This window comes from Notolepis coatsorum, assembly GCF_963971535.1.
Source record: "Notolepis coatsorum genome assembly, chromosome: 7".
NCBI classification, from domain to species: domain Eukaryota; kingdom Metazoa; phylum Chordata; class Actinopteri; order Aulopiformes; family Paralepididae; genus Notolepis; species Notolepis coatsorum.
In genome coordinates, this window is record NC_140171.1 from 43,391,260 (window position 1) to 43,463,348 (window position 72,089).

The window sequence follows — 72,089 nt, forward strand, 5'->3', positions numbered from 1 at the left end:
CTGAAAGTAATTCAAGCACATCAGAGAACTTGGAACCAAGTCACTTGCAACCTTCTTTGGAGCTGCAAAATGACCATCGAGGGGTAAAAGCAGAGGGGGGCACACCTGGGATGCCAGGTGTTGCCGTTGAGCCCTTCGGAGGTGTCGTGGGCCTGTCAACGAAACACCAATGAAGGAGGGTGCCCACCTGAAGACCCCAGTGAAGCTTTTACCACTACCCCATTCAAAAAAGTGCTGATTATCTAAGGGATTGTAATATCTAGTCCTATAAGCTCAACTAATTGAGAGTTAAAAGACGAGTTACCGCGTCTTCGGCAGAATGAGCATGGCTAGGAATGACGTGTAAACTCGTCCACGGCGATCATAGTGTTAAGAAGTATTGTGGTCAGAGAGCTCCTATTGTAAGAGAGTTTCTTGTCCTACCTGCCAGTCTGCAGGGGTGGCCACTCGCTTCTCTGGAGTCAACTGCAGGGACTCACCACCTGGAGAATCGCATCAAAGTTGCGGACCGTAGTGGCAGGGTACAGTAGAGACAGCTTCAGCCTCTTGTCTGGACCAATAATAAACACCTAGTGGCAGGGTACAGTAGAGACAGCTTCAGCCTCTTGTCTGGACCAATAATAAACACATAGTGCAGGGTACAGTATAGAGACAGCTTCAGCCTCTTGGCTGGGCCAATAATAAACACCTAGTGGCAGGATACAGTAGAGACAGTTTCAGCCTCTTGCCTGGACCAATAATAAACACCTAGTGGCAGGGTACAGTAGAGACAGCTTGAGCCTCTTGTCTGGACCAATAATAAACACCTAGTGGCAGGGTACAGTAGAGACAACTTCAGCCTCTTGCCTGGACCAATAATAAACACCTAGTGGCAGGGTACAGTAGAGACAGCTTGAGCCTCTTGTCTGGACCAATAATAAACACCTAGTGTAGGATACAGTAGAGACAGCTTCAGCCTCTTGGCTGGGCCAATAATAAACACCTAGTGCAGGATACAGTATAGAGACAGCTTCAGCCTCTTGTCTGGACCAATAATAAACACCTAGTGGCAGGGTACAGTAGAGACAGCTTCAGCCTCTTGTCTGGACCAATAATAAACACCTAGTGCAGGGTACAGTATAGAGACAGCTTCAGCCTCTTGCCTGGACCAATAATAAACACCTAGTGGCAGGGTACAGTAGAGACAGCTTGAGCCTCTTGTCTGGACCAATAATAAACACCTAGTGTAGGATACAGTAGAGACAGCTTCAGCCTCTTGGCTGGGCCAATAATAAACACCTAGTGCAGGATACAGTATAGAGACAGCTTCAGCCTCTTGTCTGGACCAATAATAAACACCTAGTGGCAGGGTACAGTAGAGACAGCTTCAGCCTCTTGTCTGGACCAATAATAAACACCTAGTGCAGGGTACAGTATAGAGACAGCTTCAGCCTCTTGGCTGGGCCAATAATAAACACCTAGTGCAGGATACAGTATAGAGACAGCTTCAGCCTCTTGTCTGGACCAATAAACACCTAGTGCAGGATACAGTAGAGACAGCTTCAGCCTCTTGTCTGGACCAATAATAACCACCTGCCAGTTGCATGAAGCATCTTCATTTAAGTTTTTCCTCAAACATTCACTTAAGATTTCCTTAGAATAAAACAAGTGGCACAAATTCACCTCAACTCCTGTCCTAATATTCAAGTTTTCTTCCTTAGGTCTTATTTTCTATCCTAAGTAATTCCTTAAAATTGGTTAGGCATTGCCCAATCCCCCTTAGAAGGAACCCAAAATAACCACTTAACCTCAACAAGCCTACAACATGGATTACTGTTGGGATTTATTTCCCTGCTGATCAGTTTACTGTGTGCGTGTGTGTGTGTCAAGTCAAGTCAAGTCAAGAGTTTTATTTGTCACGGCATACAAGTATACAATGAAATGCGGGTGGTCTTGCCCGCAACGATGTGCAATACAGTAGTACAACATATAATGGAATCCAATAAACAACATTGTGCAATAAACAGGTAACATAGTGGGACATCACGGTATTTGTACATAGTTATTTACAGAGAATGAAGGACATGCTAGGTCCCTTGGTAGTGCAATACACTGTTACTATACTATTTTTAAAGTGACCTTTCCTTTGTGGCCATAAGTGTGGGCGTGTGCAGCATGAGTGAGTGCTTTCTCATGTTAAAGTGGCTGCTAGTGTGCGAGCGTGCACAGCGTGCGTGTCGTGTGTGTGCTTGTGTGTGGAGAGTTCAGTGTTCATTGTTCAAGGCTCTGATGGCCTGGGGGAAGAAGCTGAGCCGAAGCCTCTCTGTCCTAGTAGCTGGTGTTCGCAGGCGTCTGCCTGACCTCAGCAGCTGGAACAGGCTGTTATTGGGGTGGTGAGGGTCTTTCATTATTCTGCAGGCTCTGGATTTGCACCTCTTGTTGTATAGAACCTGCAGGGGAGGTAGTGCAATACCCGTGGTACGCTCGGCAGAGCGCACCACTCTCTGTAGGGCCTTCTTGTCCTGTGCCGTGCTGTTTCCATACCAGGCAGTGATGTTTCCAGTCAAGATGCTCTCTACAGCTCCGGAGTAGAAGGACTGGAGTATCTTCCCCGATATTCTGAACTTCCTTAACTGTCTCAGGTGGTAGAGGCGCTGCTTCGCCTTTTTTACGACTGTGTCTATGTGTGTTGACCATGTCAGATCCTCTGAGATGTGGACCCCCAAGTACTTGAAGCTGCTCACCCTGTCCACGGTGGCCCCGTTTATCCTCAGTGGTGTGTGTGTCTCCTGCTGTCCTCTCCTATAATCCACGATCAGCTCCTTGGTTTTACCAATGTTCAGGAGCAGGCTGTTGTCCTGGCACCAGCGTTCCAGTACCTCAACCTCCTCCCGGTAGGCCTTCTCGTCGTTGTCCGAGATCAGCCCCACCACCACCGTGTCGTCTGCAAACTTCACTATGGAGTTGGAGCTGAACTTGGCCACACAGTCGTGTGTGTATAGTGAGTACAGCAGGGGGCTCAGAACACAGCCCTGGGGGGACCCGATGCTCATGTGACGGATTATACTGGGTCTGCGTTGTGTTTGATGTTAAATGAGAATGTCCCGAGGGGGAGTTGAACAGGGGGCTCCCGCGTCCGCGGGCGACGACACAGGCCGCTGCACTAAGAAGTGAATTCACTCCTAACTACCGTACCTATGCGTCTGTTAACCCTGTTATGGGGAAGTGAGTTTAATTTACCAGTCCGCACTGCCACAGTCACTCGTCAACACACCTGTTTCCGTGACTGTGGACATACCCACGGGCTTCCCCGTTACACTCACCTCCCTAAACTCACGCCCCTCAGGACATCCGGGTCACTGGGCACCACTGTGACGGATTATACTGGGTCTGCGTTGTGTTTGATGTTAAATGAGAATGTCCCGAGGGGGAGTCGAACAGGGGGCTCCCGCGTCCGCGGGCGACGACACAGGCCGCTGCACTAAGAAGTGAATTCACTCCTAACTACGTACCTATGCGTCTGTTAACCCTGTTATGGGGAAGTGAGTTTAATTTACCAGCCCGCACTGCCACAGTCACTCGTCAACACATCTGTTTCCGTGACTGTGGACATACCCACAGGCTTCCCCGTTACACTCAGGGTGATGGTGTTGGAGGTCTGACCCCCCACCCTGACCGCCTGGGGTCTTTCACTCAGAAAGTCCAGTATCCAGGCGCTCAGAGCGGAGCTCAGACCCAGCTCGATCAGCTTGTCCACCAGTCTGGTGGGGACTATGGTGTTGAACGCTGAGCTGTAGTCAATGAACAACAGTCTGTGTGTGTGTGTGTGTGTGTGTGTGTGTGTGTGTGTGTGTGTGTGTGTTTTACCATGATCCTTTAGCCTGAACAGTATATCTAGCTAGCTATTACTGTATTCTAGAGTCTTACTACCATAATATGAGCATGAGCTATATTACTAACTACATAGCACAAGCTAGCTTGCTAACGAGCTTTAGCTATGCTGTGGCCTGTCTGGCACAGTGAGTGTCTCCATTGTCTTGAACCTGGACAAACCTAGCTGGAACCTGGCTGAGACAGCCGCCTTTCACAACCTGGCCAGACCTGGCTGAGACTGTTGTATCATATGGTTTAGCTTGTGTACCACAGTTGGTGGTGTGGATTTTGAATGGTTGCCTAGTAACCAGAGGGTTTACAAGAAATGCAATGGGGACACAAACTCAACCATACCATACCATGCTAGACCATGGCTAGCCCCAGCCAGGCTGAACAATGGAGACAAGTGTGACTCTTAACCACCAAAACCTGCACCTCATCTGCACCTTTATTTATACTGTTTAATCTTCTCATATTTTCTATTCAGATTGAATTTTATTACCTATATTTATGTCTTCTATTACCCTGCCCATACCTGTACCTCCCCTCCCCCGTGCTGCTATGACACCAACATTTGCCCAAGGGGATCAATAAAGGAATATCATATCTCACATTTCAGTCAATATAATTTTACTCTACATAAAATCACATTACATCTTATTACTTTCTCTAAATATGTTTAGCTTTTGTTTTGTCTCATCATTATATACTGATATTATATATCAGTATAATATATAATAAAGCTGTATATAGTATAATATATATAAATGGACTGCATTTATAAAGCACTTTTATCCAAAGCGCTTTACAACTTACTGTACCCATTCTGCAATCTGTTAATAAAGTTTTCAATCAATCAAACCTCACATTCACCCATTCACTCATACATTCACACACCGATGGCAGAGGCAACCATGCAAGTTACCAACCTTATCATCAGGAGCAGTTGGGGTTAAGTGTCTTGCTCAAGGACACTTCGACAGGAGGAGCTGGAATCGAACTAGGAATATTCCCATTACCAGACGACCACTCTACCTCCTGAGCCAATGTCGCCTCTATATATATAGACATGCAGTAACTTATTATACTGTGAATATATAATAGAATTCTTTAGATGTTGTTTGACAGCATTACAGATTCTACCTTTAATTGTCCACAGCAGTCATTATTCAGAAATAACAGACAGCTGAATGCGTTCATTGACCAATCAGTTGTTGAGTATTCAACAAAGCTATATAATAATATATGGTTATAATAATGTGTAATTTAAAAATAATACTCATATGTTGTAAAGTATTTTAATAATAACAATAACACAATACATAACATAATGTATCATAACATTTTATAAACATTTTATAGCAAAGAATATTGTTTCATAATACCTACTCTAGATGTAAAATAAATATGGATAATAAGCAACACAACTGTCATAATACATTATAATTATTGAATGATTATGAATACAAGCCACTACACGTGACTAATGAACTATTTAAGTGTCTTGAAACTGTTATCATTTCAATGATTAACCATAATGTATTTTTACTTATATTGCTGATTATCCACCTTGTTCATGACCCCTTAGTCAACTACTTTCAAAGTTCAGAATGAGATGAATCATAGTGTAATGTCACAACGTGGACAGTAGGTGGTAATATTGCACTGGTCCATTGTTGGGCTGTAATGGATGTGGGTGCCTTTCAATGTAACAATGTAGAACAAGGACACACTCATACTGTAGATGCAAAGCATTCTTCCATAGATTAAACTGATCTTTACACAAAGTGCCATGCGAGTGGCTAAGTGAGTGAATTACTAAATGAGTGAGTCAAAGACTATTTTTGTATCACAAACAGTACTGTATTTGTAAATCTGGTATGTCATAAATGTATAGATGTAGCAGTACTGACTACCTGTATGTCATGTATGTCATATATGTTATGATGAATTGAAAATGGGGGACCCTGATGTAAACAAGATGAAAGTCTTTCTCTGGTCTGCATCCTCTTAACAATTGAGTGTATTGAGCTGTACTGTATTGTACCCATTCTGCAATCAATCAATCAATCAATCAATCAATCAATCAATCAATCAATCAATCAATCAATCAATCAAGTGAGTTAGTGACATTGCCGGTCATAGAGGTGCTTTCACGTCTAATTCAAGTGTGTATATGAGTGAGTGAGTGAGTGAGTTAGGGAGTAAGTGAGAGATAGAGTTTACAATCAATACATTTATTGATGGTCTTAAAATAGCATTAATTTACTTGTTTCCTCCCTTGTTCCGTGTACCATTAATTCACTCTCACAGGTCACATGAGTCCTGGACCAGCAGGAGAGGGGGAAATCGGGTCCTTTTGATCACCACAATTGCTGTGTGTGTGTGTGTGTGTGTGTGTGTGTGTGTGTGTGTGTGTGTGTGTGTGTGTGTGCGTGTGTGTGTGTGTGTGTGTGTATAAACATTGAAAAGGATGTGATGCTCCTGTCCTTGTGGTCCCAGCTGCCATGGGCAGGTTGGTCAGATGGAAACACATTATTTAACTAGGTTCTATTAATAGGTATGCAGGTTGGGCAGTGATACACTGAAATATTGATTGACAGTCTGGTCTATTTAGAAATTAATTGATCTCATCACATGATCACATTCCATTAGAGAAATGGGACACCCACGTCTGCCAGTGTTGCCCGCACATGTGCTCTCTCTCTCTCTCTCTCTCTCTCTCTCTCTCTCTCTCTCTCTCTCTCTCTCTCTCTCTCTCTCTCTCTCTCTCTCTCTCTCTCTCTCTCTCTCTCTCTCACACACAAACTCAATGACATCACACATCACATGCCAAATCAGATGAGCAGGCTACTGGTAGACACACACTACACCGTACATACAGTACTGTCACCTCCCCTCCGCCCACCATCCGTTTATCTATCCATCCATCTATCTATCAGTGTTGGGATAAACCTTGGCCAGAGTGGAATTCCTCCATGTCACTCCTCTCCTGCTATAAATCACAGGGATTTGCCACACCATGGGGATAGCGCTTCCAAGGCTCCAGAGGTATCATCGGACTGATGGTTATACACCGCTGAGGTGCCAGAGCTTTGTTTAACAGCTACAGGTAACAGAGCCAAGGCTCTTACTACAGAGCAGTCTATTACTGTAGATGGATGGACAGATCAGCACTAAGTTCAGGCTTCATAGGTACAGTTAAACCTTGTTTACCCCGTAGTTTCTGACAGTGTAGGCTTAAGCAGTAATCACACATGAGAGAAAGCAACTATAGTCTGTGGGAGACAAAGAGGGATTGCGACACACACATTGCAGAGAGACCGCCAACGGTGTCAGATAAAGACAGGTAGTGAATATTTGAAAGGTCTGCCATCACCCACGTGACTCCGAGATGTTTGTTGAGATTTGACGGCTGTGTTTGATCCCCTGGTTCAGTACCAACTACCGCCCTCGCCCCGGCCCTCCTGTCACTTCTCTGAAGGTGGGATTTCTACGTCTGAAGACACAGGTGGGCTCCTGGCTAGGAGTTGCCTGTGACCACAGCATACACAGACACAACGGCCACTCTACATCTGCCACAGGTAAGGCCAAACATGGCTTCTTTTTCCTTCACTAATGTTTACAGTTTTCATGTTTTCTTTCTTTTTGCAATAATTAAAAGTTTACTGTATGACTATAATTGATGTGCTGACAATGTATTTATGACCATTGAGCAGTGAGACCTCCCTGATCCCTACAGTCTTAAAGAACCGGTAAAAGTATGAGGAAAAAGCTTACTGTGGAATATGAATGTCAGGAGTCATTATTGTTGCTTCAGATGTATCATTTGATCTGTTATAACTAATGTATTTTAGTGCACCCTCTCTGAGCACAGCCAACTCTCAGTATGTTGAGGGGGCGTGGCCCTTTTCATTGAAAGGAGATGTCAAGTTAGTATCAGTAGTATTAGAGATAAGGCTTTCAAATATAAACACATTCATGGGACCAGTGTGAGCGTTGCTATGGGAGATTAACATTGGCTAACCTGTGCTAGCAGGTGCGGAATACATTGTCACAGTTGCTGTGGATGTTTTTTAACCATGAAAATGAACTAAATTGTAGCAAACTAGCTCCATTACTTGTTTGTGGACTAATATCCTTTACAACTACTGACTGACTAACCTGAGCAGATTATGCAATCTCTTCAGCGAAGTAGACTGGATAATGTGAAATGGTTTGATTCTGTTGATCAAAGGGCTTTAATCATAATTTTCACAGCAACAACATTTCTAACATTTTGGGTAATTTTACATCAACATACCGTCTGTAAATTCTCACCTGCCAGTTAGCAAGTATATGCAGTAGAATCTGTTTGACTGACACATCTTTAATTTCAATTGATATACATAGTTGACCTGGGGAAAATAATTGTTTCCAGAGAGGCTAAAGATGATAGATAAATTGTGGGAAAGGGGAAGCCCTTTGTTAAGATCAAGTCAGTAGCAGCTCTCTTAACAGAAAGCAGTACAATATGTGCCCCTTTCAAATGAGGGAGTTAAGTAGAGCTGTGCCTCTACCATGACTATCTATTCAAAAGCCATTTAAACAAATGTAGGTTATTGTTGTCAATCAGACATAATTCCTAAAAAGTTAACTTTTTGAGCATGAAGACAGTTCAGTAGTTTACAGGAGAAGGTGTCTTATAGACTTTGATTTACAAAGAGAGGGCACAGGGGGACACAGGGGTTAGCACAACCAAAGAGCAATGGCCAAGCCTCACCCAATGCCATCTCATCAACAGCCCAATAGTTTTACCTGGCAACAGCTTGGGGCAATGATTATCATTTTGAAAATGACAATATAAATACGTCCTTCATTTATTGGGGGGGCATATTTATTACCAACTATAGCATGCCATGGACATAAGTGCTCCAATGAGCACCAATTTGAGTTTAAACTATTTTGATCATCTGACATACATGGGTTCTAAGTTCTAACCCTTTAACCCTTTCAGATGATCAAAATAGTTTACATATATACAGTATATATAAATTATATTGTGCAAATATGATTTATTATACCAAAACTGTGTGTGAATGTAAGTATTGAACTCTAAACTCAAGTGACGACAGCAACTGCCATATGCACACAGTGGCCATTTTGCTCTTACAGTATGGCATGCTCAGCCTGGGATTCATTTCCCACCTGGAAACAGGGTGTAGTAGATGAATCCCAACCTGAACATAACACAAGAGCACAATGGGCACCGCATGTATATGCAGATGTACAGATGTTCTTCTCAAAGTGAGAACTATGGCATAAAGAGATTTTAATATGTGGAAATTATGTTATAATTATATTAACAAATTAAATTCCTTATGACGATTCAAACTCGACAAATGAATGTTGATATTGTATTGTAATAGCAGTTTCCTGATTTTCACAAGGTAAACTAAAAAAAAGTTTTTTTATTGATATTAAGAATATAATCAATTGCAGTCACATTATTATATCATACTAAAATGTATTCTAATTAATTAACTGTATTTATGAACTAATAACTCATTCATGACAAATTACTGAGCCATATCTCAAGGGCAAAGTGTAACAACATCTGTTGCTTCATAATGAGATATGAGTTTTTCTTGCTGTAGGGTGATGTTTTCAGTATGGAAATGTACCATAGTTAAGCCATGCGTGCCATGCGTGCCATGCGTGCGTGCGTGCGTGCGTGCGTGCGTGCGTGCGTGCGTGCGTGCGTGCGTGTGTGTGTGTAAAGTTTTTGCATTGGATTGTTTTTGTTGAATCAGCTAAATAGGAGAGAGTGAATAGAACACGGCATCATTGTGGGAAATGTGCTTACCGTGTTCTCCAGAGTCAAACAAGAAGATATAGTGTAGATACTAATTTCCTCTCAGTGTGTTCAGTAGAAAGCTATCCAGCTGTAAGCTAGCCTAGTTTAGCACAAATTAATTGATGCGTAGGTAACGGATACCGCAAAGCGCAGTCACGAAGGACTTCAGATGTTGTGAAGTGACTGGGGTGAGTAGCGGTACTATGGGTTAAACTCACTCTCATCCTCAAAAGACACATAGACAAGTTACAAAGCAGTGAGTTCACTTCTTGGTATAGGTCTGTGCTGTTGCCCGTGGCGTGGGAGACCCGGGTTCGAAACTCCCTCGGGGCATCGAAGTTTAAGGTGACAATGTCACAACCGTTACACGGATACGGATCAGCTGAATGAATGAATGAATGAATGAATGAATGAAAACTTTATTTAACAGATTGCAGAATGGGTACAATACAGTACGGCTCAATACACACAATTGTTAAGGGGATTCAGACCAGAGAAAGACGTTTGTCTTGTTTACATCAGGGTCCCCCATTTTCAATTCATAGCTAGTCTAGCTGTTGGCCAAAAACACCTCTCCTGGAATTTTAAGCTAGGCTAGTAGTGGTCTGTATTCGCTTCAATTTATCTGTGCTAAGCTAGGCTAGTTTACAGCCAGATATCTTCCTACTGAACACACAGAGAGGGAACTGGTATCTATCTTCTTTTCTGACTCTGGAGAAGACGGTAGCACATTTCCCATAATGTTGCCGCGTTCCTTTAAATATAATAATATAATATTTACATCATTCCTATTGATTCAACAACAAAAAAGACAAAGAAAAAGCTAAAAGATTGAGACATTTCTTTTAGTTTTACTAGTTTATCAAATTAAATATAACGGTATGCGTTTACAAGACTATTTATTCCAGAAAGAAAAAGGCAGTGCAATTATATACCCATCTGCTGTGTTTGACACAATATCTTCTTGGTGCTCAGATAATGGCTCCTCGACCAGAATTTGAGGAAGACCCCAAGGAGAGACAGGAAGACCAGTGCATTGGTATGTTTTACTTGATGTGATATGAGAGTATACGTATGTCTCACCTGTCTGATCAGGCCTTCAGCTTTAATTTAATTAATATTTTATCTTGTTCTTTATCTTTTATTCTTACATTTCTTATTCTCATATTATTTCTATTGTCATTTATATTACTCTGCCTGTCCCTCCCCCTCTCTTGTGCTGCTATGACACCGGCATTTCCCCAAGGGGATCAATAGTGCGTGTGTGTGTGTGTGTGTGTGTGTGTGTGTGTGTGTGTGTGTGTGTGTGTGTGTGTGTGTGTGTGTGTGTGTGTGTGTGTGTGTGTGTGTTTTTGATTGATTGAAAAGTTTATTAACAGATTGCAGAATGGGTACAGTACAGTACAGCTCAATACATACAATTGTTAAGGGGATGCAGACCAGAGAAAGACTTTCGTCTTGTTTACATCAGGGTCCCCCATTTTCAATTCATCATAACATATATGACATACATGACATACAGATAGACAGTACTGCTACATCTATACATTTATGACATATCAGATTTGCAAATACAGTACTGTTTGTGATACAAAAGTGTCCAGAAAAAGAGTGTATATACATTTGGCGTAGAAACTGTACATTGGAGGAGGTTGGGTGGGTGGGGTGGGGTTGGGTGGGGTGAGGGCTGTACATTGGAGGTGGGGGGGGGTTGGGTAGGGGACACACACACATTTTACACTGTACATTGGAATACTGACAAAGCCTTACTTGGTCATTTACTGTACAACTAGGTTAGGACATTTGTAGGGGCCAGTTTCGAATTGCTGTCTCACGTAGGTGTTTTTTGAGAGTGTTTTTGAAAGTGGGTAGTGATTCACATTCCTTTACAGCTTTAGGTAGGGCGTTCCACATTGATGTGGCATAATTGCGAAACGTGTTTAGTCCCTTGTTTGAGCCGAATCTGGGTTTTACATTATTTGTGGAGCTCCCTCTGGTGTTGTGATCGTGGTATTCACTGACCTTTGGGAAGTATTTTGACATGTACATGGGTACCTTGGTCGCGTAGTGTATCTTGTAGACCAGGCCCATTGCAAGTTGCTGTACTCTGTCGTCTACTCTAAGCCATCCTAGGTTGTCAAAGTGGGCAGGGGTGAGGTGGGTTCTAGGAGTCAGGTCAAGCAGTAGTCTGACTAGCTTGTTTTGAGATGTTTGTAATTTGTTTTTTAGTGCCTTTGAGGTGCTTTGGTACCATGAGGTGCAAGCATAGTCGTAGTACCCTTGAATGAGTGCTCCTGCTAGAGTCTTCAGGGTATTCTTGTTTACCAGAGAGGAGATCCGGTACAAGAATCGCGTTCGTTGGTTGACTTTTTTTATTACATTGGATGCCATTTTGTCACAGGAAAGATTAGCCTCTAGGATGGAACCCAGGTAGGTAATTTCATCTTTCCTTGTGATAATATTGTCACCCACTGTAACCGAGAAGCCGTCGGTCTTGCTGAGTTTGTTATTTGAACCGAAGAGAATGGACTCTGTTTTGCCCATGTGTAATGATAGTTTGTTGTCGGCGAGCCATATGCAGATTTTGCCTAGTTCCGAGCTGAGGGCTTTTTCAACCTGTAACTTGTTCTTGTCAGAGACCAGCAGGGCTGAGTCGTCCGCAAACAGGAACAAGTTGCAGTCACAAGCTGACGACATGTCATTTGCATAAATTAGGAATAGTAGCGGTCCTAGTATGCTTCCTTGTGGAACACCACAGCTCACTGTGAGGGGGGGGGATAGGGTACCGTTTACCTCCACCATCTGTTCCCTCCCCTCCAGGTAGGATTGTATCCAGCTCACTGATAAACTATCAAAACCAATTGCTTTTAGCTTGTCAATCAGAATGGTGTGATTGACAGTGTCGAAGGCCTTTTGTAGGTCCAGCATGACCATGCCGCAGTATTTGCCCGCATCCACCTCTTGTTTGATGTGGTCGTTCAAGTAGAGAAGGCATGTGTCAGTGGAGTGGGATGTTCTGAAGCCAGATTGGAATTCGTAGATTAGATTTTTTTCCGCGAGGTACTTTTCGATCTGTTCGTATACTATTTTTTCCATGACTTTCGAGATGGATGTAAGGATAGAAACAGGGCGGTAGTTGCCCGGGTCTAATTTGCTGCCCTTTTTGTGCAGGGGTGTTACTCTCGCAATTTTGAAGTCCTTGGGGACGTGTCCCTGTTTTATGGAGAGGTTTATTATGTGTGTGATGACTGGGGTGATGGCTGCTGCTGAGTCTCTGAGGAATTTGGAGGGGATGTTGTCATGGCCAGTGGCCTTGTTTGGTTGGAGGGCGCTCAGTTTTTTGAGTACCTCATCTGTAGTTACCATTTCCAGTTTGAAGTCATCTTTGTGGACGCCTAGGTTCTTGTAGTATGCTACTATGTGTTCTACCCCATACTGTGTGTGTCTGTGTGTGTGTGTGTCTGTGTGTGTGTGTGTGTCTGTGTCTGTGTCTGTGTGTGTGTGTGTGTGTGTCTGTGTGTGTGTGTGTGTGTGTGTGTGTGTGTGTGTGTGTGTGTGTGTGTGTGTGTGTGTGTGTGTGTGTGTGTGTGTGTGTGTGTGTGTGTGTGTGTGTGTGTGTGTGTGTGTGTGTGTGTGTGTGTGTGTGTGTGTGTGTGTGTGTGTGTGTGTGTGTGTGTGTGTGAGAGAGAGAGCTGGACATACTGCACATCTTTGTTATATTTACATATTTATGAAATTGAATTTGCAATATTTATTTGGTAAATGGCCATTTCAGTTAAACTATTTACTTATTTACTTTTAGAAAAGAGGACATCAATGAATATTTGATGTGTTTTCATGTATCTTAGGGATGAAAGACAAAGCTGTTTCCATGGCGCCGGCCCACTCCACCCTGGCTCTGATCGAGGGCGAGGCTGGAGCAGACGACCCATGGGATCTCCCTGAACTCAATGACACAGGAGTTGCGTGGTCAGGTCAGAGCCTGTGATGTCATCACAGAACATTACAGTACACACATCCGACTCAGAGAGGGGAACTCTGTACCTTACTATTACACACCCAATGTCTTACAGTGTATAAAAAATGTATTATCTTATAGTCCTAGTTAAATCATTCAGAATTTTGGATCCTTAGCCCTATTTCCTGTTCACCGACAATGCTGTCAAATGGTAGTCATACAGCTCCTCCTTGGTTAACCACACAACTAATGTAAAGTGAATGATACCACTGTTAATCATACAACTAACCTTTTTGCTTTGGGTGCACTTTGGAGTAGGGTTCAGCATTTGTTTCAGTGCTACTGCTTATACAGACTGAAGAATGGCCCTGTTACTTTATATTATATGTGTGGCTAACTAGTTGGATCTGCGGTTATCCAGGATGAAGAACATCTCGAATAGCTTTCATTCAAATCTTTTCAAAGTTGTGGTGCACATTCCTTACCCCTATGATGAACTTTATTGATTTTGGTGACCCTATGACCTTAAACCATAATATCCGCCAACACTTTGTTTCTGGAATATAATCACTCTCTCCTGATCCAATTCCCATCAAACGTGACAAATACTGTATGTTTGCCTTATACCATACATACATTAACAACCTCTTAACATGCAAGGGCCCACATGTGGGCCCTTTTTAGGACGATTTGCCCACCGGCACTTTGGCGACCACTAGTGGCTCGGGGGTGCATATTTTGTAATACAATATATATATCGAATTGAAGGCTTATTTGTTGCCTGTCGATGGCCCTTTCACGTGACAAAATCCGTTCAGCGGTTCTCGAGTTACATGCTGGTATTTGAGGCTTGTGCAAAGTACATGGTATTGCGCAAAATACCACTCCCGACTCTTGGGGCTCTAGTTCCGTCAATCATATGGCGATCTCGAAAATTAATGTGGAGGGTTGTAGCCAATGAGTATGGCTTTCCAATGATATCCCACGTGAGGATGTATGAATCAGGGATCTAGGTGAAAAACTAACGAGCGAAAACAGGAAGAGAAAAACAGCCGAATGAATTGAAGTCTATGAGAAAACTGAGTTTTTCATTTTACACAGTTTACCAAAATCACTCCTAATCACTCATTTCTGAATGGATCTTCATGAAATTTGGACATATACTACATAAGGCTTCAGGCTATTTTAAGCCATACCACCTTCTGGGGAAATACTACCTCTGGACTACTAACTACTACAGAAAAACTTGAGTAACAAGTTTTTCTACAACTCAAGTTCAGACCTATGTTACTCTATTTCATTAGCACTAGGGGTGTAACGATTCAACCTCACAACGATTCGATTCAATTACGATACTTCAGGCAACGATTCAATGCATCATGAAATCTCTTCATTTGACCACGATTCGATTCGATAAATTTTCGATAAATTTTCGATACATTTTCTATCAGTTAATTCCCCAACACTTTTTTAATACACAAATGTGGCTGGGGGGGGGGGGGGGGTGCGGCTGGGTGGCGCAGCGGACATTACGCTCGTCACCAACGCATGAGGCACCGGTATCGAATCCGGCTGTCGGCGTTGCCTCCGGCTTGGGCCGGCCGTCATACTAACTCAATTGGCAGAGTTAGCGGGTGGGAAGTCGATGGGTGGTAATCTGGACGTTGTAAACAGCGACTCCTACAGGTCGGTTGGTGCGCCTGCACAGCAGAGACAGGAAAATGGCGGGGGCAGTGTGAGCCTCCTACACGTTACTCCTCGCCAAATGAGAGTCCGCGCTGGCAGGTGAAAAGATGTGACTGGCTGCCTCCACATGTATCGGAGGGGACATGTGATGGGCTTCTATCCTCCCTACAACCGGCCAGTGGGGGGCACATGCGAGCAACGTTCAAGACAGGGGAGGGGAGAATTGGCACGGCTAAATTGGGATGGGAGAAAAATAGAAAAAGGAGGAGAAAAAGTGGATAAAAAGAATGTGGCTGGGGGAACTGATTCACTCAGCATGAATGGACTATAGGTAAATAAAAACAATACACAAAAAAAAAAAAAAAAATAAAAAAAAAATTATTTTGATTAATTTAGATTATAATCTATTCTAACATATTCAAATCGATGCATGAATGAATGAATGAATGAATGAAAACTTTATTTAACAGATTGCAGAATGGGTACAATACAGTACGGCTCAATACACAATTGTTAAGGGGATGCAGACCAGAGAAAGACGTTTGTCTTGTTTACATCAGGGTCCCCCATTTTCAATTTATAGTGACATTCATGACATACACAACATACATGACATCATGACATTTATGGCATAGGGACATTATGACATACAGGTATATAGTACTGTTACATTTGTGACATATATGATATGCAAATATACAGTACTGTTACCCATAGAGTGTATACTGTATACATATGATGGGGAGGAGACTGTACATTAGAAGGGGGTGAGTGGGTGGGAGAGAAATATACATACGGTGGGGAGAGAATATATACATACGGTGGGGAGGAGACTGTACATTAGGAGGGGGTGGGTGGGTGGGAGAGAAATATACTGTACATACGGTGGGGAGAGAATATATACATACGGTGGGGAGGAGACTGTCTATTAGGAGGGGGTGGGTGGGTGGGAGAGAAATATACATACGGTGGGGAGAGAATATATACATACGGTGGGGAGACTGTCTATTAGGAGGGGGTGGGGGGGTTTGGACATTTATGGTGGCCAGTTTTGAATTGCAGCCTCCCGTAGGCGCTTTTAGAGCGGTTTTGAATGTGGGTAGGGATTCACATTCCTTTACAGCTTTGGGTAGGGCGTTCCACATTGATGTGGCATAATTGCAAAACGTGTTTAGTCCCTTGTTTGACCCGAATCTGGGTTTAACATGATTTGTTGAGCTTCCTCTGGTGTTGTGGTCGTGGTATTCACTGACCTTTGGGAAGTATTTTGATATGTACATGGGTACCTTCACTACGTTTAGAACACCTCGGCGAGGCGCCTCGGTATTCCGTGTCGGTCAATTATTTTGCGACAATGACCTCGTAGCTATACATTATCCCTTACATATATATAGTATACAGTGTATTGAGTGAATAATACAAAAAATATTATATAATAAAAAAAATTTAATTAAAACCTGGTGGCTTTGGGGGCCCTATGCAACCGCATACGGCATGAAACGGGCCTGGTCACAGGCAGCATAAATTATGTCTAGTTTTGGATTTACCGTTACCTTCTGAACCACAAGCTCATCTGCACACAGCCCACTCCTTGGTGAGCCTTGAGTCAAGAGGCAAACATTTCTACGTTTTTGACATGTTGACTTGGCCCAGCGGTCACCCCTCATCAATACAGCATCAAGAGGACCTCTCTCTCTTTTGTCAGATGTTCCAGAGAATATAGCTCACATGAAGGACAGTGAATGAGAGATCTATATCAGAAATTTATATCTTATTATTTGAAGGCTGACAAAGATTAGTCAGTCATAAATGACTAACCAGGCTGTGATCCAGACTGTAGCCTGTCCCACGACATAAATGACTAACCAGACAGTAGCTTGTCCAGCCACTATACAGGGCCAGCATTTTCACATTATTTCTTGTTTTAGTTTGGATAGTGATATCCAAAGGGGGCCATGGATGCGTATACTGATACTAATTGTAAAATTAAGAGATTAACTGTTTTAATATAGGCCTACAGTATGCAAAAAAATACAAAGCATGTTAAATGGCTGTTTAGAGTTACTGGTTTGTCCTCATTATGTAGTCAGTGTAGTAGCCATTTAAGACAACAATACTACTATAACAACATTATATATCTCAAGCATAGTTTTCTATCCATTTGACCTTAACCTTTCATAGTTGTATATTCTTTGTAAATATTGTGTTTGTTAATAGAATAATAATAATCTTTCACCAAAAACCACCTCTCTCTCTCTCTCTCTCTCTCTCTCTCTCTCTCTCTCTCTCTCTCTCTCTCTCTCTCTCTCTCTCTCTCTCTCTCTCTCTCTCTCTCTCTCTCTCTCTCTCTCTCTCTCTCTCTCTCTCCCTATGCCTAACAGCTCTGGACACTAAAGGCAAAGTGAAGATGGTTTTGTTTTCAGTGGCGAAGGGGATTCTGCTAGTGGGCTTCCTCTACATGTTCATCTGCTCCCTGGATATCCTCAGCTCAGCTTTCCAGCTAGTCGGAGGTAAACACTCCTGAATACTTGCCTGAACACACACATGTGGTAGTGCATATAGAGACACTCAAGCACATACATAGCAATACAGGTACTGTAGTATCCTGCTTATGCCTGTATGCATAGATGGGTTTCTTGTTTGTAAACACAATGGGTCTCATTCTCCAACAGATTTACGACAAAAAAATTGCTCTTATGGTCATTTGAGACATATTAGGGCCGGTTGTGGGATTCCCCAACCGTCCCTAAGATTGGATTCGGCCGTGACTGAGAGCAGGATTTACGAGTGCTGAGGAGCACACTTAACTTGACAGACTGCTGTGCTCCATGTTCTTAATGGCTTTATTTGGGAGGAATCATAGTGATTCCTTCATGTCAACCCTACAGTCCTCCTTGGAATTAATGAATGAATCATAATTAAAATAAATATGACAATATTTGTACGATAAGAAATTACGCATTTGATGTCGGAAAAATAAATTATATGGATTAATCTGATCACAGGGCAGCTGGATTAACCATATCTGAACCAGCTATTTTGGACAAATGTATAATTACTTAATTATTCAGATATTCAAACACAATTATGCAATTATTGTGAAATGATTGAAAATAATAATTATTTAATGCCTTCTCTGGCATTTGTATTTCTTGTTAGATATCTGTTTTATTGATTAATTATACATTTGAAAGAATGCAGGTTATAGCGAACATGCAATATATCCCATTGAGGACAGACATTTGTTTTATATAGCTATAACCTGCATTCTTTCAAATATATCATTAATCAATAAAACAGATATTGGAATACACTATGTAGCCTACGTGTCTAATAAATGAACAGTAGGCTTATATTATTCTAATTACTTGTTTAATTAGGATTTAGTAGATACTATATATATGCTATATAAGTACAGTACACATTTTAAGGCCGCCAGAGTCGGGCAGCGGACTGGTGGACTGTACTACTATACGCAGCGCGGTATCTGTGATTTCCTAATAAAACAAGTAATTAGAATAATATAAGCCTACTGCGTTCATTCATTACGCACGTAGACTATACAGTACTGCAAGTGTGTGTGTGTGTGTGTGTGTGTGTGTGTGTGTGCGTGTGTGTGTGTGTGTGTGTGTGTGTGTGTGTGCGTGTGCGCTGCGGCAGGTGGCCACGATCTGTAGTAGCTGTATATATGATGACAATACATTAATCGAATCTCATTTTGATCGGTCACAAAGCGCTTCCACCACCATTTTTACACGGCTGCATCGCATCAATTGCATTTAATGAGCTGGACAGGTGTGTCTAAACTCTCGACTTTTTGCGATTTCATTTGCAAACAGCACAGAGCCTGGCTTATAAGGAGTTCTCTGAGGCATGTCTTGTATGCAAATTACCTAGACGGGAACGCGCGTTCATAGTGACATTCCTCATCGCCGGCATCCCAGCTGTGATCGTTTGAGCCACTTAAGACATCTTCCCCACGAGTTGGGGAATCAGAGTGAACTTGTCGTCGATTCTGTCTCGGTCGGTTCCAAGATGGTTGCCCTAAGAGAAGTCTTTGGAAAATGTTGGAGAATGAGACCCAATGTGTTCTAGACAATCATAATATAGTCTATATATATATAATATAATACTGTATTGTACCCATTCTGCAATCTGTTAATACAATTTTCATTCAATCAATCAATCTGCACGGTGATTGATTGAATGAACATTTTATTAACAGATTGCTGAATGGGTACAATACAGTATGGCTCAATACACACAATTGTTAAGGGGATGCAGACCAGAGAAAGACTTTCGTCTTGTTTACATCAGGGTCCCCCATTTTCAATTCATAATGAATTGTAAGTAACGGTGCAACTTGTTCCGTGCAATCCATTCTTTGTGGATCTATGGTCTGATATAATATACCAGATTTAATAAAAAAACGATCTTAAGAAAAGTTTGTATTTCTTGGTTCCCTGTGTCCAGGTAAGGCAGCTGGAGACATCTTCCAGGACAGTTCTGTGCTGTCCAACCCTCTGGCTGGCCTGGTCATCGGGGTCCTGGTCACGCTGTTGGTTCAGAGCTCCTCCACATCCTCCTCTATTGTTGTTAGCATGGTCTCCTCTGGATGTGAGTGGCAGCTACACACACACACACACACACACACACACACACACACACACACACACACACACACACACACACACACACACACACACACACACACACACACACACACACACACACACACACACACACACACACACACACACACACACACACACACACACACACACACACACGATAAAATAATGATGATGATGATCGTGGCGATGATGGTGATGATGATGATGATGATGATGATGGTGATGATGATGATGGCGGTGAGGAAGAGGAGGGGGAGGAGATGGATTGGGATGATGAAGGTTCTGTGTTCTTTAACAGTGCTGACGGTCCAGCTGGCTGTTCCTATCATTATGGGCACCAACATCGGAACCTCGGTCACTAACACGCTAGTTGCCATGACACAAGCCGGTGACCGCAACACATTCCGCAGGTGATAATTCTTTGATCAATGAATAGTCTTGAATAGTAAACTTACATGAACAAAGGAAACCACCCTAGTGGTTGAAATGTTTCACCTTGACCTCATTCAGTCATTCTAAGGCGGAAAAAGAGGCACAAAAAAGAGGCATCACAGATTGCGATGGGACAGAGTGTGCAGAATGGTGACAATATCAACCAATAGGGCGGCACCCCCTGCAGATTTAAAGTTCCAACGTGCCTGAACGTGTGGGGAAGCTGTCTTAAGTGGCCCAAATGATCCCTGCTGGGATGCCGGCAATGAGGAATGTCACTCATTGACAAACATTAATGTGCGTTCCCGTCTAGGTCATTTGCATACAGACATGCCTCCGATAGCTCCTTATAAGCCAGCCAATAGGGCCGTGTGCAAATGGAATCGCAAAAAGTATGAGTTAGACACACCTGTCCAGCTCATAGTGCAACTGATGATGCAGCCGTGTGAAAATGGTGGCCGATATAGGTAGCGGAAGCGCTTTGCGACCGATCAAAATGAGATTAGATGAATGTATTGTCATCATATTATATACAGCGTGGCCACCTGCCGCAGCGCACGTGCACGCACGCACACACACACACACACACAGGCGCAGTACTGTATAGTCTACGTGCATAATGAATGAACGCAGTAGGCTTATATTATTCGAATGACTTGTTTTATTAGGAGATCACAGATACTGCGCTGCCCAATACGACTATGCTTGCACCTCATGGTACCAAAGCACCTCAAAGGCACTAAAAACAAGATTACAAACATCACAAAACAACTGGTCAGACTACTGCTTGACCTTACTCCTAGAACCCACCTCACCCCATGCCCATTTTGACAACCTAGGATGGCTTAGAGTAGACAACAGAGTACAGCTACTTGCAATGGGCCTGGTCTACACTACACCACCAAGGTACCCATGTACATGTCGAACTACTTCCCAAAGGTCAGTGAATACCACGACCACAACACCAGAGGGAGTTCCACAAATCATGTTCAACCCAGATTCGGCTCAAACAAGGGACTAAACACGTTTCGCAATGTGGAACGCCTTACCCACAGCCGTAAAACATTTTTTAATCCCTACCCACCTTCAAAACCGCTCTCAAAGAGCACCTACGGGAGGCTGCAATTCGAAACTGGCCCCCGTAAATGTCCAAACCCCCCCTCCCTACAATGTAAGAAAAAAAGCTGCAAGAAAACGCTAAATGTCTGGCATCAATGGTTGCCAAATACTTACTGTCAAATTACAGTAAAATCAAATACATTTACAGATTGCAACCTTTATTTAATGGTTAATATTTTGATAAAAGTTAATTTACAAATGTAACAGTACTGTATATCTGTATGTCATGTATGTCATAAATGTCATGATATATCTGTATATCTGTATGTTGTGTATGTCATAAATGTCATTATGATGTAAACAAGACGAAAGTCTTTCTCTGGTCTGCATCCCCTTAACAATTGTGTGTATTGAGCCGTACTGTATTGTACCCATTCTACAATCTGTTAATAAAGTTTTCAATCAATCAATCTATATAGTACAGTCCACCAGTACTCCAACTCTGGCGGCCTTAATATGTGTACTGTACTTACTGTACGTATAGGGCAGAGCATATAGTATCTACTAAATCCTAATGAAACAAGTAATTAGAATAATGACAAATGTCTGCCCCATTGTACCAATCAATGGGATATATTGCATGTTCGCTATAACCTGCATTCTTTCAAATGTATAATTAATCAATAAAACAGATATTTAACAAATAAGAAATACAAATGCCACAGAAGGCATTAAATAATTATTATTTTCAATCATTTCACAATAATTGCATAATTGTGTTTGAATATCTGAGTAATTAAGTAATTATACATTTGTCCAAAATAGCTGGTTCAGATATGGTTAATCCAGCTGCCCTGTGATCAGATGAATCCATATTATAAATTTTTCCGACATCAAATGCGTCATTTTTTATCCTACAAATATTGTCATATTTATTTAAATTATGATTAATTCATTAATTCCAAGGAGGCCTGTAGAGTTGACATGAAGGAATCACTATATGATTCCTCCCAAATAAAGCCCGAACACGGAGCACAAGAGTCTGTCAAGTTAAGACTGCTCTTCAGCGCTCCTAAATCCTGCTCTTAGTCAGGGCCGAATCCAAGCTTAGGGACGGTTGGGGGAAAAAATCGGCCCTAAGATGTCTTAAATGGCCCTAAAGAGCAGATTTTTTGTCTTAAGTCCGTTGGAGAATGAGACCCAATGTCTCCTACAGGGCGTTTGCTGGGGCCACCGTCCATGACTTCTTCAACTGGCTCTCTGTCCTGGTGTTGCTACCTCTGGAGATGGCCACCGGTTACCTGTACGAGGTCACCAAGATCATCATCGACTCCTTCAACATCCAGAGTGGAGAGGCCCCTGAGCTGCTCAATGTCATCACTGACCCTCTCACGGAATCCATTATTATGGTATAGTAGGGCATTATGATCATGCTATTAACCCTTTCACGACCACACTACAGAAGGTTAACCCCTTCACTACCACACTACAGACGGTTAACATTCATGATGGAACATAATACCAATCATATGGATTTGATTTTTTAATTGTAGCGTGTGTTGGGACGAAATGCCAATGGATTTAGTATAATACACGTTGTGGGCTATTACTAGCCTCCCAGGAATGACCCTAGACCGCTCTAAAACCATACTTATATTCACCACGGTATAAAACGGGAATGTATGGATGGAAAAATTATTTCTTTTTCACATAATATGAACGATAGATACTCGATGTCAAATGGGCCATAGTATTGCATCCATAGCTATAATATACCGTAATTCCTCTAATAGTAACCGGTATTCAAATACAAGCCGGGTCTCTATTAATGGCCGGGTGCGCTCTTGAGCTAAGCAATTATAAGCCGGCCTCCTAATACAAGCCGGGTTACTAATATACTGAGCTGCATACTGAGCTAGTTACTTGATTTCACTTTGAAAACGTTGAAATGACCACTGTTTACTATTTCATACAGTACTTGGTTTCAATAAATGAACCCAGTACATTTTACTGGGTTCAAACTGACACAAAATGTTGATTTATTCATTATGATCTGTTTGAAAATTAGAAATATAGGCCTCTCTCTTATACATGCCTCCTCCTAATACAAGCCTGGTATCCGCTACAGTTGAAACAAATACAAGCCGGGGTTACTATTAGAGGAATTACGGTAGAATATAGTTATAGCCCTGCAAACAAGGTGACAGACTCCATTAGTTTAATGCGTGGCAGCGCATAGCCGTATCCCAGAAACAGCATGGCAGCCAATGAGTTAATGAATGAATGAATGAATGAATGAATGAATGAATGAATGAATGAATGAATGAATGAATGAATGAATGAAGTTTATTTCTAGCCATTTAGCATGTACAAAAAGAACATACACAAATAAAATTACAAGTTGGCTGAAAAGGTTAGGGCTGAAGCTACAAGTTTGTAAATGCCTAACCCATTGCATCATCTTGTATTTTTATCGTTGATCTTCGTTATAAAAAAAGACGAAAAAAAAAATAAGAAGTTGTAAAGTCAATCCAAAACATTTTGAGTGTGAATGTGATTATATCACAAGAAAGTACTCAACCTCCACTGCTTTTAACTATGAGTGAACACGACACTCTAACTTACCATCTTTAGATAATAACGTTCTTCGCCTGAGGTACTCAATTGTTATCATGGAATATTATTATTATCTCTCTCCCCCTCCTCTCCCCCTCTCTCTCTCAGTTGGACCAGTCTGTCATTAGTGGTATTGCAACTGGAGACCCAGCGGCCCGGAACAAGAGCCTCATAAAGAGATGGTGCACAACCTTCACCAACACTGTAAGAGCACGGGGCATCTCAACTGTACCAAGTATTCAACACAATCTAGGGCTGAAATTATTTCTTAGTTGCTGAAAAGTTAGCAATAGACCTGTAGAACAGCGTCAGCTTTGTGTGTGTGTGTGTCTGTGTGTGTGTCTATGTGTGTGTGTGTGTGTGTATCTGCGTGTGTGTCTGTGTGTGTGTGTGTGTGTGTGTGTGTGTGTGTGTGTGTCTGTGTGTGTCTGTGTGCGTGTGTGTGTGTGTGTGTGTCTGTGCGTGTGTGTCTGTGTGTGTGTATGTGCGTGTGTGTCTGTGTGTGTGTATGTGTGTGTATGTGTCTATGTGTGTGAGTGTGTGTCTGTGTGTGTGTGTGTGTGTGTGTGTGTGTGTGTGTGTGAGTGTGTGTCTGTGTGCGCGTGTGTGTGTGTGTGTGTGTGTGTGTGTGTGTGTGTGTGTGTCTGTGTGTGTGTATGTGTGTGTGTGCATGCATGTTTGTGTTTCAGACCCAGATGAACATAACAGTTCCTGGTCCAGAGAACTGCACCTCCCCGTCACTGTGCTGGGTCGATGGGAACCTCACTTACACACTGAAGAATATCTCTGAGACCTATAATGTCGAAAGATGTAAGTCCAGCATGGTGATTTGTCTTCATCTCATCGATTTACAGCTTTAGTGGTGAATGAATGAACAAACGAACGGATGCATGCATGGATGGATGAATGAATGAATGAATGAATGAATGAATGAATGAATGACTGAATGAATGAATGAATGAATGAATGAATGAATGAATGAATGAATGAACGAATGAACGCCACACATGGTCTCATCCCACATGGGACTACAAGACTGGGAAATAACCAACTGAGACTACCTCAAAAACTCATTGTAGTATATAATCGGATGTCATTTTATATTGTATTTGAGCATTTCTGTGTTCAAACCTGTCGTAGTATTGTTCTTCTCTCTGTGCTGCCGTAGACACACTTCTTTCTTTTGATCTGCAACCAAGCACCTAGTATACGTCTGCCTGTTGGTCTCTGTTATTGCTATTTGCCATGGTACATGTTAGACATCAAATGTGCCATAATGATAGATATTGGCGTGCCAAGGTATCACAATAAATATCTCACCAATCAGAAGGTGACATTATAATAAATGATCAAAATGTAAATGTTTCTACACTGTAAGTCCTATAGAGAGGCGAAATCCCTCCCCTTCCACTTGAACCACAAAGAAATATGAACGTAGTCAACGAAGAGAGACAAATAATTTTTTTATCCTGTTTGAATTGTGCCATGAATTACGCATTATGATGTAATTGTCAGCTAGTAAACATTACGTATAGCATCAAAAGTTGTCAATGTTAGCTAATGTGTGTGCTAAATTTGATATTTTTATAATCATAGCCAGGTTGGTCGCAGCTTTGTTATGGTTTGTAACCGACCCCAATCGCACAACACAAGACAGGTATGAGAGTAAGCCAAAACAGGGCAAATCTTTATTATAGAACAAAAGGCGGAACAGTCCCTTTATGGGAGAACACAAAAACACTAGAGTCAAGGAAAACTGGAAAATGCGGCACTGTGCCTTTAAGAGGCGAACAGGCTAAGGGACTAGGGCTAAGGGACAGGGCCAGGGCTAATGTCAAGGACCAGGACCAGGGGCACTGGAGAGGGGAACAGGGGAGAACACAAAAACACTAGAGTCAAGGAAATAAGGAAAATGCGGCACTGTGCCTTTAAGAGGCGAACAGGCTAATGGACTAGGGCTAAGGGACAGGGCCAGGGCTAAATGTCAAGGACCAGGACCAGGGGCACTGGAGAGGGGAACAGGGGAGAACACAAAAACACTAGAGTCAAGGAAATATGGAAAAAGCGGCACTGTGCCTTTAAGAGGCGAACAGGCTAAGGGACTAGGGCTAAGGGACAGGGCCAGGGCTAAATGTCAAGGACCAGGGGCACTGGAGAGGGGAACAGGGGAGAACACAAAACACTAGAGTCAAGGAAATAAGGAAAATGCGGCACTGTGCCTTTAAGAGGCGAACAGGCTAAGGGACAGGGCTAAGTGTCAGGGACAAAGGCTAAGGGCCAGGGCTACGGGCCAGGGCTGCTTACAGGGATGAGGACAGGGTTCCGACGGCGGAGGCCTGGCAAGGGGACAGGGGCCCGACGGCGGGGCCGGGCACGGAGACAGGGGCCCGACAGCGGAGGCTGGGCACGGAGGCAGGGGCCCGACGGTGGAGGCCTGTCACGGGGACAGGGGCCCGACGGCGGAGGCCTGGTACGGAGACAGGGGCCCGACAGCGGGGGCCGGGCACGGAGACAGGGGCCCGACGGCGGAGGCCTGTCACGGGGACAGGGGCCCGACGGCGGAGGCCTGGTACGGAGACAGGGGCCCGACAGCGGAGGCCGGGGGGAAGAGGCGTCATCCTCCCGTGGAAATAGGGAGCGATGACGCGCCGGCTTGACGTCTGGAGTGGGAACACTGGCAACCTCCCGTAGAGAATTAGAGAGCGAAGGCGGTGTCCCACTCCAGGCACGGAGATCCTCTTCCTCCTCCTCGGGGGGGCCGGGCACGGAGACTTGACTTGACTTGACTTGAGACAGGGGCCCGACAGCGGAGGCCGGGGGGAAGAGGCGCCATCCTCCCGTGGAAATAGGGAGCGATGACGCGCCGGCTTGACGTCTGGAGTGGGAACACTGGCAACCTCCCGTAGAGAATTAGAGAGCGAAGGCGGTGTCCCACTCCAGGCACGGAGATCCTCTTCCTCCTCCTCGGGGGGGCCGGGCACGGAGACTTGACTTGACTTGGTACAGGGGCCCGACAGCGGAGGCCGGGGGGAAGAGGCGCCATCCTCCCGTGGAAATAGGGAGCGATGACGCGCCGGCTTGACGTCTGGAGTGGGAACACTGGCAACCTCCCGTAGAGAATTAGAGAGCGAAGGCGGTGTCCCACTCCAGGCACGGAGATCCTCTTCCTCCTCCTCGGGGGGGCCGGGCAACGCAGAACAAAGGGGTCCCAGGGGACCGGGGCGAAGATACGCCATCCTCCCGTGGAAATAGGGAGCGATGGCGCGCCGGCTTGACGTCTGGAGTGGGAACACTGGAAAACCTCCCGTAGAGAATTAGAGAGCGAAGACGGTGTCCCACTCCAGGCAAACGGCGACAGGTGGTGATGGCTGGCACGTCGTCTCACGCCGGAGACGCGGCAGGTGATGGTAACGTACAGGATGGTAACGTACAGAACTCCATGAACACAGAGTGAACACAGATACAGAACGACCTGACCAGGACTGGAAGGGAGGTCCAGGTATATAAAGCCCTCTGGGGCGCTAATCATAAACTATGACAGCTGCGTGAAGGTAGTCCAAGGGTGGGGGCTGGTGAAGAGTAGAGGAGAGTAAATCATCGCAAGGGCTGGTGAGGGAGAGTAGACAGGGAAAAGTTCAGGGAACAGGCGAATCCTCACAAGCTTATCACAAATGATGTGCTTGTGTAACACAGTACATTTATTGATTATCAGCAAATAAGGAGTAATACACCCATATGCTGGACTATTTTGTGGCTCAAATACCATAACAAGACAGTACAAAACATACAAAATGCAAGTTTCAAGTTTCAAGTTCAAGTTTCTTTATTAGTTGTCATACAAAAATACAGAATACGTTTATATTAAATGCTTTTTCCTGTTTTGCTCCTGAGAGTGTGCTAGATAAAATACAATAAAATAAAATAGTATAAAATAGAAGGTCAAAAGTACGTAAACAAGTGTAAACAAAAGTGTTGAATATTCATATATACAATACAATACAGAGTAGAAAAAAAAGTAACTGAGTTACAATACAATATACAGTACAATGCAGAAATGGGATGGGGTACAACTTAGGGTAAGGTGCAATGAGGTATGAGTTGTAATGCAAATCTCTTTACCAATAAATATAAAGTGTGTTAAAGTTTCTAAAGTGGGTAAAGTGGGTGCTACAGTGAGTTGTTTATTTAAAGTGAGTGTGTACATGTGGATGTGTGTGCTGTGAGTGTATTTGTATTTGTTACATAGTGTTATTGTCGTTGAGCATCCTGATGGCCTGGGGATAGAAGCTCCTTCTGAGTCTCTCTGTGCTTGCCATGAGACTCCGGTATCGCTTGCCTGACCACAGCAGTTCAAAGAGGCAGTTGTTTGGGTGGCTAGAGTCTTTGATTATTCTCTTAGCCTTACCCCTGCAATGCTTGTTGCAAATGTCTTGGAGAGTGGGAAGCCCACCTCCAATTGTGCGTTCGGCTGAACGGGCCACTCACTGTAGTCTGCTACGGTCTTGTGCGGTGCTATTCCCAAACCAGGAGGTGATATTGCCAGTCAGGATGCTCTCTATTGTGCATGAGTAGAAGTTCTTAAGGATCTTCTGACTCACTTACTTAGGCGCCTAAGTAAGTAGAGGCGTTGCCGTGCCGTCTTCACTACACTGTCAATGTGTGTGGTCCATGTCAAGTCCTTGGATATGTGGACTCCGAGGTACTTAAAACTGTTCACTCTCTCGACCGATGCCCCGTCGATGCTGAGGCTATGGCTAGGGCTGTCGCGGTAACCGCATCACCGCAATCCCACGGTGTGTCAAGGCACCCGCGGGATGGAGAACAGACAACCGCGGCAACAGTGGTAAAAGAAAGGGGGCGTGTGGTTGGCGCAGTGGGCAAGGCGCTCGCCCCTAACGCAGGAGACGCTGGGTTCGAGCCCAGCTCTCGGCGTTGCTACCGGCTGGCCGGTCGTTCATACTAACACAATTGGCAAGTGTTAGAGGGTGGGAAAGCCGGTGGGTGGGGATTGGACGTTGTGGACAGCGACTCCTACAGGTCGGTTGGGTGACGCCGGTGCGGCGGAAACAGGAAGTAGCGGGGGCAGCGTGAGTCTCCCACGCGTTACTCCTCGCCACTGAGAGTTCGAGCTGCTATGACGTTAGCTATAGGCTAGCTATCTATAACGTTACATTTACATTTACATTTACATTTAGTCATTTAGCTGACACTTTTATCCAAAGCGACTTACAAGTTCTGTACGACAAGTCATCAGGAAGGGCACAACTCTATCAGCTGAGTAACAATGTTCATCAAAGTGTTGAGTGCTACAGTGTACTGTAGGTTAGTTTATTAGGACAAGTGCATGACAGTAAGGTTAGTTAGGGTTAGATATTTATTTATTTATCTTTTATTTATTTTTTATTTTTTATTCAGATAATGGTTGAAGAAGTGCGTCGTTAGTCGACGGTGAAAGATTGGACGGGTTTCGGCTGTCCTAACTGGGGTGGGTAGTTCATTCCAGCATTGTGGGGCAAGGACTGAGAATAGGCAACTTCTCTTTGATGACCCTCCCGGAGCTTGGATAGGAGTAGGTCTGAGGCGGCCAGAAGGTGCAGAGCGTAGGGGTCTTGATGGTGTGTAGTTCGGCGGGAGCGGTTCCCTTTGCTGCATGGTATTCTAGGTCGAGGGCCTTGAAGCGGATTCGTGCAGCAATGGGGAGCCAGTGCAGGTCCCTAAAAAGTGGGGTGACATGGGCTGACTTCGGTAGGTTTGAGATCAGGCGGGCCGCTGCGTTCTGAATGAGTTGAAGAGGCTTAGTGGCAGTGGCCGGGAGGCCAGCGAGCAGTGCGTTGCAGTAGTCGAGGCGGGAGATGACTGTTGATTGGACGAGGAGTTGGTGGCTTCTTTTGTCTGACGTTGCTCAGGAGGAATCTGCAGGTTCTGGTTGTCGCTGCGATGTGAGCAGAGAAGTTCAACTGGTCGTCATGGACAACACCAAGGTTCTTGGCGGTCGGGGAAGTGGTCACAGCTGCATTCTCGACTGTGATGGAAAGGTCGGTCAGGGGGGAGGATTTGGCCGGCAGGTGGAGCAATTCTGTTTTGCTTAGGTTCAGTTTGAGGTGGTTGGTCGTCATCCAGGCGGAGATGTCGGACAGACAGGCCGAGATCCGCTCAGAGGGAGGGAAGGAGAGGAAGAGTTGAGTATCGTCGGCATAGCAATGATAGGAGAAGCCATGAGACGTGATAATGTTACTCAGTGATTTAGTGTAGTAGAGGGAGAAGAGAAGGGGTCCTAGAACCGAGCCCTGGGGGACACCCGTCCGCAGGGGGCGGGTGGCCGACAGGGTCCCTCTCCATGACACTTGGTAGGAGCAGTCATTGAGGTATGATGTCAGCCATGTCAGCGCAGAGCCAGCCACTCCCATTATTAGGCTAGCTATCTATGACGTTAGCTATAGGCTAGCTATCTATAACGTTAGCTATTAGGCTAGCTATCTATGACGCTAGCTATTAGGCTAGTTATCTATGATGTTAGCTATAGGCTAGCTATCTATAACGTTAGCTATTAGGCTAGCTATCTATGACGTTAGCTATTGGCTCGTTTCCCCCAATGATTGATGACACAAGTTGTGATATTTAACTAGCTATGTATGTGCATTCAAATTCACTAACGTTAAAATAGTGTTATAATAACATTAAATGTTCGCTCAAATAACGTTAGTTTTAAGTTGGAGAAGGGATGTGTGACTGCTTGCGTAGACCTACAGTATATATCCCACAACGCATCACTCTTAAAGGAGCAGGCAACACCCTACTACTTTTATCACATTTCAGAACGTTGAGGGACAAATGGATAGATTATCAAACATGTTTAAAATTGTTTCGGGACTCCTACGACCTTAGAATTTTTGTCTAATCACGATCGCGGGTAAACTCGCATGTCTTAATAATAAAGAAAATATATACAGGTATAAAAAAATAAATGAAAAAAATGAAAATGAAAATTTATTTTTTAATTTTTTCGCATAGAAGTGCGGTACCACCGCATCCCGCGGTGATTAGCCACACACACAACTGCGGTGAGAAAATGTCCTACCGCGACAGCCCTAGCTATGGCATCCTCCGTGGACCTGTTGGGGCGATATGCAAATTGCAGGGGTCCAGGTTGATGGGGAGGGAGGAACAGATGTAGCCCTTCACAAGCTTCTCAAAGCACTTCATGGCTATGGAGGTGAGAGCTACAGGGTAGTAGTCGTTGAGGCAAGCGGGCGTGGATTCTTTGGGTACAGGGATAATGGTGGACTTCTTCAGACAGGTGGGGATGACAGCCTGTTCTAAGGACAGGTTAAATATGTCAGTGAATACCAGGGCCAATTGGTCGGCACAGACTTTTAGGACGCGGCCGGGAATACCGTCCAGTCCTGCTGCCTTACATTTACATTTACATTTAGTCATTTAGCTGACGCTTTTATCCAAAGCGACTTACAAGTTCTGTACGACAAGACAGCAAGAAGGGTACAACTCTATCAGCTGAGTAACAATGTCCATCAAAGTGTTGCGTGTTACAGTGTAGGTTAGTTTATTAGGACAAGTGCATGACAGTAAGGTTAGTCAGTTTTTTTTTTTTTTTTTAATCATTTCAGACAATGGTTGAAGAAATGAGTCTTTAGTCGACGGCAAAAGATTGGACGGGATTCGGCTGTCCTAACTGGGATGGGTAGTTCATTCCACCATTGTGGGGCAAGGACTGAGAATAGGCGACTTCTCTTTGATGACCCTCCGGGAGCTTGGATAGGAGTAGGTCTGAGGCGGCCAGAAGATGCAGAGCGTAGGGGTCTTGAGGGTGTGTAGTTAGAGACTATTGACCGGAGGTAGGCGGGAGCGGTTCCCTTTGCCGCACGGTATGCTAGGTCGAGGGCCTTGAAGCGGCCTTCCTGATATTCACTTTCTTAAAGGTCCTCCTCACCTCATGTTCTGTTATCCTGAACACTGAGTCTCCATCAGCTAATCAATCCCTGGCGGAGTCAGTGGTCCCTGCCTGCTTCAAGATGTCTACCATCATCCCTGTACCGAAGAAACCCTCCCCAACATGTCCAAATGACTACAGACCGGTGGCACTCACCTCTGTGCACTCACCTCTGTGGTCATGAAATGTTTTGAGAGGCTGGTCAAGGACCACATTTGTGCCTCCCTCCCCAGTGATATGGACCCTATGCAATTTTCATACATGACAAACAGGTCCACTGACGACGCGGTCTCCCAGGTACTGCACAGCACCCTCTCCCACCTTGACCGTCAGAAGGGGGGCTATGTGAGACTGTTGTTCATTGACTACAGCTCAGCGTTCAACACCATAGTCCCCACCAGACTGGTGGACAAGCTGATCGAGCTGGGTCTGAGCTCCGCCCTGAGCGCCTGGGTACTGGACTTTCTGAGTGAAAGACCCCAGGCGGTCAGGGTGGGGGGTCAGACCTCCAACATCATCACCCTGAGCATCGGGTCCCCCCAGGGCTGTGTTCTAAGCCCCCTGCTGTACTCACTCTACACACACGATTGTGTGGCCAAGTTCAGCTCCAACTCCATAGTGAAGTTCGCAGACGACACGGTGGTGGTGGGGCTGATCTCGGACAACGACGAGAAGGCCTATACCGGGAGGAGGTTGAGGTACTGGAACGCTGGTGCCAGGACAACAGCCTGCTCCTGAACATTGGTAAAACCAAGGAGCTGATCGTGGATTATAGGAGAGGACAGCAGGAGACACACACACCAACAGGTCCACGGAGGACGCCATAGCCCATGTGCTGCACACAGCAGCATCACATCTGGACAAGAGGCAGGGGAACTATGTGAGAATGCTGTTCATCGACTACAGCTCAGCATTCAATACCATAGTCCCCTACAAACTCATAGCCAAGCTCAGGGACCTGGGCTTGAACTATGACCTGTGCCAGTGGGTCCTGGACTTCCTGACGGGCAGACCCCAGGTGGTAAGAGCCGGCAACTGCACCTCCTCATCCATCACGCTCAACATAGGGGCCCCCCAGGGCTGTGTTCTGAGCCCCCTCCTCTACTCCCTGTACACACATGACTGCGTAGCACAGCGGAACAACAACACCATCATCAAATTTGCTGATGACACAGTAGTGGTGGGCCTGATCTCTGCCAACGACGAAAGGGCCTACCTGGAAGAGGTAGAGAACCTGTCACAGTGGTGTCAGGAGAACTGCCTCTCCCTGAACGTCAGCAAAACAAAAGAGATGATTGTGGACTTCAGGAGGTCGGGGGTCAAGGACTACAGCCCCCTCAGCATCGACGGGGCACCAGTTGAGAGAGTGAACAGTTTCAAGTACCTCGGAGCCCACATATCCGAGGACTTGACATGGACCACACACATTGACAGTGTTGTGAAGAAGGCACGACAACGCCTCTACTTCCTCAGGCGCCTAAGGAAGTTCCAAGTCAGTCAGAAGATCCTTAGGAACTTCTACTCATGTACAATAGAGAGCATCCTGACCGGCAACATCACCTCCTGGTTTGGGAATAGCACTGCACAAGACCGTAGCAGACTACAAAGAGTGACACGTTCAGCCGAACGCACAATTAGAGGGGGGCTTCCCACCCTCCAGAACATTTACAACAAGCGGTGCAAGGGGAAGGCTAAGAGAATTATTAAGGACTCGAGCCACCCGAACAACTGCCTCTTTGAACTGCTGCCGTTAGGCAAGCGATACCGGAGTCTTATGGCGAGCACAGAAAGACTCAGAAGGAGCTTCTATCCCCAGGCCATCAGGCTGCTAAACGAACAATAATCGCTAAACGAACAATAATCACTATGCAACAACCATCAAATGCACACAGCACACACACCCACACGCACACACTCACTCAAACAAACAACACACTGCAGCACCCACTCTCCACACTTTAGATCACACAAACACACTTACACTTTATATTTATTGATAAAGGATTTGCACTACAACTCGTACACCTACTGTGAATTGTACCTAAACTGCACCTCGTCCATTTATGCCTTGCACTATATAGTATTGTATATTAGTACACTGCACAGTATTGTATATTGTATGGTAACTACGTCTACGAACATTGTACATATGTCTAAACTGAACACTGTGACCTCTTTTTTTTTTACTTCTAATTTTTACTATGTTTTTATTTCATACTTATCTTGTCATGCACAGTCTCTGGAGCGCAACAGTAAGAAGCATTTTGTACAAAAGTATTCTGTACTTCTGTATGACAACTATTAAAGAAACTTGAAACTTGAAACTTGAACACTGATGATTAACGGGGCTACCGTGGACAGGGTGAGCAGCTTTAAGTACCTGGGGGTCCACATCTCAGAGGATCTGACATGGTCAACACACATAGACACAGTAGTAAAGAAGGCGAAACAGCGCCTCTACCACCTGAGACAGTTAAGGAAGTTCAGAGTATCGGGGAAGATACTCCAGTCCTTCTACTCAGGAGCTGTAGAGAGCATCTTGACCGGAAACATCACTGCCTGGTATGGAAACAGCACGGCACAGGACAAGAAGGCCCTACAGAGAGTGGTGCGCTCAGCCGAGCGTACCACGGGTATTGCACTACCTCCCCTGCAGGTTCTATACAACAAGAGGTGCAAATCCAGAGCCTGCAGGATAATGAAAGACCCTCACCACCCCAATAACAGCCTGTTCCAGCTGCTGAGGTCAGGCAGACGCCTGCGAACCCCAGCTACTAGGACAGAGCGGCTTAGGCTCAGCTTCTTCCCCCAGGCCATCAGAGCCCTGAACAATGAACATTGAGTGCCACAGAACACTGAACTATCCACACACAAGCACACATGAACACACACACGACACGCACGCTGTGCACGCTCACACACTAGCAGCCACTTAACACTTTAACATGAGCGGGCACACACTCATGCCGCACACACACACACTTATGGCCAAAAGGAAAGGCCACTTTAAATTAGAATAACAGGAACAGTGTATTGCACTACCAAAGCTACCTAGCATGTCCTATATGCTCTGTAAATAACTATGTACAGATACCGAGATGTCACACCATGTTACCTGTTACCTGTTTATTGCACAATGTTGTTTTTTATTGGATTCTATTATATGTTGTACCACTGTATTGCACATCGTTGCGGGCAAGACCACCCGCATTTCATTGTATACTTGTATGCCGTGACAATTAAAACTCTTGACTTGACTTGACTTGCAGCTGGGAGCATGTCCTCTGATTCCACAGACCAACGCTTCACCTCTCGCGTTACTACAGGAATGCGCTTGAGACTTTGTTTATACTCCGGTAAAAGAAAGATGGCGTCATGATCTGATTTGCCGAATGCGCTAACAGCCTTGTACCTGTTCTTAAATTGCAAGTAGCAATGGTCTAATATATGTTCTCGCCTCTGGTGGGACAAGTCACATGCTGATAGAAATTCGGTAAAACTTTTTTAAGATTAGCGCTGTTGAAATCGCCCGCAACCACAATAGCAGCGTCAACATTAGCTGTTCCGACGTTAATTCTCTCGGGAGAAAGAATGGTAGACACTTGATGGCTATATACTCCAGGTTTGGGGAGCAGGGGTTTGAAAGTTCCTTCATGTTGCCTGGATCACACCAATTGTCATTCAACATGAAGGCTATTCCACCTCCCCTCTTTTTGCCAGAATCTTCCTCCGTACGGTCTTTGCGGTGAATGAAAAAGTGATCGGCCGGTTGAATGGCGCGGTTTGGGGCGTCCGGCGTCAACCACGTCTCGGTGAAGCAGAAAACATTGCAGTCCCTAATGTCTCTTTGGAATTGAATCCTTGCTCTGATGTCGTCCAGTTTGTTTTCGATTGATTGCACATTGGCCAACAATATGCTGGGCAATGGCGCATTTGTGTCTCCTGGATCGCAGCCTGTCTCGGACGCCGGCCCTCTTTCCTCACCGTCTCCCCCCCTTCTTGCGTGGGCCGTTGTCGTTTATACCCAAGATCTCGGCAGGCCATTGTTGTTTGTCGGCGAGCCGATCCAGAGAGCAATCCAGTTGGTATGTGTTACTTAATCCAATGTCTATGAGTGACTGACGGTCATATACATTAAATGCAAAGTTGTTTTTTTCCTCATCATCCCTCTTTAGGCAAACACCTGTTTGCACACGTGAATCTGTCTGACCTGGCTGTGGGTCTGATCCTGCTGGCTCTGTCTCTGCTGGTGCTCTGCTCCTGTCTGGTCCTCATCGTCAAGCTGCTCAACTCCATGCTGAAGGGCCAGGTGGCCGTGGTCATCAAGAAGATCATCAATACTGGTTAGTGCCTCAGCCATTGTACTTCATGGAGTGCAAAATATAGGAATTATTTGTGAGAAATGCTTCCCATAAACGTGTGTGTGTGTGTGTGTGTGTGTGTGTGTGTGTGTGTGTGTGTGTGTGTGTGTCTGTGTGTGTGTGTGTGTGTGTGTGTGTGTGTGTGTGTGTGTGTGTGTGTGTGTGTGTGTGTGTGTGTGTGTGTGTGTGTGTGTGTGTGTGTGTGTGTTTTCTCACAGACTTCCCATTCCCATTCGCCTGGGTAACTGGTTATATTGCCATTCTGGTCGGGGCTGGAATGACATTCATTGTCCAGAGCAGCTCTGTATTCACATCTGCTATCACTCCACTCGTTGGTGAGTACATCCATCCATCCATTCTTCCATTCTTCCATTCTTCCACCCATCCACCCATCATGTGGTGTACAATTGTTCCCTCTCTTTGAGCAGGTATTGGTGTGATCAGCCTAGAGAGAGCGTACCCATTGTCGCTGGGGTCAAATATTGGCACAACCACCACAGCTATACTGGCAGCCATGGCCAGTCCAGGAGACACACTGGGTAACGCTCTACAGGTCAGCTTTTCAAGCATGCACGCACACACACACACACACACACACACACACACACACACACACACACACACACACACACACACACACACACACACACACACACACACACACACACACACACACACACACACACACACACACACACACACACACACACACACACACACACACACACACACCTACACACCTACACACACACCTACACACACACACACACACACCTACACACACCTGTATTGTACCCATTCTTTGTTTGTATAGTATATAGAACACATTGCTTAGCAAAGTTCAGTGATGTGAATGCAAATTAATGGAAACTGTCAAGTTGATCAAAAGATTTTGACTGTAAGAATCTGTAAGGGCATTGATGGGAGCAATTAAATATATATTTTTAACAGTAACACATTACTTTTGAGTGTAAGTAACTAATAAAGTAACTGAGTTACTTTTGAAATGAAGTAACTAGTAAAGTAAGTGAGTTACTATTTTTCAGTAACTAGCACAACACTGCCGATATCTGGTCTGGCCCATGGACTATAGTAGTCTACCAGTCTGTAGTGGCCAGCGTCAGATATTCAAACAGATATTCATCATAAACCCCTTCAAGTAAATTTTCAGACGGAATTGTTTTATTACTATCACTATAATTATCATAACCTTTGAACAATAGATGATATTTCTAATCTGTCAGCTGTTCTATATTGCCCACATAATTGTCTATATACATACCCTCTAAGTTTCCTGCTAGCTTGTCTGTAAAGTGGTTGAAAATGCAGTTGTTTGTTGAAATGTGGTGGCCGGACAAGATTTTTGTAATAATTTCTGTATCAAATATGAAAGATATGAATAATAATCATGATAATCATACAGATATTTTATATCATTTGAAAGCCCTAGTTGTTATCTTCAAAATGGTACTATATATATTTACTTTGAGCATTCATTTTCATAATGGAATGTTGATGCTTAGGGCTAAACACACGCACACACACACACACACACACACACACACACACACACACACACACACACACACACACACACACACACACACACACACACACACACACACACACACACACACACACACACACACACACACACACACACACACACACACACACACACACACACACACACACACACACACACACACACACACACACACACACACACACACACACACACACACACACACACACACACACACACACACACACACACACACACACACACACACACACACACACACACACACACACACACACACACACACACACACACACACACACACACACACACACACACACACACACACACACGTACCATAATCATGTGTGACCAGTACACAGACAGTGTACATTACTTACTTTCACTCTCCACTCCCTCCTCCTCCAGATCGCCTTGGTCCACTTCCTGTTCAACATCTCAGGCATCCTCCTCTGGTATCCCATCCCCTTCACCCGCATCCCCATCCGACTGGCTAGAGGACTGGGCAACATCACCGCCTCCTACCGCTGGTTCGCTGGCGTCTACATCCTCCTCTGTTTCTTCGTCCTGCCCCTCTCCGTCTTCGGCCTGTCCGTGGCCGGCTGGGAGGTGTTGGTGGGCGTGCTCGTGCCCCTGGTGGTCATGGTGATCGTCATAGTGGTCATCAATGTGATACAGAAGCGGCGCCCCGGGTGGCTGCCGGCGTGCCTGCGGTCCTGGGACTTCTTACCCCTCTGGGCCCACTCTCTGGAACCATGGGACAAAGTGGTCACTATAATTACCGCTACGTGCTGCTGCTGCTGCAAGTGCTGCCAGGCCGACCAGAAACAGAGAGACGATGAAGGGTTTGAGGAAGCGAAGAGAAAGGTGATGGAGACGTACGACAACCTGGCGATGAGCACAGAGCAGGATTTGGAAAATGAGAAAGAGACACAACTTGAGATTGTTAAATCAACCCAGCTTTAAGATTGAGGTCATATGTCGGAAGCTTTTAAGTTGTTGATATCAATTTGTTGACATACAAAAGGATACTAGTAACTTGCTGCACAGTACTATGCTACATAGTGTGTATACAGTACGGTCCTGTTATAACAAATGGATAGTGTTAATAACTAATTTATAGATATCATACTTGTCTACCTACCTACCAACTTTTTAAGTTGTATCAGTGCGCACAGACTTGATCATTCAGTGACATTCTTAATCTTTTATAGCTTCTTTCAACTTTTATTGTGATACCAAATGTTTATATTATTGTGTATTACTGATGTCCTCAATGCATCGTTTTAAGGTGTAACTTAGGAAAAGGTTATTTTGAAAATAATAATAATAATAATTGTATTCAAGGAATATGGAGTTGGATTATGAATTATGGATGAATATGCATCTGACTTAATCAATGATTTTAACTTATTTGTGAACATTGCATTTGAATAATATGATAAAAAATATTTTGTACATAAGACATTTTATGTAATTAAAGATGAATCACTTGTGACAGACTAAGACAGCTGCCATATTGTCAATTGTTTTAAATACAACATTTTGACATTTGACCTTTGTTCTCTTTCTTTCTTTATGTAAGGACATAGGGTTCATCTTAATTCTTTCTCCAGCACATTTTCTTTTCCAACAACAATGTGTGCTAATGATTATTATCTCTGGTGCAGGTACTTTGACTGAACAGGTGAAGTACGAGAGACAAAAACTAAAGAGTAGGAAAAGAGCTTTGGGATTTGAACAAAGAACATGCCTGTAAGAACAGGCCTAGTTAAGAACAGGCCTCATTAAGAACATGCAGTTAAGAACAGGCATCATTAACACTTTCGCGGCCACTGGGATGAGTCTAATTAATCTCAAGAGGACCGTGAAATGTAAACAGACGTGGGGCTATTTGTAGAGCTAAATCTATACTTTATAGTATTGCTATCTGTCCATTCTCATTGTGAATTGAGACCATAAACCGTTCCTTCAAAATGGCTTAAAGAATTAATTTTTTCATCAATACGTTCTCATTTTATAGCGCCGTGAATATAAGCATTATACCGGATTTGGTCTAGTATATTTCCTGGAAGCCGAGATAATGGGCTAATTAAGCATTACATCACACGCAGGAGTGGTTTGTGACCAATAAACCATGCCTAGGGGTGGTTGTTAGGCCCGAGGCGCAGCCGAGGGTCGTTAGACCCCCCTAGGCATGGTTTATTGGTCACAAATCACGACTGCACGTGGTGTAAAGCTTTTATACAACTGCCAGATTCATCCAACCTTATTTCTATACAATAAACACACATTAATCGAAGATTTATTGAAAAAACCATCCGCCAGAAAAAGTAGTTCCCACAACTCCATGTGGAAGCAGCTTGAAGTGCATCCAACCAAACTAACACATCCAACTGTGTATTATTGGAATGATTGAGAGAAGTTGCCTCATGTGGAAGCAGCTTGAAGTGCATCCAACCAACTAACACATCCAACTGTGTATTATTGGAATGATTGATTGAAAATTTATTAAAACGTTTTCTTTGCCCTATAGGAAAAAAACGTTTTCTTCGCCCTATTTTTTTATTTATTTCTTTTAGCCTAAACTTAACCAGTTGGAAACCAGGGGTACAGTAATAAAATTAGCAATCAACCAATCAATCAATTCAATAGACCATGCTCACTTAAAACAGCGCTGCTTCTCTCTCAGTCTGACTCCCTCGCTGTTGCAGACAGGAGTGTGTGTGTGTGTGTGTGTGCATGTGTGTGTGTGTGTGTGTGTGTGTGTCACAGTGTGTGTGTGCGTGTGTGTGTGTATGTGTGTGTGTGTGTGTGTGTGTGTGTGTGTGTGTGTATGTGTGTGTTTGTGGGTACGCCAGCGTCGGATAGTGTGAGAGAGAACGCTGCAGTCGGAAAGTAGGAAGGAAGAAATTTAAATCAATCAATTAATCTATCAATCAATCCGCGATTTTTCTTTTGTTCTAGATTGAGTCAAGACCCATCAATTACATCATCCAACATTGTTTAAAATCCTAACACATTCCCCTTGACAGAATCGCTTTATATTTAGTCGTTATGACGCTATCAACATATCCATTTGTTAAAGATTATTGTCCGCCATCTTGTTTTTTCCGACGGAGTGATCCGGCGGAGTGATGTGATTCGGTGGTGGGCGGGTCCTGGGACCAGGAGCGTGGATTATGAAGGATACATACGTGTAAATGGACTGTTTCAGCCAATCAGAATAGAGAAATTTGCATGCCGTTGTATAATAGCTAATAACGTTAAATCCAATGGCATTTCGGTTATAGATACGCTCCAGTTAAAACTCAAACTGCATATGATCGGCACGATCCTCACGCATGTATGCATGAAAGGGGGGGGGGGGGGGCGGGGGACGTCTTTTCTGATTATCGATTACCAATAACCGCGTTAGCCTCATTAGCCTCATAGGCCGAACGCCTGGATGGCTATCAAAACAAGGCCAGATCGGGATGTACTTTACGTAAAAAAGATCTTACCGTGGTCCGGTGGGATCCCCCCGAGCATTTCCCCGTTATCGATCGCCATCTGGTAGATCGATATGTCCATTGGCTGATGATAAATCCCCTTATTGCATGGTGAAATCTGCGATGCAAAACGTAATCCAAGCTACATGCTGCACATCTAGAATCCTGCTAACTGAAATCTCCATTGAAAGTAAAAAAGAATACTGATCCGTTCAGCCACAGGGCACACTGCATTATCGCGATAGCGCCCCTAAGAGGATCTGGCCGGTATTGCACCTTCTCGAATTCATAGAGTAGGGTAAATCTGCAGTGCCGCTTGGCGACCTTGAATAGGTTATTAATATGGAATAAAAGCAATAACAACTTGCCACGGATTTATCCGTGCTTCTGTCCACAACGGGTGGAATCGAAACACGGATATACGTTGTTCGTCCCCATTGTGTTAAGAACATGCCTAGTTAAGAACAGGCCTCATTAAGAACAGGCCTAGTTAAGAACAGGCCTCATTAAGAACATGCCTAGTTAAGAACAGGCCTCATTAAGAACATGCATAGTTAAGAACAGGCCTAAGAACAGGCCTAGTTAAGAACAGGCCTAGTTAAGAACACGCTTAGTTAGGAACAGGCCTAGTTAAGAACAGACCTAGTTAAGAACAAGCCTAGTTAAGAACACGCCTAGTTAAGAACACGCCTAGTTAAGAACAAGCCTCGTTAAGAACAAGCCTATAGAACAAGCCTAGTTAAGAACAGGCCTAGTTAAGAACAGGCCTAGTTAAGAACATATTGTCCCAAAACTATTTTTAATCTGGCAATACAAACCCATCCTGTGTCCAGTAAACTTCCACTGTTGTGCTGCTGACCGATATCCAGTCACATGACATGGCAGCAAGCGAAGTACTTTGACCATGGGACAGAAAATCAATATGCCAATATCTCCAACACATGGTTCTCCAAATGCTCACGTCATGACCATGAGACACTCCACATGGTCACTAGCTGACTCTAAATCAGCTCTAAGAGGAGACGTATATATATTAGGGTTGTCAAAGTTAATGCTTTAACTTTGGAGATTCATTTAAATGATTTAAAGCATTAAAATAAATAAATCTAGATTAATCTATGGAGTGAAAAGTCTTCAACGTTCTGAACATTCAGCAGTATATTTGCTTGTTCTTTGACTCATGCACCTTTTTGAAAATCATCTGACATGAAGATGGAACAGATTTTTGTTGTTAATATGATTTATATTTGTAACTGAGGGGTACAATTCCCTGACTGTATTGATAAGTATGGTATCATTAAACCACTACCGTCTTATGCACTTTAATTACTGGCCATACAGTACATGATATATATAATGATGAACACTTCCCACAATGAAATCGGTTCCACACAAAGTTGTAATTAAGTATTTATTGCAGCAAAAGGTACATAATATACTTCTCTATTTCACTTTGAATGCGCTTATAAGGCAAAGGAATGTGCGTAGGCAAATCAATAACGAATGTCCATTCTCTGGTTACGCAGGAGGTAATTATACAACCTGAATCTTAGGGAATTATATCTATGGTACACTAGTAATATAGCGGGAGATACTGGAAGGGTCCCCCCGGTTGTAAGCCAGCAAGGGTAGAGGATCTGTCGGTAATAGAGTCTGGGTCAACGATGATAAGGAGACTCCGAGTACGGGAGACGGTGCAATAAGATCTTGATCCACAGACGAATACAGCTGTTCTCTGTAGCCTGTAGCTCCACAGGGAAGAAAGCTAGCCTGCCTCAGGCTTCTGAGGGGCAGACTCGACGTGGCTCCTCACAGGGTAAATCCCACACACGTGTGGGCGTCGGCGATTCTCCGCTCCATTAATCACAGGACCAAAAGCAAATATAATCCAGCCGTAAAGGGCTATGCAGTCGTCGGGTAGATAATCCAGTGTACATGTCCACACGGTCCTCGTCTAGGGCTCCTCGGGTGAAAGCGCCATGAAAGCAGCCCAGCCTGGATAAGCACTCTAGCTGATACGAGGAAAACGTTGGTGATGCTGGTCACTGTAGAACTTTAGCCGCACGATACACTATACACAATTAGACTATTACTGACTTAATAGAATATGTCGCACTCAACGGTATAGCGCCAAACTCTGACACTTCAGTTATTAATTCGCACGCGGTCTCAATGCTCTATTTGGGGCCAAAAAGGCCATACTTCACCGCACGTAGTATCGTGGGTGAGGCTTCAACTTATTGGGTAACATACTTCTGTATTCACCTGCGCCGTATTTATACGCTTAGATGAATAAACTAGTACCAGCTTTATTCCTGTCTCATATCCTTGCGCAATACCATTCATGTCCAGGCATGTCCCCGGCGGTGACTTTGAACCTGACTTTGGAGGCATGGCCTTGGCGCCTGTGGACCGCTGTCCAATAGGAGAATGAAATATTATGGTCTGTACTAGGCTAAAGGGATATTCCGTGTATATGTACAAGGAATATACAAGGGATATCAAACGATATACAAATATTATGCAATATATATCAATCAATAAATATATATATTCGGTTTAATCTGATCCTTTGTAACAGCCGCCTCCTAATTAGTCCCACCTAATTAGCTAAGCAGAGACAGATTAACCGCACTGTCCACTACTCAATGTCTGTTGTAGGGGTAGGGCAGTTCACAAAGTCATGGGGTCATGGTCGTCATCAATAGTCTCGGGAAGCCTTGGCAACTCTATTAGCCTCGCCACGGGTCGGGTGTAGATCCGCCCTTGGACGAGCACTTCGGCTGCTCGGACCTTTCCGTCGGCACCGGTGATCACTTTGCTTACGCGGCCAGCCGGCCACATAGCTCGGGGTAGTGACTGGTCGATAATCATGACGACTGTTCCTTCTGTCAAATTGTCTCTCTCTTTCACCCATTTCTGGCGGGTCTGTAGAGACGGTAGATAGTGGAGTAGGAAGCTGTTCCAAAACTTGTCAGCCAATACTTGACTGTACCTCCACATTCTTCGGCCGTTCGCTTCTTCAGGCCTGTACATTGTCTGTGGTAGCGCGGGGTCCAGCCGCCCCATCAAGAGGGTGTTGGGGGTGACTGGGTCGACATCTGCTACATCACTTGAGACGTAACCGAGGGGCTTTGAGTTCAATACTCCCTCGATCTCCGTGAGGACTGTCATTAGGACTTCTTCTGCCACGGTCTGGGCCCCAAGCACGGCGTACAGGGCTGTCTTTATTGAACATACTTCTCGTTCCCAAGTTCCACCGAAGTGAGGTGCATTCGGGGGATTAAACTGGAAGTCAATCTGGGATGGAGCGAGGTGGGTCTTAAGTTCTGGGCCCATAGCTTGGAAGCTCTCTCTCAGCTCTCTTTCTCCGCCTTTGAAGTTTGTCCCGTGATCAGACAACAATATAGACGGTTTGCCTTTCCGCGATGTGAATCTTCGGAAGGCCATAAGGAATGAGTCTGTGCTCATGGTTGGAAGGAGTTCTATATGCATCGCTCGGGTGGTCATGCATTTGAATACAATACCCCACCGCTTCTCGGTTCCTCTTCCTTTCTTTACATACAGCGGGCCGAAACAGTCCATACCGGTGAAGTGAAAAGGCTTGTCGCCGAGTCGGAGGCAACAGGGAGGTAGGTCAGCCATCCGGGGTATACTGGGCTGCGCTCGCCATTTACGACAGTCTAGACAGGTTCGCTGGAAGCGCCGCACTGCTTCTCTCCCTTGCAGTATCCAATAACGACGTCTGATCTCCGCGAAGACTCTCTCTGCCCCGGCATGATGCACATCCTCGTCGTATTTCTTTATGATCAGCTCTGTGACCTTGTGTCGGCTGTTTAAGACTATCGGGTACTTGACGTCATCCGGTAAGTCTGAAGCTCTCCGCAGACGACCACCCACTCTGATGAGACCATGGGCGTCGCTCTCGGGGGCTAGGTGGAGCAATCTGCTGTCTGATGGGACGGGCTTTGCTCCCTGTAGACAGTCTAGCTCATCGGGAAACGAGTCTCTCTGGGCTCGTTGTAGGAGAAGAAGTTCTGCTTCTTCGTAGTCAGCTGCAGTAATGTCAGTAGTGAGCTGAACCTCTGGGTGGTGCCACAGGAATGTCTTTAGCTGCGCACTCTCTAGGGTGAGGCAATCGTCTATGTCGGGGTCTGTGGGGACAAGTGTGGTCAATCCACAGAACATAGATTTCTTGTTCTCGGCCTCCTCTTTACTCGCTGCCCGTGGGGTGGGTGTAGGCCACTCTTCTTCCGGGAGCTTGAGGAACTCTGGCCCGTCACTGTATAGGTTGTGACGGGTGAGGTCATCCAGGGACATTCCCCGGGTGATGACGTCAGCTGGGTTGTGTTTTGTGTCCACATACCTCCAGCTTGCTACTTCTGTTAAATCTTGAATCTCTGTGACTCTGACTCCCACGAAGACCTTGTATCTGCACGAATCAGACCGGATCCATGTGAGTACTGTCGTGGAGTCTGACCACAAGATTGTTCTTTGCACCGGGATGGTGAGTTCACGTTGGATCAACGTAGCGAGTTGCGCTCCTGCTAGGGCTGCGCAGAGCTCTAGACGCGGGATAGATTGTTGCTTGCGTGGGGCTATTCTTGAGCGAGCCAGGATGAAAGCAGTATGTATTTCTCCTCCCTCCTCTCGGGCACGCAAGTAGGCCACCGAACCGTAGGCTACTTCGGAGGCGTTGCTGAAGACGTGCAGGTCCATCTGGCACGTCTCCGGCCTCACTGTGGGTGGGAAGTAGCTGCGGCGTATGTTGACACCTGGGAGTGAGCTGAGTTCTGTCTCCCACTCTCTCCATGTGGATGCAAGGTGCTCGGGTATGGGGTCGTCCCAGCCCTGGTCCTTGTCCCATAACGCTCTTACAATCATCTTTGCCCTGGTGGTGTAAGGTAGAAATCCATCCCAACGGGTCATATTGTCTGGCGAGTGTTCTGTATACACTCCGTCTGGTGGTCGGTAGTGCAGTCGACCTTCCCTGCTCCTTGGTCAGGGGTGTGTGTTTATAATGGAGCGAGTCTGTTTTGAAGCGCCAGACTAGTCCTAATGTCATTTCTTGGGCTTCTCCTGGGATGGTCGCCATCCAGGTCTCGCTGCTTGCTGCCTTGTCCTCTGGGGAGAGGCTGCGCAATACTTGCGGGTCGCTGCTGGCCCACTGCCTGAGATCAAAGCCGCCTTTGATCAGGGAGGCGCGGAGCTTGAGTAGAAGGGCCTCGGCTTCTTCTGGCGTCGAGACGCTTTGCAGACAGTTGTCCACGTAGAAACTATTTCCTACACTTTGTCGGACCTCTTCATCAGCTGCTGGGTCCTCTGCGACGTGTTTTTGCAGTGCAAACGTAGCACAGCATGGGCTGCATGTGGTTCCGAAAGGGAGGACTTCCCATTGATAGATGGCTGGTTGCTCATCCCCGATCCTCTCTCTCCATAGGAACCGCAGCAGGGGCTTGTCCTCCTCCACTAGTCTCACCTGCAGGAACATCCCTTTGATGTCGCCGCTGATGGCCACCTTGTCTTGGCGGAAACGTAGTAACACGCCTAGTAGAGAGGGGCCGAGTGTTGGGCCGGGCAAGAGCTCTTTATTCAGATTTTGTGATCCGATCTGGTAGCTGCAGTTGAACATAATACGATCCTTGCCGTTGTGGTGGACTTTGTGCTGCGGCACGTACCATGATTCGGTCGTCTGATCGGCCTCTTTAATGTCAATTTTCTTTATGTGTCCCGCTGTGATTAGCTTGTTAATCTCAGCGCGGTACACAGTCTCTTGAGCGGGGTCTCTGGCTAGGCGCCGCTCTGTGTTCAATAGATACCGCTCCGTCGCTTCTTTTGGGGCGTGGAAGGTAGGCATACCCTCTCGCCTCAGAAGTGGAGTTGCGTATCTCATCACTCCATTGACTTTGACTCTCCTTGTCCCCTGCTCGAGGAGGGCTATAGCGTAAATGTCTTCCTTGGAGCGAATGTCTTTCTTTTCGTTCTTGAAGGGCATTGTCTCTAGTGTCCATAGCCTCTCGACATGCTGTAGGAGAGTGGTGTCTTCTTCTGTCACTCTGGAGTGGAGGCAGCTAGTGGCTGCTGTTCGGTTAAGAGACCTAGCGAGGGGGCCTTGTAGTGTCCATCCTAGGCGGGTCTCGACTGCTGCAGGACAGCCTCTGGGCCCTGTGTGGACCCGGTCCATCGGGACGATGAGGTCTGCATGGTCGGAGCCTATCAGCAGGGTCGGGGTGGCACCGTCTATGAGCGGTATAGGTAGTTGACGCAGGTGCACATATTTATCCATCAGCTTGGCGATGGGGTAGGTGTACTGCGACAGGCCTATTTCTTGGCTGGTGAAAGCGTTAGTAATCCTATACCGTCTCTCTGGCTGCCCGCTTGCTGCGATAGTGAAGGAGACATTCTCGCCCTTTATCGTCTTTAGATCTCTTCTTATTGTCCGAATCGTCATCTGGTTTTCGCTCCCCCGCAGCCCCAGCTGGGCCGCAGCGGACGCGAGGAGAAGGGTCTTCTCTGACCCGTCATCAAGGACGGCGTAAGTGTCCATGACCTTGTCTTGGTAACTCAATGTTACGCGGACCACCTTTAAGAGCACCCGGGCGCCCCCGCTGCTGGCGGGGTCAATGTACATAACACTTGCCTTTGTGCTGCTTGAGGGTGCAGGCTTTCTTCTGTTACTGTCATGTAGGACGTCTAAGTGGGCTCCGTCACACCGACTACACCTCTTCTTTAAGCGGCAATCGGCTGCCATGTGACTGCGCGCACATCGGTAACAGCGTCTGTTGGCCTTTATCCATTGACTCACCTCGTCGGCGGTCATCTTCTTGAACGTGTCACATTGTGACAGCCAGTGTTCATTTTCGCAGTACGGGCACACCATCTTCCACTTCTCTTTCATCGAGGGGGTACTGTGGTTCTTGCTGCTCGGTACTGATTCTGATTGGTGCATGACGGTCACCAATCTGCGGCCATCGTTTGCTCTCCTAGGTCCCTCTCTGGAGCTTGGTGTGCTCCGCATGAACGTATCCAACCGTAGGCTGTTGACTTCTCTCGCCAGGAAGTCGGCTAGGTCTAGGAGGGATGGCTCGGGACCGTTAGGATCACGGTGGTCTCTTTGCCGCCTGAAGCGCTCTTGTCGGGCGGGCGGAAGCTTCTCTAAAATCCTCTCGACATTAGAGTTCGCGTACAGTTCGTGCATACCCTTTTCTCTTTGCGCCCCCAGCATCCCTACCAGGGATTGTACTTTGATAGACAGGTCATCTAGTGAGCGATTGTCTGTGGCTGGGGGTAGGCGGTCAATATGCCTTATCTCTTGTATTACGTAGTCCCATATGCGTCCATATCTTTGGTCGAGTGCTGCTAGAGCCGCGGTGTATGGGGTAGTAGAGGTGGCATAGGCCAGCGCTATATTGTGCGCTCGGGGCACCTTGAGGTGCTTCAGTAGGATAGCATATTTGTACGGTTCATCAGCTACATCGGACATCATTGTCTCTAAGCACATTCGTAGCTCTGTGTACTGTGCTCTGTTCTCGTGTGTGAAGTCCGGGAACGTCGGTGTGCCAATGTATGATGCCATGGATGGCTGGCACATCGGTGAGCGTTGGAAGAGAGGCCTCCTAGGCGAGTCTCCTCTTACGCCTCTTGGTGGGCTGGTACCTGCTGGATACCATGGCCCGCGTACCCAGGTGCTGTTCCTCGGGGCTGGTCGTGCGTCAAGCTCACCCGTGAATTGAGTCGGGGGTCTGTAGCGCAGAGCCGCGGGGGTAAAGCCTGGGCTGTACTGGACCTCCTGGTCCTGTGGAGTACTGTGCTGCTGTTGGGCTTGACTCTCCTCCTCTCCCTCTTCTTCTTCCTCTGGCAGGTCATCTAGATCCTGTAGTCGTCTATTTAGCCTCTCCGCGGTGTAGACCGTTTCTTCCTTGTAGCTGGGTCTCACTTGGACCGGACGGGGAAGGGGTTCGGAGGGGGGTATAGGCTCTCTCTGGTGGTCGGGCTCAGGGTCGCTTGATCGGGTCGGGGAGGGTGCCCTTGACCCTTGTCTTGACGAGGCCCTGGAGCCCCGTGCGGATGGAGGAGGTGTTGCCCTGGTGATCAGCTGCTCCATTATCTGCGCTTGTAATCGGTCGCGCTCGGCTTCGCGCTTGGTGAGAGCGAGGTCGCGCTCTGCTTCTCTTTGGGCACCGGCAGCGGTGCGCTGGGCTTCGGCGGCGGCGCGCTGGGCTTCGGCCCGGTCTCTTCCCATATTCTCTTCCGTCTGAAGGCGTCTAATCTCTAGACGTATACGATCTTCGTCGCTCCGTTGCTGCGCTTGAAGGCGTTCTCTTTCCATGGAAGAATGTTCGCGCTCACTAAGCGTCTGTGCTTGGAGTCGATCGCGCTCTGTTGAGGCTGCCAGGCTGGCGAGGAAGGCCTGTGCCAGCATCTTGTCCGCCTCGCTGGGGGAAGACGCTGGTTGAGGTGATCCGCTCCTGGTAGTACTCGTTGGAGATCCGTTCTCCTGTGGCGAGTCGAGGAGATCCATCTCCGGGGTGCTCGCCTCTTCTTGTATTGGGTCGAGTTCCATCCCTGGAGGGCTGTCTTTATCCTGGAGCTCTCCGGGGACTACTTCTTCGGTCTTGGCGGGGGGTAAAGTCATGTCAGGTCCCTCCTGGTCCCCTCCGTGAGCTTGGTCAGTTACGTTAGAACCCACTAGGGCCTCTATAGGCGGGGTAGCCTGGTCGATAGGGTCGGACATAATTTTACTATCTACTTTTTCCGCGTTTACCGTCTGTAGAAAGCTAGGTAGTATATTGGCAACGTAATCCTCTAAGTACTGAGGTGTCTGCCGTCTACGCTGCGGGCGATCTATTTTAGGAGAACCGTTTTGTGGAGTGTTCATCATTGGCCATGTCAATATTAATACCACTATATTAATATTACACTAGTTACCATCCGGCTCGAAGGACCAATTGTAACTGAGGGGTACAATTCCCTGACTGTATTGATAAGTATGGTATCATTAAACCACTACCCTCTTATGCACTTTAATTACTGGCCATACAGTACATGATATATATAATGATGAACACTTCCCACAATGAAATCGGTTCCACACAAAGTTGTAATTAAGTATTTATTGCAGCAAAAGGTACATAATATACTTCTCTATTTCACTTTGAATGCGCTTATAAGGCAAAGGAATGTGCGTAGGCAAATCAATAACGAATGTCCATTCTCTGGTTACGCAGGAGGTAATTATACAACCTGAATCTTAGGGAATTATATCTATGGTACACTAGTAATATAGCGGGAGATACTGGAAGGGTCCCCCCGGTTGTAAGCCAGCAAGGGTAGAGGATCTGTCGGTAATAGAGTCTGGGTCAACGATGATAAGGAGACTCCGAGTACGGGAGACGGTGCAATAAGATCTTGATCCACAGACGAATACAGCTGTTCTCCGTAGCCTGTAGCTCCACAGGGAAGAAAGCTAGCCTGCCTCAGGCTTCTGAGGGGCAGACTCGACGTGGCTCCTCACAGGGTAAATCCCACACACGTGTGGGCGTCGGCGATTCTCCGCTCCATTAATCACAGGACCAAAAGCAAATATAATCCAGCCGTAAAGGGCTATGCAGTCGTCGGGTAGATAATCCAGTGTACATGTCCACACGGTCCTCGTCTAGGGCTCCTCGGGTGAAAGCGCCATGAAAGCAGCCCAGCCTGGATAAGCACTCTAGCTGATACGAGGAAAACGTTGGTGATGCTGGTCACTGTAGAACTTTAGCCGCACGATACACTATACACAATTAGACTATTACTGACTTAATAGAATATGTCGCACTCGACGGTATAGCGCCAAACTCTGACACTTCAGTTATTAATTCGCACGCGGTCTCAATGCTCTATTTGGGGCCAAAAAGGCCATACTTCACCGCACGTAGTATCGTGGGTGAGGCTTCAACTTATTGGGTAACATACTTCTGTATTCACCTGCGCCGTATTTATACGCTTAGATGAATAAACTAGTACCAGCTTTATTCCTGTCTCATATCCTTGCGCAATACCATTCATGTCCAGGCATGTCCCCGGCGGTGACTTTGAACCTGACTTTGGAGGCATGGCCTTGGCGCCTGTGGACCGCTGTCCAATAGGAGAATGAAATATTATGGTCTGTACTAGGCTAAAGGGATATTCCGTGTATATGTACAAGGAATATACAAGGGATATCAAACGATATACAAATATTATGCAATATATATCAATCAATAAATATATATATTCGGTTTAATCTGATCCTTTGTAACAATATTACTGGTAGTTCATACAAGACATTATTGTCCTCTAAGCCAATCTGCACTTTAACATAGGCCTGGGTTGTTTTTATTTCTGTTAGCGCCGCGGATATAAGAAAGAGGTCTAGCTGAGTCAATGTTGATGGTTTTGTTGAACATTTGTATTTCACAGGAGATAAACTGTATTCAAAGAAAGCTATTAAAATAGTCTTTGAATCTAAATATATATTATCTTTCTTTGTGTTGATTTTACATTATTTCCATGATTTTACTCAAGTACATATCTGTTACAAGCTATTTTTAATCTAGATTAATCTAGATTAATTACAGAAGATTGTGAGATTAATTAGTAACTTTTTTTGTATCTATTGACAGCACTAATATATATATATATATTCACACACACACACATTTTTGTAAAAAAGTGAGAGAGAGATACTGTAGTGTGCACGTGTGTGCGTACGCGCATGAGTCAGTGTGCTTCGTCCATGTGTGCATGCATGCTTGTATATGTATGTCATGTGTAGAAGATACTGATGATTAAAACACACTCCCATACAACACAACACACAGATACACAGCACACACACAACACAGAGAGAGATTAGATTTTATTAAGTTTTATTGTCATTGCACAGCACAAGTACAGTAACGAAATTAAGTTAGCATCTACCCAGAGTGCAAAGTAACAGTAAAGTGTATGACAGTATACAGTGTAACATGTGTATGTGGAGTATATATGACAAAGCTACGAAGTAAATATGTTAAACGAATGTATGTACAGTATTATTATATACAGCGTACCGGTATGTAAGTATGAACTGTGGTTTAACTAATAAGAGTAGGTATGGAATATATACAGACATAGATACAAATATATAGAGTGTGTACAGTGTACAGAGTGGGTATATATATACACACGTGTATACATATATATATATTCTTTTGGATAAAACAAATACATGAATGAATGAATGAATGAATGAATGAATGAATGAACGAACGAACGAACGAACGAACGAACGAACGAACGAACGAACGAACGAACGAACGAACGAACGAACGAACGAACGAACGAACGAACGAACGAACGAACGAACGAACGAACGAACGAACGAACGAACGAACGAACGAACGAACGAACGAACGAACGAACGAACGAACGAACGAACGAATGAATGAATGAATGAATGAATGAATGAATGAATGAATGAATGAATGAATGAATGAATGAAAACGTTATTTAACAGATTGCAGAATGGGTACAATACAGTACGGCTCAATACACACAATTGTTAAGGGGGTGCAGACCAGAGAAAGGCTTTTGTCTTGTTTACATCAGGGTCCCCCATTTTCAATTCATAGTGACATTTATGACATACACAACATATATGACATCATGACATTTATGGCATAGGGACATACATGACAAACAGGTATATAGTACTGTTACATTTGTGACATACGATATGCAAATATACAGTACTGTTACCCATAGATGCTGACAGAGAGTATATACATATGATGGGGAAGAGACTGTACATTAGGAGGAGGTGGGTGGGTGGGAGAGAAATATACATACAGTGGGGAGAGAATATATACATACGCTGGGGAGGAGACTGTAGATTAGGAGGGGGTGGGGGGGGTGGGAGAGAAATATACATACGGTGGGGAGAGAATATATACATACGGTGGGGAGGAGACTGTCTATTAGGTGGGGGTGGAGGGGTTTGGACATTTACGGTGGCCAGTTTCGAATTGCAGCCTCCCATAGGTGCTCTTTAAGAGCGGTTTTGAATGTGGGTAGGGATTCATATTCCTTTACAGCTTTGGGTAGGGCGTTCCACATTGATGTGGCATAATTGCGAAAGGTATTTAGTCCCTTTTTTGAGCCGAATCTGGGTTTAACATGATTTGTTGAGCTTCCTCTGGTGTTGTGGTCGTGGTATTCACTGACCTTTTGGGAAGTATTTTGACATGTACATGGGTATCTTAGTCATATAGTGTATCTTGTAGACCAGGCCCATTGCAAGTTGCTGTACTCTGTCGTCTACTCTAAGCCATCCTAGCAATCCCATGCTTTCTACATTTTGACGCAAATTCTAACGACCAAATTCAGTCAGGACCTCAGTTTAGCGTCTCATCCTAAGGACGGCACTCGCAGCTGTATGGTGTCCCTATCACCGTAACATGGGCATTGTTACTGACAAGTCCAGAGGACAGAGTGCCCCCTGCTGGACAACAACACCACTTTCCGACAACGGCCTTGACCGGGGCTCGAACCGGTGATCTTCTTGTAGCCACGCTGCCGGACAGTGTGGGTATATGGTGTGGGTCCCCAGTCTATCTTTATTACCAACCTTATCTTTCTCCCACTCCCACTCATATAAGGAGCACTATCAGTCAGTTTATGATCTTTTCAGCTTAATCTATTAATGATGAAGCACCAGGGACAACCCAAAGGCAACAGGCACACAGAATATCCTCCCCCCCCACACACTGTATGGTATGTTTTTAGATGCAGAGCACCTCACAGATCCACGTGGCTGGCTCCAATTCCACCCCTTGTTATAATGTGGGGTGGAGTGTTGGACCCAAGCGCAGGACATAGAGTGAGTAGAGAGACGAGGCAGAAGGCGGCAGTGACAATAAACAAGCTTTACTTGCGGCAGCAACAAATGTACATTACAAAAGGCACAACGTAAAAGGCGCAGCCGAGCTGTTATGGGCACAAACTGACTACAAATGAAACCTGACCACAAACTAACTGAGACACGAAAACAAGGAGAGCAACACAACAGAGAACACTAGAATACACTTACTATAAGACTGCAAACAAAGGCCAATTCCATGAATGGCAGGAATAGCACACGAGAGGGATACAGGGAGCTTCACAAGTAACACGACAGAATAATGGGAAACAGGGTAATGATGCAACACGGAAGACACCTAAATACACAGACACTTGATTATAATGAGCGGCACCTGGGAAGCAACACAGAGACTACAGTGACACTGAATACACGACTGGACCGAATACAAATACACACACTGGAGACAACACTAGACTAGACAACGGGACACAGTAGGTACAGGAACGCCGGGAATGACAACATGACAGGGAGCAGATTAATGATTACAGACAGGCTGATAAGACACAACAGACACCAATGACAGACAAGCAACGACAGTACAGGCATATGTCCACTAGATCGGACAGTTTGTGAGGAGTCTTTGGATGGACGGAAGGCAGGGCCGCGGGAAGTCCGCGGGAAGTGGGGGTGCTGAGATATCGATCGTTTTTGATTTAAAAAAATTATTTTATATTATTTTTTTCTTTTTCTTTTTTATAAAATATATATATTATATAATTATACTTGTAGTTGTATTGTCTGCGAGACATCGCCACCACGCAACAAGTCAAAATGCTCGCTATCTGCAAACAGCTCCACTGTCTGTGTGTATACTCTGCTTTGGTCAAATCACATTCAGCGTGGGGCCTGAGAGTGCTGGGGCTGACGTTCTGCAGATGGATACTATTGAGTCAGAGCGATAGTTCAACAGGGTCTGAAACGTGTTATGGGGGGGTGCTGAGATAAGTGATATAATAATAACGTCATAGGTTTACCACTCTGGTAAACTAACACTCTCGTTCACTAGAGGAGACCACTGCCCAACTCCGCGCTCTCACGCTCAGCTCTGCGGAGCGTACGGGGCAAACAATGTAACCGTTTTGATGCATACATCACAGCCCAGCTTACCCCACCTGTTGCGCCCTCCCTCTGCAATTCGTTCCCTGCATACATGATCGCCGACATGCAAAAGGTCTTCGACCACCCTCCCGGGGGCTCGGATAGTTCTGCTGGCTTGTTCACGCCAGGGAAACCGCAGATATATTCCTTTACTGCGAATTCAGCGTCCCAAAACTATTCCAGGCTGCGTCTATTTTATTACCAACGGATTTCCAGTTCCGCGTTGACGCTTCCAGGCCGCGTCTATTCGAATCCCAACGGTTCATGCGTCGGCTACACGCTGTTAATAACACTGCATTATCGAGACAGCGCCCCTATGAGGATCTGGCAATGAATTCCAAGAGTAGGGTAAATCTGCAGTGCCGCTCCACTCTGTGACATTGAGTAGCCTCGGTTACAATGGAATAAAAGCCAAAACAACCTTGCAGTTGCACTTACACTCCCCGCCAGCAGGGGGTGCTGCAGCCCCCACCGCACCCCCACTTGCCGCGTCCCTGACGGAAGGGGCAGATTGTCACAGTACCCCCCCCCCCCCCCCCCCTCGACGGGCGGCTCCCAGACGGCCTATAAGACCACCCGGGAATGGGCAAGGTGGGGGGCTGGGACCCAAAACTGGGGGACGAGACCAGGACGAAGGGGGCAAGGACAGGGAGATCTGAAGCAGGGCGGGGCGGAGAAAATAACCCAGGTGGGGCATAGGAGCAGGGGGGCCAGGGAACAGGACCGGAGAGAGGTCTGGAGAAGGGAGAACGGGGCACGGGATCAGAGGGACTGGAAACGGGGACAGAGGGCAGACGAGGGGGACTGGAGCAGGGAGGTGGTGACACAAACCCAGGAGGGGCATAGGAGAAGGGGGCCAACAAGGGGGGCTGGAACAGGGGGAGAGGAGGCAACAGCCCCGGAGTAGGACCTGGGGCTGGGGTCTCCTTGGAAGCGGGACCCGGCGTAAGACCGCGGACGGGGGTCCCTCCAGGCGTAGACCTCGGTGCAGACCCAGACGTGGGCCTCAGCATAGACCACGTCGAAGACCATGGCATAGACCACGGCGTAGAGGCAGGACCAGACGTAGAGCCGGGGCCAGACATAGGAGCAGGCCCAGGCGTAGAGGCAGGACCAGACGTGGAGCCGGGACCCGACGTAGAAGCAGGTCCAGGTGCAGAGGCAGAACCTGACGTAGAACCGGACCCAGGCTTAGAAGCAGGGCCAGACGCAGAACCGGACCCAGGCGTAGAGGCTGGACCAGGCATAGAAGCTGGGCCAGGCGTAGAAGCCGGACCAGACGCTGAGGCTGGGCCAGGCGTAGAAGCCAGACCAGGCATAGAGGCTGGACCAGGCTTAGAGGCGGAGCCAGGCATAGAAGCCGGACTAGGCGCAGAGGCTGGGCCAGGCATAGGAGCCGGACCAGGCATAGAGGCTGGGCCAGGCGTAGCAGCCGGACCAGGCATAGAGGCGGAGCCAGGCGTAGAAGCCAGACCAGGCATAGAGGCTGGACCAGGCTTAGAGGCGGAGCCAGGCATAGAAGCCGGACTAGGCGCAGAGGCTGGGCCAGGCGTAGCAGCCGGACCAGGCATAGAGGCGGAGCCAGGCATAGAAGCCGGACTAGGCGTAGAGGCTGGACCAGGCGCAGAAGCCGGACCAGGCGTAGAGGCTGGACCAGGCGCAGAAGCCGGACCAGGCATAGAGGCTGGGCCAGGCGTAGCAGCCGGACCAGGCGTAGAGGCTGGGCCAAGCATAGGAGCCGGACCAGGCATAGAGGCTGGGCCAGGCGTAGAGGCTGGGCCAGGCGTAGCATCCGGACCAGGCATAGAGGCTGGGCCAGGCGTAGCAGCCGGACCAGGCGTAGAGGCGGAGCCAGGCGTAGAATCCGGACTAGGCGTAGAGGCTGGACCAGGCATAGAGGCTGGGCCAGGCATAGCAGCCGGACCAGGCGTAGAGGCGGAGCCAGGCATAGAAGCCGGACTAGGCACAGAGGCTGGGCCAGGCATAGGAGCCGGACCAGGCAAAGAGGCTGGGTCAGGCATAGCAGCCGGACCAGGCATAGAGGCGGAGCCAGGCGTAGAAGCCGGACTAGGCATAGAGGCGGAGCCAGGCGTAGAAGCCGGACTAGGCATAGAGGCTGGGCCAGGCGTAGAGGCTGGACCAGGCGCAGAAGCCGGACCAGGCATAGAGGCTGGGCCAGGCGTAGCAGCCGGACCAGGCGTAGAGGCTGGGCCAGGCATAGGAGCCGGACCAGGCATAGAGGCTGGGCCAGGCGTAGCAGCCGGACCAGGCGTAGAGGCGGAGCCAGGCGTAGAATCCGGACTAGGCGTAGAGGCTGGACCAGGCGCAGAAGCCGGACCAGGCATAGAGGCTGGGCCAGGCATAGCAGCCGGACCAGGCGTAGAGGCGGAGCCAGGCGTAGAAGCCGGACTAGGCATAGAGGCGGAGCCAGGCGTAGAAGCCGGACTAGGCATAGAGGCTGGGCCAGGCGTAGAGGCTGGACCAGGCGCAGAAGCCGGACCAGGCATAGAGGCTGGGCCAGGCGTAGCAGCCGGACCAGGCGTAGAGGCTGGGCCAGGCATAGGAGCCGGACCAGGCATAGAGGCTGGGCCAGGCGTAGCAGCCGGACCAGGCGTAGAGGCGGAGCCAGGCGTAGAATCCGGACTAGGCGTAGAGGCTGGACCAGGCGCAGAAGTCGGACCAGGCATAGAGGCTGGGCCAGGCATAGCAGCCGGACCAGGCGTAGAGGCTGGGCCAGGCATAGAAGCCAGACCAGGCATAGAGACTGGGCCAGGTGTGGAAGCCGGACCAGGCGTACAGGCCGGGCCAGGTGTAGGAGCTGGACCAGGTGTAGAAGCTGGGCCAGGCGTAGAGGCTGGGCCAGGCGTAGAAGCCGGACCAGGCATAGAACCGGACCCAGGCATAGAAACAGGACCCGACATAGAACCGGACCCAGGCGTAGAAGCTGGACCGGGCGTAGGACAAGCTGCAGGGGACAAGCTAGCTGAAGGGGCAGTCCTAGCTGTGGGGGTCAAAGTGACCACACAGAGTGTGGCTCTGGTAACGGGGGCTAAGCTAGCCTTAGGAGTCCTGCTAGCTACAGAGGCTCCGCTAGCTGCCGGGGCTACACCAGCAGGGGATTCCTTACCAGCGGTAGGGGCTAAGCTACGTTGTTACGACCCCTGTGAGTCTAAGGGTAAAGGGCTGTAACATAACAGTTGGTTGACAGAAAAGATGGACCACGTTTGTAAACAACAATGATATTTATTGAATAGATGCAAAGGAAGCACATGTAGCTCAGGGGTGAGCCCAGGCCAAAACAACAAACAAACACCACTATACTCCAAATAAACCCAAATCTAATCTATGGTAAAAGAGATTACATTACCTAAACTACTCTTACCTAACCAAAACAGGAGAAAACAATATCCAAAGGAAATGGCAGCTCACCCCATCTGTGCTTCCTGAGAAAGAGAGAAAAACACATTAATTATACAGAAACAAAGGCAGAATATATACAAAAACAAACTATAACTAACAATGCTCTCTCTGTGGCCATACACACACAAGGAAATTTCTACTAAGCACTAAAGGCCAATAAACGAAATGCAATATTGTCAAAGTTACAGGCAAAATCACAACAGGCCTAGCCTCATGCCAGAGAGAGAGCAAGACTGAAGTGAGAAGCCATGTTTTAACAGGTGTGGGGTGATCCATGATTGGGTGGTGTGGATTGAGTGTTGGAGTCTGGAAAGCCATCCACCAATCGGTGCTGTGTTGCTATAATGGAAGGGCAGGCCTGGCAGGGACCAATGGTGAAGGGAACAATGGCTGGAGGGAGGAAACAAAATGGAGAACACACACACATGGAGACACACACTGGGGAATATATACATTGGGATGTAACATACGTGCAGGAGCAGTACTAGCTGCAGATAGTCTGCTAACAGTGGGGAATGTGCTTGCTGTAGCAGGAAGAGCTAAGGTGCTAGCTGTAGATGCTACATTAGCAGGAAGGGCTAAGGTGCTAGCTGTAGATGCTACACTAGCAGGAAGGGCTAAGGTGCTAGCTGTAGATGCTACACTAGCAGGAAGGGCTAAGGAGCTAGCTGTAGAGGCTACCCTAGTGGAGGAGACTGAGGTGCTAGCTGTAGGGGTTACACTAGCAGGAAGGACTAATGTGCTAGCTGTAGGGGCTACACTAGCAGGAGGGGCTAAGGTGCTAGCAGTAGGAGTTACTCTAGCAGGAGGGGCTAAGGTGCTAGCAGTAGGAGTTACTCTAGCAGGAAGGACTAAGGTGCTAGCTGTAGATGCTACACTAGCAGAGGGGACTGAGGTGCTAGCTGTAGGGGCTACACTAGCAGGAATGGGGCTAAGGTGCTAGCAGTAGGAGTTACTCTAGCAGGAGGGGCTAAGGTGCTAGCTGTAGAGGCTACACTAGCAGGAAGGACTAATGCTATCTGTAGGGGCTACACTAGCAGGAGGGGCTAAGGTGCAAGCAGTAGGAGTTACTCTAGCAGGGGGGCTAAGGTGCTAGCTGTAGATGCTACACTAGCAGAGGGGACTGAGGTGCTAGCTGTAGTGGTTACACTAGCAGGAGGGGCTAAGATGCTAGCTGTAGTGGCTACACTAGCAGAGGAGACCGAGGGGCTAGCTGTAGGGGTTAAACTAGCAGGGGGAGCTAGGGGGTAGCTGCAGAAGCTACACTGGCAGAGGAAGCTAGGGGGCTACCTGCAGAAGCTAAGCTAGCGGCAGGGGCTGCGCTAACCACGGAGAACATGCCAGCCGAAGGGGCGGTCCCAGCCATAGATATATATAGAACACTAGATAGCTTAAGGCGGAGTCACCAGCGTCACTGAACCGCCGCCATCTTGGGAGGGTCAGCCTTGAGTGAGAGTGAGTGAGCTGCACAGACAAAAATACTCATAACTCGCTGAAATATTGACGGATTTACAAACGGGTTGGTTTGCTATAAACATCAAAGATGTAGTTATGATACTGCATACTTATAAAAATGAATCATAGCCACGTTAATAATGCTTGTAATAAACCAAACCGTTTGTAAATCCGTCAATATTTCAGCGAGTTATGAGTATTTTTGTCTGTGCAGCTCACTCACTCTCACTCAAGGCTGACCCTCCCAAGATGGTGGCGGTTCAGTGACGTCGCTCTCCATTGGCCGGCAGCGCGGGCAAGCTATCTAGTGTTCTATATATATCTATGGTCCCAGCATTACGGGCTAGGTTAGCAGTAGGGGCTGTACACGCAGAGGGGGTCTTGCTAGCTGCAGAAGCTAAGCTAGCTGCAGGGGCTATGGCCGCTATGCTAACCACAGAGGCTATGCCAGCCGAAGGGGCGGTCCCAGCATTACAGGCTATGTTAGCAGTAGGGGCTGCACTAGCTATAGAGGCCTTATTTGCAGTGGGGGGCATGCTGGTAGTAGTGGCTTCGCTGGGGGCCGGAGACCAGCACACTCGGATAAAAAGTCTGAGCATCCGGTCCTGCTCCTCCAGCTGTGGGGCCTGCTCCTCCAGCTGTGGGGCCTGCTCCTCCAGCTGTGGGGCCTGCTCCACCAGCTGTGGGGTCTGTTCCTCCAGCTGTGGGGCCTGCTCAGGGCTCCACTCTCTGACAGAGTAGTGCAGAGCCAGCATGGCCTTCCTCTCCGCCACAGAAGAGGAGAGAAAATCCCCATTCCAAAATTCACAGATGGTGAAGAGTGCCTCGCTCGCTCTATCCGCTGGGTCCTGGGTTGGTTGTGTCATTCTGTTACAATGTGGGGTGGAGCGTGTGGGAGTGTTGGACCCAAGCGCAGGACATAGAGCGAGTAGAGAGACGAGGCAGAAGGCGGCTGTGACAATAAACAAGCTTTACTTGCGGCAGCAACAAATGTACATTACAAAAGGCACAACGTAAAAGGCGCAGCCGAGCTGGCACGGGGAAGGGGCACAAACTGACCACAAACGAACTGAGACACGAAAACAAGGAGAGCAACAAAACAGAGAACACTAGAATACACTTACTATCAGACTGCGAACAAAGGACAATTCCGCAAACGGCAGGAATAGCACACGAGAGGGATACAGGGAGCTTCACGAGCAACAGAGTAACACGACAGAATAACGGAAAACAGGGTAATGACCCAACACGGAAGACAGGGAGACGCACACCTAAATACACAGACACTTGATTATAATGAGTGGCACCTGGGAAGCAACACAGAGACTACACAGTGACACTATACACGACTGGACCGAATACAAATACACACACACTGGAGACAACACTAGACTAGACAACGGGACACAGCAGGTACAGGAACGCAGGGAATGACAACATGACAGGGAGCAGATTAATGATTACAGACACAACAGACACCAATGACAGACAGGCAATGACAGTACAGGCAGATGTCCGCTAGATGGGGGTATCGGACAGTTCGTGAGGAGTCTTTGGATGGACGGAAGGGGCAAATTGTCACACCCCTAACATTTTGACTATGATATTAGAATTATATTAGTACGTTTGCATGAGCCACTGCTATGTTTAAAGGGGAAGTTCAAAATGTTGGACCTCTAGCCCTATTTCCTACTGTACTTAACCAGTGATGATGTTGATACATTTCTCAGCACAACAGTTTTGTGGCAGGTCTCCAGTATGAAGAACAGCATAGATTATGCTGAGAAAAAATAACTCTACTTGTCATGATGATATGGAAGCATTCTAGAATACCTTTCAAGGTTTAAATTTTTTTTAATTATCTCAACCAGGTTAGCACACAGTTTTTGGTCTGTCAAAGCTAACTAACCTGCTGCTCCTCTTGGCTCTGGCCAAGAGCGATAGCATGGTTGTGGTCATCACGTTCCTCTCCTCCACACACAGGACCACAACTGCTCAGTACTCCAATGGAAAAACCAAATGGTGCTGTTGATAGTGTAAGGCGGCCGCACTAACCAGTTGAGCTAAAGGGTCTGACCCGTTAACAGGTGTTGGTTGACTGTGACCGACTCGTCAGTAGTTTACAATAGTGTATTGTATTATGCATAGTAGGCCTCTGCATGGATAGATACATGGAATTTGTACAGTTGGGGAAATATTCCAAACTTTGGCCTGAGGTGAAACAGGGTACAACATCACCATTCAGAGTGATCTGAACATCCACTTGAGAACATTGCCTTAATGGAACAACCGCTGCTAATGATGTGACTAATCATACATGCACATTTATGGCAGTTTAATTGACATGCTCTGTTATCTGTTCTGTAGGACAGAGATAAGAGGACAACCCAAAGCCTCCATGGGGAATTATTGAATAGTAAAGATGGAATTTCACCCACTGTGGTCACACTTCTAAAGCTTTAACAATCACCCATTTGGACTTAGTTTATTACACTTGTTACAAACATACGTACTGACTTATAAACTGCATGAACTCAAGCTTTTCGAAGCCCTGAATACAAGCTTTGCAAGCCTATAAAATTGCAAACTTAGTACTTAAATACAACTTCTAGTTCTCTACAAAAAGCATCTGACGTATATTTTGACCTATTTTTAGTCATAAGAAAGCACAAGTTATTAAATTATGATTAGTAACTAGCTAAGGGTAGAAATCTCAGGTCAGCTATCTGAGACACACACACACACATAGAAATACACGCGCACACCAACACAGGAGATGCTGGGTTCGAGCCCAGCTCTCGGCGTTGCTACCAGCTTGGCTGGTCGTTCATACTAATACAATTGGCAGTATTAGGGGGTGGGAAGCTGGTGGGTGGGGATCGGACGTTGTGGACAGCGACTCTTACAGGTCGGTTGGTGCGCCTGCGAGGGCGGCGAGGGCGGCGTGTCCCTCCCACGCAGACCCTCGCCGCTGAGAGATCGCGCTGTGCAGGTGAAAAGATGCGACGGCTGCCTCCTCGAGTACCGGAGTGGACACGTGATGCAAGGCTTCGTCCACATTGCAGCCGGCTTGTGGGAGGCATGGCCTAACAACGTTCGAGACAGGGGAGGGTAGAATTGGACAATGCGAAATTGGGGACAGGAGAAACATTTAAAAATGGGGAGAAAAAGTAGATAAAAATAAATAAAAAATACACGTGCACACACACACACACACACACACACACACACACACACACACACACACACACACACACACACACACACACACACACACACACATGGGGGAGCTGGGGGAGCCATCAGCCCCCCTGAAAACATGATTTGTGAATTTTTGGGGGGTCTCTAAAATACTGACAATAAATGCTATTTTTGCCATGCATTTCAAATGTTTCTGTAATTTTCTGTATCGTCATCATCGTGTATAATAATAAAATTAGGCTATTTTGATGTATGATTAATGATTTGCGCACTAATTCACCGTAATAGACAATAGCATCTATGGGGTTGCGGCACTGCAGATATACCCTACTCGTAATAGATGGCAACATGCATGCTATTCTTGCGTTTACCATTCGGAGCGTGGCGGCGCTGCAGCCTGCAGGCACAAATCAAACTTCACCCGCCGTTTAAAAAAAAGAAAATACAGGTATTCAGGATAATGTCGAAAGTTAAACGAAATATCAAAGAAGTAAGCCTTCTAACCAATTTTGGTTTTACAAAGAAGGCGAAGCAGCCTGCTGCGGGGACTACTTCTTTGACATGCAGATTTTGAGAATTGGGCAGATCTTCACCATCAGGTGGGTGGCGATAATGTTGCATTTGCCTACTATAATAATGTTAGACTCAATGTGTTTGGTCGTGGACTTGTTGTTCGGTATTGGTTCATCCGTGTGTTTATGTGTAAGTAGACTGTGTGAATTTTAGTGTTGGATCAGAGCGGTTAATCTGAGCATGTGTATTTCAATATGTGCGTCTTCATCATGCATGCAGACACCTGTGTGGTGTGGACTATGTGTGGTTCTGTAACGTTACTCATACTTATAGCCTATGTCAGCAAGCGTCACAGTAAAGTCCTCACTGTGAGGCACGCGCAGAACCTGTTTATCAGACTCCCCTTTGTTTACAGTACATGTGGAATGGACTAACCGATCTCGATGAGACAGGGGTCGAAAATAGGAATATAACGAGCCTGTTTTACCATTGATCAGACACAAGAAGCGTAGCTTGTGTCGGAAAGACGAACCTGTACTTGAATGCTGTAACCAACTTCTGAATTAAAGACCAACGAACAAAGAAGCCATTTGCTTTGAATCCCGTTGTCAGCTTAATTGCTTTTTGGCACCACAGAACCAGATCCAGCTTTTAATATCTACGACACATCACAACTGTATTCAAAGTCAGCTGTGAAATCAACAACATTATCAAGTCTTCACGAGGGCCCTTTCACAAATCAATGGGTATAAGACAACCAACTGCAATACAAATGTAAATATAAAGACCTCCAACCCCTGCTCCCCCTCTAAGGAGTTGTTCAGCACCTCAACATTTTTGCTCAAAATACACCATGGATCTTTGGCATCAAAGAAACTATGGCTGAAGGATTAAGGTTTATTCAGCTATAACTAAGATGAAGGCTGAAGCTGATTTTCCCGGAAGGTTTATAAAGGTTTGTGATTCTGAAATGTCTTTAAAGGAACATGCCAACATTTTGGTAAAATTTTGATAGATACCAGTTTCCTCTCTGTGCGTTCAGTAGAAACCTATATGGCTGCACGTTAGCCTAGCTTAGGACAATGAATGGAAGCGGACGTGGCAGGTTAGCCTTTGGCTAACCGGCCACGTCCGCTTCCATTCATTGTGCTAAGCTATAACATGCAGTATAAGTATAAGTCTTTATTTGTCATCAGATTAACACACACACATGCGATGGGCGACGCACAGGAACACACACACACATGCACTGAGTCGCTGACTAAATGTTCTCGGCACCTCCCATCCTGTCGTCCTTCCCCCCCAAGGGCAGCCGGGAGGAGACAAGGGCTGCGGTGGTATGGTGGATAACTATAAATTCCTGGGTGTTCTCATGAACAATAAACTGGACTGGACGGACAACACGAGGCCCTCTACAGGAAGGGACAGAGCAGACTGTTCTTTTAAGGTATTTTAATGTCTGCAGCAAACTGCTGCAGATGTTCTACCAGTCTGTAGTTGCTGGTGCCCTCTTCTTCGCTGTGGTATGCTGGGGGGGCAACACCAAATAAATAAACTGGTCAAAAAAGCAAGCTCTGTGGTGGGAGCGGACCTGGACAGTCTGGAGGTGGTGGCAGAGGGGAGGACGAGGAGGAAGCTGTAGTGTATGCTATCCTTGAGAACCCCTGCCACCCCATCCATGATGAGCTGACCGCAATGCGGTCCACGTTTAGCCACAGACTTTTATCCCCCCGACATACCACAAAGCGCTTCGGGCAGTCCTTTGTGCCGGTAGCAATCAGGCTCCACAACCAGGCAGGGCCAGAACGGGCTAACTGCCGTGGACTGGATGAGCTGTGTTGTGTACTGTAACCAATTAATTTAATTATTTAACATGATTGGACTTGTTTCTTTTTCTTTTCACCACTTTTAGCTCTATTTTAGCCCTATTTTAGCTCCTTTTTAGCCTTACAGTATGTATTTGTCCATCTTGTTTTTAACACATACTAAATAAGTGTATGTTATGTATTAATTGTTTCCATTAACTGTTTTTAAATTGCTGTTATGCTGTGATGGACATCTGAATCTCCCCTCGGGGATAAATAAAGGTTTTCAATTCAAGTGCTCCTGTCCGTCTTCGTCAGGGACGCGACAGCTTTAGCGATCTGTTATGCATGTTTTTCCATTGGGTTTATCTTATCGGGAGGGGAAACCCTTGCGAGCACAGGGAGAACATGCAAACCCTCCCTGGGTAACTGGCAACACGGGCCCCACGCGGGAATCGAACCCACAACCTAGCTGTAAGGCAACAGTGTTAACCACTACACCACCGTGCCGCCTAGAAAGATAGCTTTCTAATGAACACACAGAGAGGAAACTGGTATCTATCTTCTTGTCTCTCTCTCTGGAGAAAATATTGGCATGTTCTTTTAACCTTTAACCCCTTTAACCCCCCCCCATGGCCAATGAAACCTTCCCACAATTCTGCTACTCCACCTTCAGAGCAGTATAATATGATACAGATACAGACAAGATACCGAGTAACATGAGAAAATAGTTAGGTCAACAGCGTTCAACGGGGTGTGGCCTGTCCTGGTATTAGTCTTAGTTGACATCCTGAAAACCTCACAGACAGGGGGACGAATATATGTAATAATAATAATAATAATAATAATAATAATAATAATAATAATAATAATAATAATAATTTAGGACCTGCTCAGAGGTCATTAATCGGCATGCATGCGATGCATGTATGCGATTAGTCTCTGCGATTAACCCATCCCGTCGTCCTTCCTTCCCCCCCAAGGGCAGCCTGGAGCAGACAGGCGCAACGTGAGCCGCGCCAGGGGACCAATCCAAGTGCTCCTGTCCATCTTCGTCAAGGACGCCACAGCGTTAGCGATCTTGTTGTTGAATATATGTAAAATATAGTATTACATAATAGTGCATATAATTAGGCCTACACTGTATATCTAAGCTGAGCCCGTATCTAGGTCAGATTATGTAGACATAATTTGACGGAGATCAATGTTATTTTGCTACCTCCTTATTCTACATCATTATTGGAATGGAATTTTGGAACCTATGGAACCTGTTCTAGTGACTGGCTGGTCCTTAAGGTCCCTTGAGTTTGCTCTAAACAGGGTAAATCTGCATTTTGCTATGATGCCCCTCTAGCTCATGGAATGAACTCCAACAGTCCTTAAAGCTTGAGATTATCCCCTCTGTTGCAGAATTTTAAAACCATGATCTCCAACCTTTGTCAATCAAGTTGTACATGTTTTAATTGATTTGTTATCCTTACTTTTGTCTCGCCTTGTTGTCTTATTATTATGATTGTATATGCTGTGTGATTTAATATGCCTTTTGTTTGCTTATTTCTGTATGTACACTCGACATGACTGTAAATGAGGAAAACCTCAGTTGCCTTTCGAGTTTAAATAAAGGTTTGAAATGAAATTTTGCTACAGGCCAATGCCAACCATACCTCTACACTTTGATCTGTTGATTTGGATACATGTATATCAAATCAGCTTAACATTGTATGAAATAACATTAATTGACACCAGTGGAATAATGATATACAGTATTGACCCTACCGTCCGTGAGCCATGTCCACCCATCTCTGTGTTACCTATGTTACTATGATGTCTTGGTATCGCTAAGTTAACGACGCTAACCATTACATACTTACTTAAGACTCTTATCTATTAAGGGCACCAATTTATAGTCATTAAGCCTGGTCTTATCACAACATTATCATTGCCTTTGTAAAGATAAAAATGTGACTCACTGTTGAACCTACAGCGAGGTTTCTAAGAAAATGATGACTAATAACTATGTTTTCCCAAGAGATAAGGCCTTGTTCTATATCTCAGCGTCCCTGTGTTTGACACTGAGCGAGCGGCCTGTCTGTCTGCTCATTTAGACAGTAAAGCTTTCTGAGATCAATAAATACTGCACCTATAAAGTTTTCTGAGATCAATAAATACTGCACCTATAAATGCCAAACTGCTTTGACAGTTCAGTATTCTCACAAATAAGATATTTGCTGAAGAACACAGTTTTTGACTTGAATAAATGTAGCTATAATAATGTGACCTTACCTCTTCTTTAATTCCGAGGCACGAATTTTTTTTATAATTAATTATTTTAAGTAGAATTTTAGTTTTTGTATCACGAAAGACTACATCTATCTGTGACATAGCAAGGAATTTACCTATCTCACCCTCTTTTCTTGATCCTCCTATCACAACTAACTGTTCCCTTGTCTGATGAAAGCAAGCAGAACTCTGACCATTGACCGGTGAGTAATGCTAAGGGCCGCCTGGGAGAAATGCGAGGCCCTGTGCGAGATTTAAACGCGAGCCCCCCCCCCCCCCAAAAAAGGTAAATCTTTTTTTTTTCTTTTTTCTTTTCATACAGTCAACATATTCTTAAATAATAGCGCTGCCCGAGGCTGAGCATGATACAGTCAACATATAGCAAGAGAGAGAGCGAGAGAGAGCTCCCGTTCTACAGTCAATATAAAGTGTACAGAGAGAGAGAGAGAGAGAGAGAGAGAGAGACACACATTGGAAAGAAATTGAAATGCTATTTGGCCCTAAACAGAGAGTACACAGTGGCAGAATACCTGAGCACTGTGACTGAAGATCCTTGACTAGGTACAGACTCAGCGAGCACAGCCTAGCCATCGAGAAAGGCCGCCATAGGTAGACTGTGTGTGTTAGAAAGAGAGAGAGAGAGAGAGAGCATGTGTGTTTGTGTGTTAGAGAGAGAGAGCATGTCTGTGTGTCGTGTGTGTGTGTGTTAGAGAGAGAGCATGTATGAGAGAGAGATAAGCAAAGATGAGCCCCTAAAGGATATTCAATTTTTAATGGAAGAACAAAACAGAAGGAAAAGATAACTTCACAAAGGCAACATGAATATACATAGATCCAAAAGGACAAAGATCAACACTTAAATCCAAAGAGAAGAGGGTCTATACCAGAGAAAACAAAGTAGCAAGGAGCCAAGGGCCGACATCAGCTAAATAGGCTAACTGCAAATAGAGTAGCCAGGTACTGACACCAGGCCACACACAGCTTTGACCAACGCTACCCAAGCTACACAAACGACCAAGACAATTCACACACAGCACATGTCGTATCTCCAAATGTTGTGAAGTAACATATGTTTTGCCTGGAAAAAAACATCGTTATTAACAAAACATTCGGGAGGGGAAGGAAGGAAGAGTGGGGTAATGTCCAATGGACATCTTACCTGCACCAAGGAACGCAGGGCGAAAGGCCGCAACACAGGTCTCCACGTTGACGAAAGGCCTCTCGCTGGCGGGACAAAAAGAAGCTATGGCCGGAGCCTTGTCATGGTGCAGGCCCGACTACATCTTCTGTCAAAGATGATGTCGTAGTCAGAGTGCCAGGGCCCCCTGCTATTCTCCCGGCTAATGTCAATGGTCGTAGCACAAGCTAACAGCTAACTCTAGGCTAACTGATAGCATCAAACTAACGTTCCCAGCCGAGCGCAGCCGGCAGCTAACGTCGTAGCTAAACAGCTAACTGGCTAACAGTTAGCTCAACCCGGCTATCGCTAACCATTAGCTAACGCAGAAGCAAGCTATGCGGCTACCACTGAAAAACTGTACAACGTGAGAAAAGCAATACAGGCCAACACTTCAGACAGCCGCTGTGTTTTCCTCTTCTCATACGAAGAGAGAAGGGAAAAAGAAGGCAATACACGTCCCACTACAGAGTGGGACGTGCCAGGCCACACACCGTTAGCTACTAGTACTACAACAGCTAGTCGGCCCGTTTGGCTGCCGAGAGAGAGAGAGAGAGAGAGAGAGAGAGAGAGAGAGAGAGAGAGAGAGAGAGAGAGAGAGAGAGAGAGAGAGATATCCACGGCGGGAATAGAATAGAGTGCATTAAAAACTCACCAAACGTCCAAGAGGATGGAGACAACCGCGTGGAGTTGACGAAGTTCATCTGCCGAACGACCATCCTCTTCATCTTGGCATAACAATGCTGCACGCGCTGTCTCTAGGTTAGCTAACGCTAGTTAGCCTTTAGCTAAGCTAGCTACTAGCCGACATCATCATGGCTATATCCCGACTGAACCACACGTTAGCACTCAATATTATAACGTAGCTAAAGCTAACTAGCTGTCGCTGTCTTTAGCCGGGATGGCTAGCCTGACTGAACTGTCTAACATGCAACAACTTTCATCTTCAGTCCATCTGCCGAACGATGTCCTCTTCATCTTGGCTGGCATAACTTCCAATGCTGCACGCGCGAAATAGTCAGACGCTAGTGATGGGTCGGTCATGAGCGACTCGTTCATAAGAGCCGATTCATTGCCGTGAGCGTGAGTCGAATCGCTCACGTCTGGCAATGAGTCGGTTCACGCCCCCCCCCCCCCCCCCCCCCCCCCCCCCGGCACGCACACAGACACACACAATGAACTCAACAGACGCTACCTTACCTGTAACCCCTCCCCTCATTGAAACCAATTCAGCCTCAGAGCCAGGAACTACAAACGTGTCTAATGTGAAATATATAAGCATATAAGCAAAACTAGATTTTAGGTCTGTGATGAAAAAGGGCCTCGCGGGAAGGGGGGACTCGCAAAAAAATAAAAAAAAAAATAAAAAAAAATAAAAGAAATAATATTTTTTTTTTATTATTATTATTATTTTTTTGGTCCCCCTTCCCGCGAGGCCCTGTGCGACCGCACTGCTCGCACACCCCCTGAGGCGGCCCTGGCTAATGGTATGGTTGCAAACTGTTTTTCGCTGTAGTATGCTGGGGGGGCAACACCAACACAGACAAAATAAACAAACTGGTAAAAAAAGCAAGCTCTGTGGTGGGAGCGGACCTGGACAGTCTGGAGGTGGTAGCAGAGGGGAGGACGAGGAGGAAGCTGCATGCTATCCTTGAGAACCCCTGCCACCCCCTCTATGATGAGCTGACCGCAATGCGGTCCACGTTTAGCCACAGACTCATCCCCCCCCGACATACCACAAAGCGATTTGGGCAGGTGGCAATCAGGCTCCACAACCAAGCAGGGCCAGGACGGGCCAACTGCCGTGGACTGGAGGAGCTGGGTTGTGGACTGTAACAAATTAATTTAATTAGTTAACAGCACATTCATGATTGGACTTGTTTCTTTTTATTTTTCACCACTTTTTTAGCTCTTTTCAGTCCTATTTTAGCTATTTCTATCCCTGTGTACTTGTCCATCTTGTTTTTAACACATACTAATAAGTGTATGTTATGTATGTTATGTATAAACTGTTTTTTAATTGCTGTTTTTAAATTGTTATGCTGTTTATGCTGTAAAGGACATCTGAATCTCCCCTCTGGGATAAATAAAGGTTTTCAATAAGCTAATGGCATTGCATCAACTACCCAGGTATTCCATACCACTTATGTCCAAAAATCCAAACTGTCCCTTTAAATGACTTAACGATTATACAGGCACATCCATAGTGGAAATAAGGGCAGCACTAAATGGCTGTTATTACCATAACTTCAAAAAAATTTACCCCTTTTGAAAAACTTTAAATGATATGTCATAAAAGGATAATTTTGCTTATAAGTGCTATGAATAACATTCAGCCACTAGATGTAACACTGTAATTGATCCAATCAGGTGCATTCCACATAGGGAAATTGTTATAATCACAGCACGGGCATACTTCACTCCCCCTCCTTTTTCCCTCACGTTCTCCACACACTCCTCTTCATCCCCCTCTCCATCCTCCACGCACTCCTCCTCATCCTCTCTTTCTCCATTCACCCCTCCATTCACCCTTATACGACCAGCATCACTTCACTTCACGTCACCTAGCACAGCTGCACTTCATCCCCCTGATTCGCACGCTGCCAGGCACCCCACTCCTCACAGCTAAATCCTATCCCCCTCTGATGAGGTGCCTACTTCTACTCCTCGACGCTGACCAGAAGTCGTCGTGGTATTAAATACCACTACCCAGGTACGACGTCTCTACCTAAAGCTCTGCTGGAATCTACCCTTTGTATTGCCTTGCCTAACCTGTTTCTCCTTTGCCCCAAGGACCGTTCC

The 72,089-nt window shown here is 46.0% G+C and overlaps 1 protein-coding gene across 1 annotated transcript; it reads left to right on the forward strand.

Moving 5' to 3' along the window:
- Nucleotides 1-7,009: 7,009 nt before the first annotated feature.
- Nucleotides 7,010-38,891, forward strand: slc34a2a (solute carrier family 34 member 2a; the record flags this gene model as incomplete). The annotated part of the gene is made up of 13 exons (XM_084318262.1): nucleotides 7,010-7,047; nucleotides 7,291-7,436; nucleotides 13,537-13,662; nucleotides 17,714-17,842; nucleotides 19,806-19,949; nucleotides 20,265-20,376; nucleotides 22,674-22,866; nucleotides 24,182-24,277; nucleotides 24,763-24,883; nucleotides 36,197-36,364; nucleotides 36,601-36,717; nucleotides 36,811-36,935; nucleotides 38,334-38,891. The coding sequence occupies 13 exons, from the start codon at nucleotides 7,010-7,012 to the stop codon at nucleotides 38,889-38,891; spliced, it is 2,073 nt and encodes a 690-aa protein (XP_084174388.1).
- Between the last annotated feature and the right edge of the window lie 33,198 nt (nucleotides 38,892-72,089).